Source organism: Siphateles boraxobius, unplaced genomic scaffold, assembly GCF_051911475.1.
Source record: "Siphateles boraxobius isolate OS27281-9 unplaced genomic scaffold, OSU_SipBor_1 204, whole genome shotgun sequence".
NCBI classification, from domain to species: domain Eukaryota; kingdom Metazoa; phylum Chordata; class Actinopteri; order Cypriniformes; family Leuciscidae; genus Siphateles; species Siphateles boraxobius.
Genome location: NW_027508816.1, coordinates 1,365,072 through 1,427,500, shown reverse-complemented (window position 1 = coordinate 1,427,500; position 62,429 = coordinate 1,365,072). Strand labels below are relative to the sequence as shown.

Here is a 62,429-nt window from a genome sequence, read left to right as displayed (position 1 = left end):
AACAAACACTAAACAGACAGGGTATTTATACACAGAACAAGACAATCATGATGGGGAACAGCTGAGTGCAATGAACAGTGATGAGCGCAGACAAGGACTGTGGGGAATGCAGTTCCAAAAGTGAATGATACCGTGGGGAAAGAGGACCTCTAGTGTACACCAGGGAACATAAACCAGACACTGTGACATGACCCCCCCTCTACGGAACGGCTACCAGACGCTCCAAGACAACTAACACACAACACAAGAGTTTCAGGAGGGAGGTGGAAAGGTGGAGGACCAGGGGGAGGGATGGGGGGCCAGCTCCGTGAAGGTGAACAAGAACGGAAGGTGATGACTTAGCCGGCGGCCCGGGCGAAGCAGAAAGTCCATCGGACGGCCAGGGCGAAGCAGACAGTACATCGGACGGCCAGGGCGAAGCAGACAGTACATCGGGCGGCCAGGGTGAAGCAGACAGTACATCGGGCAGCCAGGGCGAAGCAGACAGTACATCGGGCAGCCAGGGCGAAGCAGACAGTACATCGGGCGGCCAGGGTGGTGAAGACCCCTCGGAAGACCACGGCGGAGACGCCTCCTCGGGCGGCCACGGCACAGGAACAGACACCGGCTCAGGAACAGACACCGGCTCAGGAACAGACACCGGCTCAGGAACAGACACCGGGTCAGGAACAGACACAAGGACAGAAACAAACATTGGTTCAGGAACAGACACCGGCTCTGGCTCAGGAACAGTAGACACTGGCTCCGGCTCAGGAACAGCAGACACTGGCTCTGGCTCAGTGAATGTCACCGTGGGGAAAGAGGACCTCTAGTGGACACCAGGGAACATAAACCAGACACTGTGACAGATGTAACACCCACCAGGGCGTGTAAAGCCAAATTGGCCGCCACGTAGACCTTTAAGGTAGATGGGCATAAACCTGATGCAAAGCGATTAGTACTGTACTAACTGAACAGATAACTGGATCCCACTGATAGTGGTGACACCAAGACATGAAAACCCTCCACTTTAGTGCGTATAATTTCCTCATAGCTGTAGCTCTGGAGCTAAGACAACTTCAGTTGAGAGACCTGAGTTGTCTCCAACTTATAGAGACCACTCTCTATAAGTTGGGCCCCCTCTAAGGCCAAACCCATAGCTTCCAAATCTCTTGTCGGGGGTGAAATATTGTGCCCCCTGCCTAAGACAGAAGGTCTCTCCCATGATCGGGATCTCCAAGGGAGGGCCGTCGAGGAGATGAATCAGGTCCGCAAACCAAATTCGACTCGGCCAGCGTGGTGCTACTAGCAGTAGACTTATTCCGTCCTGGCGGACTCTCTCCAGAACTCCTGGAAGCAGAGCATCAGGGGGAAAAGCGTACAGATGTAGCCTCGGCCACGTCTGCACCATAGCGTCCAGCCCCAGGGGGGTGTACTAAATCTGAACAAATCCACTTCTGCTTGGCTGTAGAATTCACATATCTGCTTCACCGCCTCGGGGTGGAGTCTCCATTCCCCTGGCCTGCCCCTCCCTCGACAGGGTGTCTGCACAAATGTACTGCCACCCTGGGATATACACTGCCCTCAGAGAGAGTATCTTCCCTAGGGACCACAGGAGGATTTGGTGCGCCAGTTTGCAGAGCGGACGCGAACGCAGACCCCCCTGACGATTTATGTAAGAGACCACCGATGTGTTGTCTGTACGGACAAGCACATGATGGCCCCTCAGGTCTGGGAGGATATATCTCAACGCATTGAAGACTGCCATCGTCTCCTGGCAGTTTATGTGCCAAGAAAGACGATGACTCCTCCACAGACCCTGGGCTGAGCGGCCTTCCATAACCACCCCCCAGCCGGTGAAAGAAGCATCTGTCGAGATAGCAACTCAATGGCAAAGAGCTCCCAACCCCGGACCCTGGGATAGGAACCAGTGTTTCCAACATATAACCAAGGAAAACCTCAGGAACTTCCTGTGTTGAGGGAGGATGGAGACATGGAAGTAAGCATTTTTTAAATATATCGTGATAAACCAGTCATCGGATCTGATTTGGGTCGTGATATGTTAGAGTGTATGCATCTTGAACTTGAGTTTCATGACTGCATGATTCAACAGACGAATATATAAAATGGGACGCAACCCTCCATCCTTTTTTGGAACAATAAATTAGCGCCTGTAAAACTCTAATTCTCTGTCGGGCTAATACACCTGCTCTATAGATCCCTTCGCTAATAGAGACTCTTCTTCTTGCTCCATTACCAGTGTTACTGCTTGCTCTATTACTGTACTAATGTGAGTAACACCCCATTGTAACAAGGTGGAGGAGAACCAAACTGGATTCTGTAACCTTTCATTATTATCGGCAGGACCCATGGAGATATATTCTGCAGATTTCTCCACTCTGTCAGTAGATACTAAGGGTACCAGTCTCTTGAGACTGGCCTCTGGTGTTATTGTGACAGTCACTTTGGTGACCTGAAGCATCCTGGCAGGAAACAACCGAATTCACTGTTTTTAACCCCCCTCAGAGGGTGCGAGTCTGACGCAACATCAAGTTGATGCTGAGCCAATAGCTCGCTGGGGACCGCTGCGCCCCGAAGCCCCAAGGGTGGTGGGGTTGGCAGAACGGTCCCCTGAGGACCCGAAGTGGAACGGGCACCTTATACAGAGGTGAACACCACTCCACCCCGGCTGGGGCTGTCCTCAATGGTGGAAGCCATAAGAACGGTCCTCAGATCTGGCTTTGACTTAGAAGGCTTGGGCTGAGAGTGTCGGCTCGGCTCCCATGATTTATTAGCAGGAGCACAAGACGCGACACTCTCTTTCTGTTGTGCACGATTTGAGGAGCTTGGCTGAGGATGCTTACACCCAGCATCCCCAGGGGGCTGGTCTCGCCGAGGGAGACATTTTTTAAAAGCCTCTGACTGTTTCTTTCCTTCTTGAAACCGTTCAACGAGTGTGTTCACTGAGTCGCCAAAAAGACCATAGGGAGAAAAAGGGGCATCTATAAGAAATGCGCAATCTTTTTCTTTTATTTCTGCTAGGCATAGGTGTCTCTCAGTATCTACGAGGGCTGCCATAGACCACCCAATGGCACGAGTGGTCTCCTTCGTAGCCCTGAGAGAAAGATCTGTGGCCTGACGAAGTTCTCGAATTTCGTCAGGGCTGACTCCCTCACTCTTATCCAGATCCGCCAACAGGTCTGCCTGATAGGCTTGAAGCACTGCCATAGTGTGAAGACAGGGTCCAGCTTGACCTGCTGCTGAATAGGCTTTGCCCACTAAAATATAAGTATTTTTCATCGGTTTAGTGGGGAGCGCTGGAGCCTTCAGTGACGATGCAGAACCGGGGGACAGATAACTCGCGAGCATCTGTTCCACCCGGGGCATCTACCCATAACCATATTCCTTCAGTCCCCTTATATCTGAATATGTGTGCACTTGTTGACCGAAGAGACGTGAAGAATATGGTTTCTTCCACGATCGGGAAAGAATGGACGGGCCCATGATGGAGATGATAAATTAGATGTTAGAAAATGCCTTAAGGACGAGCACCTTTTCTCTCTGCTGGCCAAACAATATGTAATTTATCAACAGCACGAGTTATCACCTCCACAAGCTCCTCATATGCAGGGGAAAGAGATGGCAAATCCTCTTCCCTATTAGTGATTGTGTCACATTCACCAACGCTCAGTACATCTAACTCCTCGGAGCTAGAGCACTGAAGCATTGGCCTCTCTACCCGCAGGGCGGCCTTCTGACACCGGCAAGAGAGCACTGGGTCCCTCGGGTAAGGGAGGAGATAAGGCAGATCTCCAACCCCGCTGAGAGATCCATTTGTGAACCCCAGGAATGCATTCTCTGCGCTGCCTCGGCTCCTGCACCCTGAGGTTCGCGAGCCTGGCCACTTTGATCAAACATGGACAGGCAGGAGCGGAGCATGCGGAGCGGGAGACGCTCACAATGCAGGCAGTCAGCCCCCTCGAAGGCTGACATAGCATGCTCCACTCCCAAACAAACTACACAAAGTTGTCGACGCAGCGCGAGTTCCCTAAAAAGGGAACAGCTTTTATTAAAAGCAAGCTCAGAAAACAACTGGTTTTGAAAGCCTGCCTCCGCAGAAGATCAATGCCCACTTCTACATCGTCATCACTGTAGCCCCGCCCACTGAATCATGCGGTACGAGTAGTAAATAACAGTAAATAAAAAGTAAGTAAATAACATACGTGACGAACACTGGATCAAGCCATAAACATGCCTTTAAAGAGTGCAAAATGTTGAGCAGTGCCTGGTTGTTGTGGCACTTTTTAATATTTTAGTATAATGTTTTGGTAGTATATGTTTTTCGAATACCATAAAACATACTTATTCAGTCTTAATCCAATTACCTTCCTTATTGTACGATGTGATATATAGGTTACAATTGCAAAATAAATAAACATGGTTGATCAATTAGTAATAATGAAGTACAAGATAAAGCAAGAAAGTACATGTGTACTTTAACACACCTAAAAAAGGGGGGGGATGTATCACTTATAAATGTGCTGGAATCATATAGAGTCTCTGTACTTTTACTAAAGTGCCGGATTTGTTTACTTTGTCCAGCACTGCTTAAAGAAACAGAATGAAACATCATGAACCGCTATTGTGACGAGAACAAATGTGGGCGGGGCCAGTGGTGTAGTCTACATGATACGCAGGAATATGCCGTATACCCACTAGGAAAGGTCAAGGATTTCCGTATACCCACTTATAAAAGCTTAAGGATTCGTAACAACATCGTTTTGTGACAGAACTTTCAAACTTTCATTCATAAATTCACCCCGTCTGTGTTTGCGGATCGAATCGCGGAATCCAGTCACAAATGTACCTTAGCCACTGTACAGCGGAACGTCACGGAAGTGGCCGTTTTTTTTATGAATAAATCAAAAATAAGGATGTACAATGAATCAAATCTTGTTATGTACTCATATTAAAGTCACCTCACAAGAATTTTACCATTTCATTTGATAAAACTATCATTCATTCTTATCATATACACTCACAAACTTTAAAGTCTTCGTTACAACCTGTCAAAATAAAAGTTATGTATAACTTGAAAAATAACAGAAATATATTACTATTGTACAGTAGAGTATACTTCAAGTAGGCCTAATAATAATAATAATAGTTTATTAAAACACACAGAAACTCAAATGTCTTTATTACAACCCACCAAAATAAAAGTTTGTAGAGAGAAAGAAAGTAACTCTAAGAAATTATATATCACAGTATGCTACAAAAAACTAGACTACACCACTGGGCGGGGTTTGATTGTGTCTGTGGGGAATTGATTGGATGGTTGTGGTTTGCTATTGGTGGATCTCATGTGTGTGCCAGGTTGCCCCGCCCACATCATCAGAGAGGAGAAGAGATGCTGCAAGAGGAAGTTATTCTGATTCTAGATTATAAAAAAAAAAGATGTACACAGATCAATCATTTATAGTGAACACTGCAATATTCCATAAAAAAACAAGAACGGTCCGTTTTGATGTCATGGTCCCTTTAAATATCCACTCGAGGCTTCTTCTTCCTCCGAGTGGGCGGCAGTGCTGCTCTGTAATCTCCGAAGAAGAGAAGAGAAGAAGAAGAAGAAGAAGAAGAGAAGAAGAAGAAGAAGAAGAAGCACAAGCAGTGACGCCATTGGTTGCTATGGTCGCAGATTATGTTGCACATCACATCCGGGTCGCTCGCGTTAGAGTCTAACACGTCTTTAACACACGCCTGACAGGAGCGCAGTGGTGTTTGTGTGTGTGTGGTGAGTGTGTGGGGATGTGAGCGCGATGGCCGAGGACAGTGAGTGGGTGCCGGAGAGCGTCGCGGGGTTCCTGGGCAGCCCAGACTGGCTCATCCCGCTAGCGGACTTCATGGAGAACCACTGCTCAGGTGTGTGTGTGTGTGTGTGTGTGTGTGTTCATGGAGAACCACTGCTCAGGTGTGTGTGTGTGTGTGTGTGTTCATGGAGAACCACTGCTCAGGTGTGTTTGTGTGTGTGTGTCTGTGTGTGTGTTCATGGAGAACCACTGCTCAGGTGTGTGTGTGTGTGTGTGTGTGTGTGTTCATGGAGAACCACTGCTCAGGTGTGTGTGTGTGTGTGTGTGTGTGTGTGTGTGTGTGTGTTCATGGAGAACCACTGCTCTGGTGTGTGTGTGTGTGTGTGTGTGTGTGTGTGTGTGTTCATGGAGAACCACTGCTCAGGTGTGTTTGTGTGTGTGTGTCTGTGTGTGTGTTCATGGAGAACCACTGCTCAGGTGTGTGTGTGTGTGTGTGTGTGTGTGTGTTCATGGAGAACCACTGCTCAGGTGTGTGTGTGTGTGTGTGTGTGTGTGTGTTCGTTCACGGAGAACCACTGCTCAGGTGTGTGTGTGTGTGTGTGTGTGTGTGTGTGTGTTCATGGAGAACCACTGCTCAGGTGAGTGTGTGTGTGTGTGTGTGTGTGTGTGTGTGTGTGTGTGTGTGTGTGTGTGTGTGTGTGTTCATGGAGAACCACTGCTCAGGTGTGTGTGTGTGTGTGTGTGTGTTCATGGAGAACCACTGCTCAGGTGTGTGTGTGTGTGTCTGTGTGTGTGTGTGTTCATGGAGAAACACTGCTCAGGTGTGTGTGTGTGTGTGTGTGTGTGTGTGTGTGTGTGTGTGTGTGTGTGTGTGTGTGTGTGTGTGTGTGTGTGTGTTATGGAGAACCACTGCTCAGGTGTGTGTGTGTGTGTTCATGGAGAACCACTGCTCAGGTGTGTGTGTGTGTGTGTGTTCATGGAGAACCACTGCTCAGGTGTGTGTCTGTGTGTGTGTGTGTTCATGGAGAAACACTGCTCAGGTGTGTGTGTGTGTGTGTGTGTGTGTGTGTGTTTATGGAGAACCACTGCTCAGGTGTGTGTGTGTGTGTTCATGGAGAACCACTGCTCAGGTGTGTGTGTGTGTGTGTGTGTGTGTGTTCATGGAGAACCACTGCTCTGGTGTGTGTGTGTGTGTCTGTGTGTGTGTTCATGGAGAACCACTGCTCAGGTGTGTGTGTGTGTGTGTGCGCATGTTTGTGTTCATGGAGAACCACTGCTCAGGTGTGTTTGTGTGTGTGTGTCTGTGTGTGTGTTCATGGAGAACCACTGCTCAGGTGTGTGTGTGTGTGTGTGCGCATGTTTGTGTTCATGGAGAACCACTGCTCAGGTGTTTGTGTGTGTGTGTGCGCATGTTTGTGTTCATGGAGAACCACTGCTCAGGTGTGTGTGTGTGTGTGTGTTCATGGAGAACCACGAACCACTGCTCAGGTGTGTGTGTGTGTGTTCATGGAGAACCACTGCTCAGGTGAGTGTGTGTGTGTGTGTGTGTGTGTGTGTGTGTTCATGGAGAACCACTGCTCAGGTGTGTGTGTGTGTGTGTGTGTTCGTTCACGGAGAACCACTGCTCAGGTGTGTGTGTGTGTGTGTGTGTGTGTGTGTGTGTGTGTTCATGGAGAACCACGAACCACTGCTCAGGTGTGTGTGTGTGTTCATGGAGAACCACTGCTCAGGTGAGTGTGTGTGTGTGTGTGTGTGTGTGTGTGTGTGTGTGTGTGTTCATGGAGAACCACTGCTCAGGTGTGTGTGTGTGTGTGTGTGTTCATGGATAACCACTGCTCTGGTGTGTGTGTGTGTGTGTGTTCATGGAGAACCACTGCTCAGGTGTGTTTGTGTGTCTGTGTGTCTGTGTGTGTGTGTGTTCATGGAGAAACACTGCTCAGGTGTGTGTGTGTGTGTGTGTGTGTGTGTGTGTGTGTGTGTGTGTGTGTGTGTGTGTGGAGAACCACTGCTCAGGTGTGTGTGTGTGTTCATGGAGAACCACTGCTCAGGTGTGTGTGTGTGTGTGTGTCTGTGTGTGTGTTCATGGAGAACCACTGCTCAGGTGTGTGTGTGTGTGTGTGTGTGGAGAACCACTGCTCAGGTGTGTGTGTGTGTTCATGGAGAACCACTGCTCTGGTGTGTTTGTGTGTGTGTGTCTGTGTGTGTGTTCATGGAGAACCACTGCTCAGGTGTGTGTGTGTGTGTGTGCGCGCATGTTTGTGTTCATGGAGAACCACTGCTCAGGTGTGTGTATGTGTGTTCATGGTAAACAACAGCTGGGGTATGAGGACATGTGTCTTAACAACTGTTAAGGTAAGAGCACACTGTCACTGCTTCTCCTCTATAACACAGGTGTGTGTGTGTGTGTGTGTGTGTGTGTGTGTGTGTGTGTGTGTGTGTGTGTGTGTGTGTGTGTGTGTGTTTCAGTGTTCGACGACGAGGATGAGAATAAGCTGAGCTACACAGAGGTCCATCAGCAGTACAAGCATCTGGTGAGCGCGAGCATCACGAACATCATACGCTCATCAGACGCTCTGAGTGATTGACAGCTGCTGCTGTGATTGACAGGTGGAGCGGCTGCTGGAGAACTACATGCAGGAGGTGGGCATTAGTGAGCAGCAGTTCCTGTGCGCCTGCTCGTCCTTCACCGGCTCGAAAGATCTACAGGTGAGAGACGACACGAGTCGTGACGACATCGTGACGACATCATCATCATCATCATCATCATCATCATCATCATCATCACATCATCATTATTATCATCATCACATCATCATCATCATCACATCACATCACATCATCATTATTATTATCATCACATCTCATCACGTCATCATCATCATCATCATCACATCATCATCATCATCATCACATCATCATTATTATCATCATCACATCATCATCATCACATCATCACATCACATCATCATCATCACATCATCACATCACATCATCATTATTATTATCATCACATCTCATCACGTCATCATCATCATCATCACATCATCATCACATCATCATTATTATCATCATCACATCATCATCACATCATCATCATCATCATCACATCACATCATCATCACATCACATCATCATCACATCACATCATCATTATTATTATCATCACATCACATCATATCACATCATCATCATCACATCATCATCACATCATCATTATTATCATCATCACATCATCATCACATCATCATCATCATCATCACATCACATCATCATCACATCACATCATCATCACATCACATCATCATTATTATTATCATCACATCACATCATATCACATCATCATCATCACATCACATCACATCACATCACATCATCATCACATCATCATTATTATCATCATCATCACATCATCATCACATCATCATCACATCATCATTATTATCATCACAGCATCATTATTGTCATCATCATCATCATCATCATCATCATCATCACATCATCATCATCCTCACATCATCCTCACATCATCATCATATCATCACATCACATCATCATAACATCATCATCATCATCATCATCACATCACATCATCATCATCATCATCATCACATCATCATATCATAACATTATTCATCATCACATCTCATCACATCATCATCATCACATCATCATCATCACATCATCATCATCACATCATCATCACATCATCATCACATCTCATCACATCACCACATCATCTCATCTCATCATCACATCATCATCACCTCATCTCATCATCACATCATCATCACATCATCATCATCATTACATCATCATCATTATTATCATCACATCATCATCACATCATCACATCACATCATCATCATCATCACATCATCATCATCATCACATCATCATATCTCATCACATCACATCACATCATCACATCACATCATCATCACATAATATCATCATCACATCATCATCATCACATCACATCACATCATCTCATCACATCACATCATCATCACATAATATCATCATCACATCATCATCATCTCATCACATCACATCACATAATATCATCATCATCTCATCACATCATCATCGTCTCATCATCATCACATCATCATCACCTCATCTCATCATCACATCATCATCACATCATCATCATCATTACATCATCATCATTATTATCATCACATCATCATCACATCACATCATCACATCTCATCACATCATCATCATCACATCATCATCATCATCACATCATCATCACATCATCATCATCATCATCACATCACATCATCATCACATCATCTCATCACATCATCATCATCACATCTCATCACATCATCATCATCACATCATCATCATCATCACATCATCATCATCATCACATCATCATATCTCATCACCTCATCACATCATCATCATCACATCATCATCATCATCATCACATCATCATCACATCATCATCATCATCATCATCACATCACATCACATCATCATCACATCATCACATCATCATCATCATCATCACATCTCATCACATCATCATCATCACATCATTATCACATCACATCATCATCACATCTCATCACATCATCATCATCACATCATTATCACATCACATCATCATCATCATCACATCATCATCATCATCACATCATCATATCTCATCACATCACATCACATCATCACATCTCATCATCATCACATAATATCATCATCACATCATCATCATCACATCACATCACATCATCTCATCACATCACCACATCATCATCATCTCATCATCATCTCATCTCATCATCACATCATCATCACCTCATCTCATCATCACATCATCATCACATCATCATCATCATTACATCATCATCATTATTATCATCACATCATCATCACATCATCACATCACATCATCATCATCATCACATCATCATCATCATCACATCATCATATCTCATCACATCACATCACATCATCACATCACATCATCATCACATAATATCATCATCACATCATCATCATCACATCACATCACATCATCTCATCACATCACATCATCATCACATAATATCATCATCACATCATCATCATCTCATCACATCACATCACATAATATCATCATCATCTCATCACATCATCATCGTCTCATCATCATCACATCTCATCACATCATCTCATCACGTCATCATCATCACATCACATCACATCATCATCACATCATCACATCATCATCACATAATATCATCATCACATCACATCACATCACATCATATCATCATCATCTCATCTCATCACATCATCTCATCACATCATCATCACATCATCATCACATCATCATCATCATCATCATCATCACATCATCATCACATCATCACCATCACATCACCATCACATCACCATCACATCTCATCATCATCACATCATCATCACATCATCACCATCACATCACCATCACATCACCATCACATCACCATCACATCACCATCACATCTCATCATCATCATCATCATCACATATCATCATCATCATCATCACATCATAACATCATCATAACATCATCATAACATCATCACCATCACATCACCATCACATCATAACATCATCATAACATCATCATAACATCATCACCATCACATCACCATCACATCACCATCACATCACCATCACATCACCATCACATCACCATCATCACATCACCATCATCACATCACCATCATCACATCACCATCATCACATCACCTGATCATCACATCATCATCACACCATCACATCACCATCACCATCACATCACCATCACATCACCATCACATCACCATCACATCACCATCACAATCACATATCATCATCATCATCACATGATCATCACATCATCACCATCACATCATCATCATCACATCATCACCATCACATCATCACCATCACATCATCACCATCACATCATCACCATCACATCATCATCATCACATCATCATCACATCATCATCACATCATCATCACATCACCATCACATCACCATCACATCACCATCACATCATCATCACAATCACTTCACCATCACATCACCATCACATCACCATCACAATCACATATCATCATCACCATCACATCATCATCACATCATCATCACATCATCATCACATCATCATCACATCACCATCACATCACCATCACATCATCATCACAATCACTTCACCATCACATCACCATCACATCATCATCATCACATCATCATCACATCATCATCACATCATCATCACATCATCATCACATCATCATCACATCACCATCACATCACCATCACATCACCATCACATCACCATCACATCATCATCACAATCACTTCACCATCACATCATCATCATCAAATCATCATCATCACATCATCATCATCTCATCACATCTCATCGTGGCATAGACTGCGTGGGCGCGGTCTATGCTAATACAGCAGAGTCCGTCAGCAGGCGTGGGCGGGGTCTATGCTAATACTGCAGAGTCCGTTAGCAGGCGTGGGCGCGGTCTATGCTAATGCAGCAGAGTCCGTCAGCAGGCGTGGGCTCGGTCTATGCTAATGCAGCAGAGTCCGTCAGCAGGCGTGGGTGCGGTCTATGCTAATGCAGCAGAGTCCGTCAGCAGGCGTGGGCGCGGTCTGTGCTAATACAGCAGAGTCCGTCAGCAGGCGTGGGCGGGGTCTATGCTAATACAGCAGAGTCCGTCAGCAGGCGTTGGCGGTGTCTATGCTAATACAGCAGAGTCCGTCCGCAGGCGTGGGCGGGGTCTATGCTAATACAGCAGAGTCCGTCAGCAGGCGTGGGCGCGGTCTATGCTAATACAGCAGAGTCCGTCAGCAGGCGTGGGCGCGGTCTATGCTAATACAGCAGAGTCCGTCAGCAGGTGTGAGCGGGGTCTATGCAATGTGATGTCACACCGCTAGATTCTGCAAACAATAATAATAATAATAAATTTTATTTGTAGTGCACTTTACATTTTAGCAATCTCAAAGTGCTACAGAGCATATAATAATATCATTTAAAAAAATAACCTATAAAATACATTTAGTTGAAAGCTTTTTTTAAAAGATATGTTTTTAGTTTTTTAAAAAAAACATCTGTAGTCTGTGGGGCCCTCAGATGATCAGGGTGGGCATTCCACAGCCTCGGAGCAGCCGATGAAAAGGCCCTACCACCCATGCTGCAGAGGTTGGTCCTGGGGACATAAAGGGTGTTTGTGTTTGCAGACCGGAGAGTGCGTGAGGACCGGGGAGTGCGTGAGGTGCTCTGGTGGGGAATGAGTTCCTGTAGGTAAAGGGGGGCATGTCCATGAATGCACTGGTGGGTGAGGAGGGAGACCTTATATTCAATTCTGAGTGGGACAGGGAGCCAGTGAAGAGATTTTAGGATGGGCGTGATGTGACCATGCTTGTGCACCCTCATCAGGATCCTGGCAGCACTGTTCTGGATGTATTGTAGTCTCTGGATGCTTTTGCCAGAGATCCCGATGAGGAGTGCATTACAATAGTCCAGCCTAGAGGACACAAAGGCATGAACGAGCTTCTCTGCATCTGCCATGTTGAGTGTTGGACGGAGTTTGGCCATGTTCTTGAGGTGATAAAATGATGTCTTACAGAGGTGTTTGATGTGGGGTCAAAGGTGAGTTGAGAGTCCATTTTAACACCCAAATTGGTGACAGATGTGGAAAGGGCGATGTTTTGGCCCGAGAAAGTGATACTGCTGATGGTGGAAAAGCGGAGCTGATGTGGTGTGCCAATTAAGATAGCTTCCGTTTTGGAACTATTTAGCTGAAGGAAATTGAGCTTCATCCACGCCTCTATCTCCTCCAGGCAGGTGTTTATTGTGGATGCTGGCAAGGGAGCAGAAGAAGTGGGGGTTGTCCTGAGATACAGCTGTGTGTCATCAGCATAACAATGTAATGATATACTATGTCTGCTGATGACTTTGCCAAGAGGCAGAATGTAAATGGAGAACAGTGTGGGGCCCAGCACAGAGCCCTGAGGGACACCGCAGGTGACATTATGAGTGTGTGATTTGGCTTTGCCCAGGGCGACGTGCTCAGTTCTGCCGTTCAGTTATGAGGTAAACCAGTTGTGAACATTTTCTGAGAGTCCAATGGTGTATTGCAGGCGGTGAAGGAGGGTGCTGTGGTCTACTGTATCAAAAGCAGCTGTTAGGTCTAGTAGGACGAGTAGAGATGGAGAACCAGTATCAGCTGCCATCAGGGGGTCATTGGTAATCCTGACCAAGGCTGTTTCTGTGCTATGGCCAGGGCGGAAGCCCGACTGAAACTTTTCAAACAAGTTATTTTTTTTAAGATGAACATGGAGTTGAGCTGCAACTGTTTTTTCCAGAACCTTTGATAGGAATGAAAGATTGGAAATAGGCCTGTAGTTGGAGAGAACTTCTGGATCCAGAGTGGGTTTTTTCAGTTGAGGTCTGATGACAGGAGTTTTTAATGTTGATGGGATATGACCAACCAGGAGGGAGTGGTTTATGATCTTTGTGATGAATGGAGTAATGGCAGAGATGTTGGCCTTCAGCAGGGCTGAAGGGAAAGGGTCCAGGGCACAGGTGGAAGGCTTAATTTTTTAAATGACGTCCTCCACTTCTTCCTGTGTGGCATCAGAGAAAGAACAGAGGGGCTGGACAATCTCAAACGGTGGGTCGGCCGTTGGGAGGGGCAGGACAGCAGTGGTGGAGAGAACAGTTTGTGAACAGTCAGTCCAGAGGCCTTTAGCCGCCGCTCAAGGACACGCCCAGCCGCCTTCATCTTTCGCAGCTCAGAGGTGTACCAGGGTGCAGAGCGCGTGAATGAGACTGACCTGGATATTAAGGGGGCGTGAAGGTCCAGAAGACTGCTCAGGGACTGGTTGTAGAAATCCACGGAGTCAGCTACAGAAAGGAAATCAGTGAATCCGGAGGAGAGATGTTGAAGGTCCTGGGTCAGGGCATCTGTATTGATGTTTTTCAGCTTTCTGTAGTAGATCTGCCGCCTTGGTTTGATGTGGGGTGAAGGAAAGGGTAACTCCATTGACACAACCTTGTGATCTGAAACACAGAGATCATAAACATGTAGGTTGCTAATGAGGGCGGAGTTAGAGATGACCAAATCGAGTGTGTGTCCCCTGGAATGTGTGGGGACATCAACATGTTGTTGTAAGTCGAGGGAGTCTAGTAGCTGAAGGAAATCAGCAGCAGGATAACATGAGGGGGTGTCAACATGAATATTTATATCTCCCAGGATTATTGTATTTGCATAGGTCGTACATAGTGTTGTGAGTAGATCAGACATTTCCGGGATGAAAGTAGAGTTGAGTTTAGGGGGCCGGTAGATAAGGAGAATAGTCATTGAAAAGGGGGGCTTACATGTAAATGCAAGACACTCGCAGGAAGATGTTGCAGGCAGTACGATGGGGGACAGCTCTAGGTCCTGCCGGGAAATGACAGCTAGGCCACCACCACGGCCAGTGCTGCGAGCTGACTCCAAGTAACTGTAGCCGGGGGGACAGGCTTCATTTAGGGCAGAGTAAACCTCTGGCTGATGCCAGGTTTCCGTCAGACACATGAAGTCAAGTCCTTTCTCCCTGATGTGTTCTTCAATCAATGTTGATTTATTATTGATGGATTGAGTGTTGAAAAGTTAAATTTTGACCAATGACTGATGGGGGAATCTCTGTATGGGTCGCAAAACATTAAAATCTACTCCACGCAGACTGGAATCCACTCCACGAAATGTATCCAGCCGAAAGTGCGAGGATCCCATACTGGAGTGCAGAGGTCTCGCGATATTTCCAGTATTGATGGTAGCTGTAGGGACGGTACTCTGATGACGCGTCATACATGTGATGGATGACCAGAGAGATGGGATGTTTGTAGCAGAGCAGCTTGCCTGTTTATGAAAGACGAATTTTCGACCGGAGCCTCTATGAATGTAGCCTGGTAATACCAGACTCTGCTACTTCACTTTGCTTCGTACACAGAGTCTGGGATAGCATAATAGAGAAGTGTTTTCTCTCTCGCTAGGGGGCGCGTACTGAAGTTTAAAATCATTGGTTACCCGTAAGCCAATCAGATAAGTTTGTTTATGACGTATGTTATGCGCCGACACAGCCGCATCGAACCACAGACATCATGCATCGAACTCAAATCTATGATCGAACTTCCACTGTAAACACTTGATGATGCGAGCGAAATACCCGAGTGAACATGGCTGTAAACGACTTTTTTGATCTGTGAGTGATGTAATAGAATGACTGCTGCGCTTGACAGGGCACAAACGAGCAGAGAGAGAGAGAGAGAGAGAGAGAGAGAGAGAGAGCCCCGGTCGCGCGCGCGCACTCCCACGTCTACAAACAACACGAGCGCTGTCTTGCTCTCTCTCCCTCGCGCATATTCATAAAAATCAATCGACAAGATAGTAAGAGGTCGGAAGACCGCGGTTTCACGTGGAGCATTTGGAGATTTTTAGAGATTATAGACTCTAGGAACAACATCTCAATGAACAACATCTCAACTATAAAGGCCTGTCTCATATAAGTTAGACGCCTATCTCAAGTACAAGCCGGTGCAGTTCGACGATTTGGGCAAATAAAAGCCCGGGCTATTATTTGAAGTTTTACGGTATTTAAGACCTGGAAAAGAAAAGAGACACTGACCTGTCAAAAGGCTCCCCAGTTTCTCGCTGACGATCGGTAATAGTTGATAAATTAAACTTTTCCCAAAGGGAGTAGGGCCACAACATCACCTCCATTCAAAATGTTTAATACACACTCTTCGTGTTCGGGCTTCAGTTTGCTAATGCCGGGAATATTCTCCACAACAGAGCGAATTGCATCCGCGTCTCCACATCAGCGGTCGTTTTCGATTTCCCTGACCTAATCTTAAACACGGCGCTTACCGACTACGTTACGGCTTTCAGCCCGCCCTCTGTTCGTTGATTGGCCAGGCTGTTTTCAGGCCGGTGGAAAACAGAAAGATAGGCTGCTATCTCAGACTGACTACAGGAGCGAAATGAAATTAGCGGAAGTAGGAAGTCTGACGTAGTCAGGCTACTATGAATGTAACGAGGACGGCGAATAAGTCCATGTTCTTTAATGATGGGGATGTTAAATCCAGGTGTGGTTGCGAAATTAAGTCGTCGGAGTTGCGAGCTAGAATATCTGAACGCCATAGTGAGCTGGAAGTCGTCTGTGGCAGGTAGGTGCCTAGCTACCTAGTTTCCCCACTGGTATAAAAAGTGCGCACCTTTAAAAAAAAAAAAACAAGTGCACAAAGCTCATAAAAATAGCACAAGCACAAAATATATGTAGTATGTGTAAGCGCAATTAAAGATCGCGGGCGGAAAAGCGGGCGAACAGACAACGCCAGCGTCCTCTCCTCGTCCTTGTAAGACCTTCGTATAAAAGTATTGACAAACGGCTTGTTCTGAGACACTGCTTATGATTTATGGGGATTTAAAAAAGGAGTGGTGGATTTTTATTATTATAGTGTGCTTGTGTTCATACACTGCCAACACACATTTATGCTCAAACACCATGTAATAGTGAAATTTGCACAATAGGTCCATTTTAATGATTAACAGTTAATGATTTATATCTGTTTTTGGAAGTAAAAAGAACAATCCATCTAATGATTTACAGTGAAAAGCTGTGAGCTGAGAATCTTCTGTATATTAGTATTGATCTCATCTTGTGGAGAAGTTTGGTTCGTCATGTGGTTTTTCTCTTTTCCATCAGTGTTATATGGATGTCAGTAAATATTAAACGATCAGAAAAGGGCTGATTGATTTAATGGTTTAAAATGTAGTGCTGCAGATTTGACATCTTTCTCTCTTCTGAACACCATAATCAATTACTCAATATTTGTTTTCCTCTTTTGTAAAGTCATAAAATCTGATGTGGATTTTTTTGTTTATTATTGGAGCAAATGGAGAAGCAAAAACCACTATAAAAGTTTACAGGACTATGGCGATTTCTGCTTCTGTTGCTCTTGTTTCGTTCCCGAGGCCTGTAATCGCTGAGACTGATGATGGATGCGTTCAGATTCATAACGTTTTATTTGTGTTGTGTAGCATGAAAACATCCCGTGTGGAGACTGGGACACATGCAGGAGATTAGTTAACTGGGTTAGTGAGACTGACCTGAACTAGATCACAGACCTGGAAACTGCTGATCGGCTGAAGGCAATCCTGCGGCAGCATTAATGCAAATATACACCGTAAGAATATCTGGAATAGGTTCGCAGCGGAGGGGATCGTGCACCCACAGACCCAATCAGATTTGAGCTTGGTGGATCACATGTCCAGAGAGTATTATTCAGCAAACATCCACAGTTGTTCTCTGAGAGACAGTCGGTCCCCTTCTATAGTTCTTTCTGTTCTGCTCATATTAATATTCAGTAATATTGTTGATCTGACACTATCAGATGAGAGATGAATTGATCTGAAAATGACTATTGTTTTTAGAGCTAAAAAAGTGCAATTGGTGCCACTATAATATCAGTGTATGATGGCTGACTGCGTTCTCTTCTTTGACAGGCTGTGTTCCAGCCAGTTCTTGCTTCAGATGATTTTCAGATGTTTCGCTCTCTGATGGTCCAGAAGAACATGGAGCTTCAGCTGCAGGCTCTGCATGTCATCAAAGAGAGAAACGGTATTTATATAAACGCTGTTTATAATGTATGGTCACATGAGTGTGTTTGTCTTTAGGGCTGGCAAAGCATTAACACGTGTGACATTTATTACATTTTACATGCTGACTGATTTATTCACGGCTGCTTTTCTGTCTCCCATATGGAAGCTTGTTTCCACCATGAAAAAAAATAAATAATAATTGCAGCTTATCTCGCAAATCTGACTTTAATTCTCACAATTCTCAATTTATATATAAACTCAGAATTGCAAGATTTGTGAGAAACGTAATTGCGAGAAAAAAGTCAGAATTCTGACTAAAAATTGAGACAAACTCATAATTGCAAGAAAAAAGTCAGAATTGTGAAATATAAACTCGTACTTGCGAGAAAAAAGTCAGAATTGCGAGATATAAGCTCATAATTGAGAAAAAAGTCAGAATTGCGAGATATAAACTCATAATTGAGAAAAAAGTCAGAATTGCGAGATATAAATTCATAATTGAGAAAAAAGTCAGAATTGCGAGATATAAGCTCATAATTGAGGAAAAAGTCAGAATTGCAAGATATAAATTCATAATTGAGAAAAAAGTCAGAATTGCGAGATATAAGCTCATAATTGAGAAAAAAGTCAGAATTGCGAGATATAAACTCATAATTGAGAAAAAAGTCAGAATTGCGAGATATAAGCTCATGATTGAGAAAAAAGTCAGAATTGCGAGATATAAACTCATAATTGAGAAAAAAGTCAGAATTGCGAGATATAAGCTCATGATTGAGAAAAATGTCAGAATTGCGAGATATAAGCTCATAATTGAGAAAAAAGTCAGAATTGCGAGATATAAACTCATAATTGAGAAAAAAGTCAGAATTGCGAGATATAAACTCATAATTGAGAAAAAAGTCAGAATTGCGAGATATAAACTCATAATTGAGAAAAATGTCAGAATTGCGAGATATAAGCTCATAATTGAGAAAAAAGTCAGAATTGCGAGATATAAACTCATAATTGAGAAAAAAGTCAGAATTGCGAGATATAAGCTCATGATTGAGAAAAAAGTCAGAATTGCGAGATATAAACTCATAATTGAGAAAAAAGTCAGAATTGCGAGATATAAACTCATAATTGAGAAAAAAGTCAGAATTGCGAGGTATAAGCTCATAATTGAGAAAAAAGTCAGAATTGCGAGATATAAACTCATAATTGAGAAAAAAGTCAGAATTGCGAGATATAAATTCATAATTGAGAAAAAAGTCAGAATTGCGAGATATAAATTCATAATTAAGAAAAAAGTAAGAATTGCGAGATATAAACTCATAATTGAGAAAAATAGTCAAAATTGAGAGATATAAACTCGTAATTGAGAAAAATGTCAGAATTGTGAGATATAAGCTCGTAATTGCAAGGAAAAAATTCAGAATTGTGAGATAAAATCTCGTAATTGAGAAAAGTCAAAATTGCGATTAATAAACTTCTTAATTGTTTTTTTTCGTGGTGTAACAAGCTTCCATACTCGGATAACAGCAGCGCCGTGCTTCAGTTGCTGATGGAGAAAGAGCCTCTCAATGGCTGACTTGTTTTTAAACCCAGACAGGATGTTTAACAAAAGTCATTTGCTTCGTTTTCATGGTGAAATGAATTATCATTAAATCAAGTGAAGCAATAATGTATAAACCAGCATTAATAATAACTTGCTACTTATTATTATTATTATTATTATTATTATTATCGAAATGATTGAAAGTTGCTTTATTAATTTTGACTTGCATTGTCTAGTGTCTCCACATTCGATTCATTCGAGGAAGGCAGAATGTTTCTTCTAAACTCACATCAGTTAGTTTCCTTTAACTGAATGTTATCGGCAGAAGGCCTGTCACAAATTACAAATAATCACGATCAATCATCATATTATAGTGATTTCTGAAGGATCATGTGACACTGAAGACTGGAGTAATGATGCTGAAAATTCAGCTTTGATCACAGGAATATATTACACTTTACTATATATTCACATAGAAAACAGCTGATTTACATTGAAATAATATTTCACGTTTTTACTGTATTTTTGATCAAATATTTGCTATGGAAGCTTGTTTCCGCCACAGAATGAAAAATAAAAAAGATAATTGCGATTTTTTTTTTTTTACCTCACAATTCTGAAATTTTTTTCTCACAATTGTGAGTTTACATTTACATCATGCATGATATAAAGTAGCAATTGTGTGTTATAAAGTCAGAATTGCATGATATAAATTCGGAATTGCGTGTTATAAAGTCAGAATTATGAGATATAAAGTCGCAATTGCGAGAAATAAACTTGAAATTCTGACTTTTTTCTCAGAATTGCATGTTTATATCTTGCAATTCTGACTTTATAACACGCAATTGTGAGATGAACAGTTGCAATTATCTTTTAAAATGTTTTATTCTGTGGCGGAAAAAAGTTTCCATAAATTGCAGCCTTGGTGATCAGAAGAGAAACATTAATAAATCTATTGCAGCCGTTTGAGCGTGTGTGTGTGTGTTTGTGTGTTTGTTTCAGGCGGGCTGCCCGAGTGTCTGACCGATGGCGTGGACGTCATGAGTGAACTAGAGCAGCAGGAGATGAAGATTCTTCAGGAGGTTCTCCAGTAAGTTCACCTCATTACCTGCATCACACCAGCTGCTTATATAATGAGCCGTGTGTCTCTGACACGCATGAAGGAGAGCCGATATTACATGCATTCGCTCATTAACTTTGATCAAACACTGTCCAGGACTGCAGTGTTGAGAATCTCTACAATGGCCCGTTTTAGAAGCCATTTATCACAGTAAAGAGTTGAGGCATGATTTACAGCACACATGTCCCAGATACTGACCTCACTGCGAGGTTGTACTTCACCCTGTAAAGGGATTGATAGTGTTGTCAGTAAGCCAAGTATATAAAGCCACTGAGAGACCACTAACCTAAACCGGCTTAGCGTTTCACTAATAGAGTCCCACTGAAAAAGAAGGGCTGGATATTCTTATCCTGCAGCGTTTCTGTCTCACAGATTCTGCTGATAATAATTAAGATGCTGACCTTAATGAATGTCATTAAGAGATCAGGGTTAGCTCACAGATCACAGAAACCTGGATCTGGAATCTCACTTCTGCAACTGAGACTGAAATGGATTTGCAAGATCTTAGAGATTATAAAAGTAAAGTGAAATAATTAGTGTTAATAAAAATCAAAAGAGACTTTAAAATTAACATTCAGACATTTGACTGTTCTGGTCGAACAGGACATAAAATGACCAGAAATGTGCTGAAGTTAGAGTAAAACTGAATAAAAATAAATACTATTAAATGCATTAAGGAAATTAGATTAAAATACATAAATGACAAAAATGTTACTGAAATAAAGCATGATTTGTTATTTTTGGAGCTTAACAGCTTCAATCACTTTTGTTTTAAGGTTTCTTTTTTGGTTTGGCATTTTTTCCTTTTCTTTAGATTTGACTGTATTTATGTTGGACAGGAAGTGAAGTGAGAGAGAGGGAAGGACCTGGATAATAACCATTCGCTTTATTATATGAAAAAGAGCATCTGGGATGATCATGTTTTGTTTTGTACAGAAGAAAGTCATACAGTGAAATTCTTCCCTTTTGTGAGCTTTCCTACCAGTGCAAACATGGAGGCGCAACAGAGCGATTATTGACTCATCTAGTCCTGATCACACACGTGTTCCTGGACTTTTGTTCCCGCAGGAGGTCGAGGGAGGAGTATAATCTGGAGATGATGGTTTCGGTCTCAGTGTTGAGTGTTCTTGCTCCCTCAGGAGGTCGAAGCAGGAGTATGATCTGGAGATGATGCTCTCGGTCTCAGTGTTGAGTGTTCTTGTTCCCTCAGGAGGTCGAAGCAGGAGTATGATCTGGAGATGATGGCCTTGGTCTCAGTTTTGATTGTTCTTGCTCCCGCAGGAGGTCGAAGCAGGAGTATGATCTGGAGATGATGGTCTCGGTCTCAGTGTTGAGTGTTCTTGTTCCCGCAGGAGGTCGAAGCAGGAGTATGATCTGGAGATGATGGTCTCGGTCTCAGTGTTGAGTGTTCTTGTTCCCTCAGGAGGTCAAAGCAGGAGTATGATTTGGAGATGATGGTTTCGGTCTCAGTGTTGAGTGTTCTTGTTCCCGCAGGAGGTCGAAGCAGGAGTATGATCAGGACATGATTGCCTCAGTCTCAGTGTTGAGTGTTCTTGCTCCCGCAGGAGGTCGAAGCAGGAGTATGATCTGGAGATGATGGTCTCGGTCTCAGTGTTGAGTGTTCTTGTTCCCGCAGGAGGTCGAAGCAGGAGTATGATCAAGACATGATGGCCTCAGTCTCAGTGTTGAGTGTTCTTGCTCCCGCAGGAGGTCGAAGCAGGAGTATGATCTGGAGATGATGGTTTCCGTCTCAGTGTTGAGTGTTCTTGTTCCCGCAGGAGGTCGAGGGAGGAGTATGATCTGGAGATGATGGTCTCGGTCTCAGTGTTGAGTGTTCTTGTTCCCGCAGGAGGTCGAAGCAGGAGTATGATCTGGAGATGATGGTCTCGGTCTCAGTGTTGAGTGTTCTTGTTCCCGCAGGAGGTCGAAGCAGGAGTATGATCAGGAGATGATGGTCTCGGTCTCAGTGTTGAGTGTTCTTGTTCCCTCAGGAGGTCGAAGCAGGAGTATGATCTGGAGATGATGCTCTCGGTCTCAGTGTTGAGTGCTCTTGTTCCCTCAGGAGGTCGAAGCAGGAGTATGATCTGGAGATGATGCTCTCGGTCTCAGTGTTGAGTGTTCTTGTTCCCTCAGGAGGTCGAAGCAGGAGTAAGATCTGGAGATGATGGTTTCGGTCTCAGTGTTGAGTGTTCTTGTTCCCTCAGGAGGTCGAAGCAGGAGTATGATCTGGAGATGATGGTCTCAGTCTCAGTGTTGAGTGTTCTTGTTCCCGCAGGAGGTCGAAGCAGGAGTATGATCAGGAGATGATGGTCTCGGTCTCAGTGTTGAGTGTTCTTGTTCCCTCAGGAGGTCGAAGCAGGAGTATGATCAGGAGATGATGCTCTCGGTCTCAGTGTTGAGTGTTCTTGTTCCCTCAGGAGGTCGAAGCAGGAGTATGATCTGGAGATGATGCTCTCGGTCTCAGTGTTGAGTGTTCTTGTTCCCTCAGGAGGTCGAAGCAGGAGTATGATCAGGAGATGATGGTCTCGGTCTCAGTGTTGAGTGTTCTTGTTCCCTCAGGAGGTCGAAGCAGGAGTATGATCAGGAGATGATGGTCTCGGTCTCAGTGTTGAGTGCTCTTGCTCCCTCAGGAGGTCGAAGCAGGAGTATGATCTGGAGATGATGGTTTCGGTCTCAGTGTTGAGTGTTCTTGTTCCCTCAGGAGGTCGAAGCAGGAGTATGATCTGGAGATGATGGTTTCCGTCTCAGTGTTGAGTGTTCTTGTTCCCTCAGGAGGTCGAAGCAGGAGTATGATCAGGAGATGATGGTTTCGGTCTCAGTGTTGAGTGTTCTTGTTCCCTCAGGAGGTCGAAGCAGGAGTATGATCTGGAGATGATGGTCTCAGTCTCAGTGTTGAGTGTTCTTGTTCCCTCAGGAGGTCGAAGCAGGAGTATGATCAGGAGATGATGGTCTCGGTCTCAGTGTTGAGTGTTCTTGTTCCCGCAGGAGGTCGAAGCAGGAGTATGATCAGGAGATGATGGTCTCGGTCTCAGTGTTGAGTGTTCTTGTTCCCGCAGGAGGTCGAAGCAGGAGTATGATCTGTAGATGATGGTCTCGGTCTCAGTGTTGAGTGTTCTTGTTCCCGCAGGAGGTCGAAGCAGGAGTTTGATCTGTAGATGATGGTCTCGGTCTCAGTGTTGAGTGTTCTTGTTCCCGCAGGAGGTCGAAGCAGGAGTATGATCAGGAGATGATGGTCTCGGTCTCAGTGTTGAGTGTTCTTGTTCCCGCAGGAGGTCGAAGCAGGAGTATGATCTGTAGATGATGGTCTCGGTCTCAGTGTTGAGTGTTCTTGTTCCCGCAGGAGGTCGAAGCAGGAGTATGATCTGGAGATGATGGCTCTCGGGAGGCAGGAGCGAGAGGATCAGGCCTCCACATCCAGCAGTCTATCAGATGCTCCTCTGGGAAACTCCTGTGAGACTCACACCGTCGGGGATTCTGGGACACAGCACACCAACACAGTACGTGCTGATCACTGTCACTCTGACATCATTCATGTCATGCATTTCACCAGAACCGTATGTGTTACCATATAGATATTCTTGCTTGAAAAATGTAGTAAGTAAACTGATGGATTATGACAGAATGTATGATCTGGATAAATGCATCATGTTGCAGGGTTTATGAGTAAACGGAGTGAGTGCAGTTTTGATGATCATGCGTGTGTTTTGGACGTTTGAATGTCTTGTTGTAGTGCACTTCAGGTCACACAAACATGTGTCGTTGACCTCCACTGTGTGTGGTTTTACACTAGAGGACCATCACAAACACTTTAGACCCTGTTAATGGCAGTGTAGGGATTTATGGTCTTAAATATTAATATTAATATTAGGGCTGGGCAACGATTAATCGCATATGTGTTTACATAATATATGTGTGTGTACTGTGTATAATTATTTTGTTTATATAAATACACACACATGCATGTATATATTTGAGAAATATTTGCATGTATATACTGTATATATATTTATATATACATATTTTTTGTATAAATAACAAATTTGCATGTGTGTGTATTTATATATACAAAATAATTATACACAGTACACACACACTGGCGGCCTTACCTATGTTTCACCCGTTTCAATTGAAACCGGCCCCGCCCTTCAAGGGGGGCCCCAACAGACCAGCAAAATCCCATTCATTTTCTCAGTTTTCAGCCATAATGTCTAAACTAAACCATCCAAGGTCGATTCACCACGAGCGAAGTTGTGTAACGAATGTTTCTGGGCCGGGTTTCCCGATAACGATGTATCTTAGCACTTAAGAGCACTCTCTACTAGGTTACGAACGCTCGCCGGAATTCCACAAGCGTTTCACAAAAATGCACGTAACATGAACGCGCGAGAAAGCGTCCTAAGTGCTACTTAAGAGTCGCTGTCTATTTGCGAAGTGCTGAAATATAACCTTATATGGAATCGTATTCTGAACGTTTAACCTAATCGTCATATGTTGTGGATTAGCAATCAAGAAAAGCGCCACAAGGGGGCCCAGGGGGCATGGCCCGGCCACCTAGGTCACTGTGCCGCCTCACCTCTGGTCAGCACACCACCCTTCCTCAGAACGCGATTTCAGCCGCTGAGACTCGGCAACAGGCATCCTACCAATGTGCCCTCTTATTACTGACGAATTATATATACATATTGTATAACTATTTTGTAAATTAATATAGTTTTACCATGATTAAATCAGCTTTGCAACTTTGCATTTGCACTCCCGACAGGTGATTTACTAAATACCGTCACTAGCAGCTTGTAATTTATTGCAAAAAATCCCCATGTTTTCGGTGCTAATGTTGTGGTGACGCGTTCATGTAACATGTAAGGGTGGCGCTGCCAATAAAGCCAATATTATCTGTCTGCAGTCCCGGAGGCTGCATTTTCAGGACCCCACTTCTAGGACCGCATTTCTAAGACCCTAGTTTTTTGTGACAGCGCCACCTACCGAGTCGGAGAACCGCAGTCCCAGGAACGCATTTCCAGGACCCTAGTTTTGGAGGACCGAAAAAAGTGCCACCAATGCAATATTTCCACCCAGTTTTAACTACATTAGAGTGTTTTTTTTTTTCTTTCAAGTTTTATTACACCCAAATACTACTTTCTTTATTGCAATTAAACCAGGTTCCTAGGAATGTTGAGAAATTATTGGGTCTAAGTAGCATATAATAACTCAAGTAAAATAAACAAGGAATCATTTTATAGTCTTTTCAGTCACTATGGACCACATTTTCAAGTACAGGGGGAAGACAAGGATGACTCTGGGGGTAGATTTAAGATTTTGTATTTTACAAAATAATATAAAACACCTGAACTTGAACACACAAAATATTTTACAAAATAATATATAACTGAAATTGAACACACAAAATATTTTACAAAATAATATATAAAAACTGAAATTGAACACACAAAATATTTTACAAAATAATATATAACCACTGAACTTGAACACACAAAAAAACAAATTTGATCATGACCTGAACCACATAGACAGAACTTCAATGGATGGACAAACACATGGACAACATCATCACTGACTCCTAAGAGAGAGAAAGAGAAGTGATTTAAATAAGGAACATTTAGTTGACCATGTTCTACTCTCTAATTTTAAATTTCATATTTAAAAGATCTTAGTTACCACAGAGTAACGATAATGATAAAAATAATGATATCAATCTCCATACCAATTAATTTTCATAATACAATTATTGCATACTGTTCAAAGATTTGAAAAAAAAAATGATTTTGATGTTCTCGGAACAAAGGTTCTAGAAACACTCATGTCGTTTCTTGAAAAACATTTTTAAGTAAAATTCATATAAATAAATAGACATAAATTTGGCCTAAGCCTAGTGCTTAACCAATTTATTTATTTATCTTTTGTCATACTATTGCCTACCCTGAGCTGTGTCCTTGATAGCACTTCATATAGAGTACAGTATACAGTAAATGACACAATCTAACACGTGGGATTTCAATTATTATAATGGCCTCTCGGATATGTCTGACTATTAAAATGTCATATGTCTCAACCAACTTTATAAAACCATGTCAAAATGAAGAGACGTACACATAACATGTATTGTGGGTAACGTTAAACAGGCTGACTGTGAGCACGTGACAGTGAAAACATTAAGATTATTTTAACTGAATTAAAATGGAAAAACAATGAGTAATAAACAAGCTTTCAGAACAAACATGCTACAGTTTATTGTGCTGTAAATAAGTCAACACAGGCTTATCATGCAACAGTTCCGTTAAATGAACGTGCTAACAATTCATTTTCCAGCATTAGAGGCTAATATATGATGGCTATGCATTCAAGACTGTTTAGCAAATCACCAGCACGTTGGCAACGTTAACTTTCCAATGAAATGCATCAAAATTGTTTTTAAAGTTAAACAAATAAAAATTGATTCGCATTTGATACTCACACTCTGAATGTCATTCATCTTCGCTGGTCCTCTAATTCGATAGGTGGCACTGTCACTAAAAACCTAGGGTCCTAGAAATGCGGTCCTAGAAGTGGGGTCCTGAAAATGCAGCCTCCGTGTCTGCAGGCAGATGCTACTCATTAAAGCACCTAAAAGTTGTCACAAAGAACCGGCAAAAGTAATGATTATGAATGTCGAATATAGCAAGGAGACATTTTAATTGTTTATAAACAAGTGTTTTCTGTGTCACTGTCGCCTGCAAAGATGAAGTTGACTATGCTGATCGTGATCGTCGCAGTAGTGAACGCGCCAGAGAGAAATGCACATTTTATACGGATTACATACACAGAGAGCAGTCTGTTTTCTTTCGTTTTGAAATGTTCTTTTCAGAAGTACACATTTTATATATATTTCTCAGGTCTGTGAGGCAAGTAGGTTACCTTATATGCTGAGGTTTGGTTAATCTATGAGACAAGCTCCTGTTCACGCGCCGGCGCCTCCGTGTCGTGATTATATATCTGCTATATTTACTTCTTATTTATTAAATCCAGGCAGTTGGTTGATGAAACATTGATTAAAATTAGATAGAATTAATACAAAACGAAATTCTCTTTAAAGAAAGGCTTTGTGCTTTCTGTTTGAGGTCTCTGTGAAAGTTTTAAAGCAGTCTTTTAGTGCCGCTTTCAGAGCGCTCACGTCCGTAACGGATTCCCCAATTTTAAAGAATTTATCATCATCTAGTTTTGTGGTGTAGGTCTACGTATTGTATAATGTTAACTTCAAATAATAGTAATTTTAGGGCGAGGCTTATTCCGACGTAAAACGCTGTATAATTGTATATATTTTTAATCAAATAAGGTTGGATTATTTATATGTTGAGCTGCCTGTTCATGAAGCTGAAAGTGCTCGTAATAAAATAATATACAATTGTTGCAAACCAACAGGAATTCTTGCCTTTTCTGCTCTGTTTGTTTTATGTGGGTATGGCCCCATATTAGTTATTGAAACGAGCCCCCAGATGCTTAAGGCCGCCACTGCACACACATATATTATGTAAACAAAAACTTTTATTTTGGATGCGATTTATTTGTTGCCCAGCACTATATTGGGTTTTTGGTCACACGTCAGTGAAGGCGAGTGTGAGAGTGTCATGATTACGGCACCAGCCAAGAACAATCATGGGAGATTGTTGATTGAATTATAATTATGTACATTGGAGGAAGTTCGTCATCCGACCAATCTGAAGGATCTGTGAGATATTGTAGCACCTCTTACTGTATTATCAACACAAGGAAGAGACAAGTGTAATAAAAGGATTTTATTAACAAAAGGCTAGACAAGAGTAACTAACAACTACTGACTGGATAAAGGACAAAAGATTGATAAATGCAAGTGACTGAGTTGGATGTTACTATGTAACTTTATTAAATTATGGAAAGATGAACAGTAGTTCCACTGTAGTTATAAGGTTAACCTTATTCTGAACTCAACAAATCGAGAGATTATTTGTTATTAACTGATATCAGCTATGCAGAATCCAATGGAAATGAGATAATTCTACACTAACAATATACACTAATGCAAAGGTCTCTAAAGCGGCACGTCTTCCTCTTGCTGAGCTGTGACGTGTGGCAGTGGAAGAAAGAGTTCGAATCTTGAGGAACTTTCTCTGAAAAGATGAAATTATGACAAAGTTGAAAATGACATACTATCATAATTATGAGATGAAAAGTTGACGTTGACATACAAAATCATAATTTCAAAATTTTATCTCATAATTTAGACTTTTTAATCTCTTTATTGTGATTTAGTATCTCATAATTATGACTTTTTGTATGTCACAATTAAGATTTACCAAAGTATATTTTTTTCATGCTGTATTTCCCCGTGAACAGCAGGAGAATCAGACCTCAGACAGAGACACTCGTTCTCCTCTTCCTCAGACCAACGGCAGCGAGACTGAAGCTCCACAGCTGAAGATAAAGCAGTCTGACTCTGCAGCCGTCAGGGGTTCAGCGTCACGTGAGTGTGTGTTCCCTAATACACTCGCTCTCACAGCAGCCGATCACGTGTGTGTGTGTATGTGAGGATCAGTGCTGTTTGTGTGTGTGTGTGTGTGTGAGGATCAGTGCTGTGTGTGTCTGCACAGGTAAAGGTGAAGCTCTTCCCGCTGTGAGGACACCAGTCAAGGGTCCAGTATCTGCCAAACACACGAGTCCAGAGAGCCTGAGAGACGACGACACACAGAGAGACTGCAGACCGCTTGCGGTGAGACACACACACTTCACCGGCTCATTCACACCGCGTCCGACTCATAACCAGACGTGTGTGAATAAAGACATCTTTTCCATGTTAATCAGTTTATTTGCCCAAACCAGCCGTGACGCCGATACGTGACGATTCTGTTTGGCTGGAACAACAACACACAGTATGACAATGACATATTAAATCATATTTATGAAAGGAAAGATGAAATTATGACAGTTTAAATTGACAGACTGTCATAATTATGAGATAATCTCAGGTACTGTTTATGTGCTTTCTTTAATGTTAAAATCAGCTAATGTGAGTTTGAATATAACCTCAGATCTTGAAAATAAAATAAACAAGAACATTTAAAATGTACAATGACACACACACACACACACACACAAACACAAACACACACAGACTTCTGATTGGCACTGATTTTTGCTTGATTTTGCCACGTCTCGAAGTCGTGTCGCGTCTGGTGTGTCTGAAACACTGCATGTTGCTGGAATCTTACGGCATCCCGTCTAGTGTTACTGTGTGTGTGTGTGTGTAGGATGAGGAGGCGTTACAGCAGCATTGATGTGTGTGTGTGTGTGTGTGTAGGATGAGGAGGCATTACAGCAGCATTGGTGTGTGTGTGTGTGTGTGTGTGTGTGTAGGATGAGGAGGCATTACAGCAGCATTGGTGTGTGTGTGTGTGTAGGATGAGGAGGCGTTACAGCAGCATTGATGTGTGTGTGTGTGTGTGTGTGTGTAGGATGAGGAGGCATTACAGCAGCATTGGTGTGTGTGTGTGTGTAGGATGAGGAGGCATTACAACAGCATTGATGTGTGTGTGTGTGTGTGTGTGTGTGTGTGTGTGTCTGTGTGTGTGTGTGTGTGTGTGTGTAGGATGAGGAGGCATTACAGCAGCATGTGTGTGTGTGTGTGTGTGTGTAGGATGAGGAGGCATTACAGCAGCATTGGTGTGTGTGTGTGTGTAGGATGAGGAGGCGTTACAGCAGCATTGATGTGTGTGTGTGTGTGTGTGTGTGTGTGTGTAGGATTGAGGCGTTACAGCAGCATTGATGTGTGTGTGTGTGTGTGTGTGTGTGTGGGATGAGGCGTTACAGCAGCATTGGTGTGTGTGTGTGTGTGTGTATGTGTATGTGTGTGTGTGTGTGTGTGTGTGTGTGTGTGTGTGTGTGTGTGTGTGTGTGTGTGTGTGTGTGTGTGTGCAGGATGAGGAGGCGTTAGAGCAGCATTGATGTGTGTGTGTGTGTGTGTGTGTGTGTGTGTGTGCAGGATGAGGAGGCGTTACAGCAGCGCTCGGAGTATCTGAAGCAGCAGAGAGACAAACTCCAGGCCCGGAAGAAAGATCAGACGCTGAAGAGCCCCGCTGACACTCCTCCTGTGGCCCCGGAGCCCAAAGCCTCCGCACAGGTGCTCACACACACACATACACACACACACACACACACACACACACACACACACACACTCGATAAACACACACCAGCAGAGTCAGACTTACCTTGAAGAGAAACTCCCCTACGCACGTGACTTCAGTTAGCCCGCGTGTCCCAGACACACACTCTGTGTCTAGCTCTGAGCCGGATGACATCGGGTTCGTTTTTGAACACTATCACTTTAGATTAAAATCTCTGTGTTCCACTAAACTGCTGCGCAGCAATAATTATACAGACTCCAGACAATGCCTCTGATTATGTTTTAATCACGCCGGAGGATCTCAGACCAGTTTCAGAGAGAATCCCACCAGCAAAAAGAATACAACTGTTTTTATAGAATAGGAGCATGGCAAATGTGACATGACACATCACATAATTTTTCTACAATATGATGTTCTTCATATGTATAATCCAGCAAACCCTTCTGTTACTATGTAGAAGCAAACTCTGATTTCCCCTTTTGTTATATTTGGAAATAACTTAGACACACTGACTTTGGCCAAAGTGTTTAGGGACATTTTAGGTTTCAAAAGCAAATAGTTGTTAATCCTGCAAGAAAAGAATTTATAAAAAATCCTTCACAGCACCTATTCTGCTTCTTATTTTTATTATTTTATTATTATTATTATAAATCATATGCAGAATAAAGGGGCGGGGCCTGGTTGAGTTAGTTAGTAGTGTGTTAAATGGTAAGGTTATGGTAAGGGGCGGGGCATTTCCCAAACCCTTTTCTCTGAGAACAGAACAAGGTATCTCACTATGGGAAACTTCTCAGGCATGATAGACTATGGAAGCACCAATCACACCACATCTCTCCGAAGGACGGACCAATCACAGCCCATGATTGGGAGCCCACCCCCCTCCCTACAGCTGTGATCCCTGGAATGGCATTCTAAGCACGCTCTTCCCGTGTTATTCGAGTAGGTGAGCTTGGTGAGATACCAGAGGAACAGACCCAGGAAGAAAGAAAGATGACCTTTCAATTCTCCAAAGAGCCAACTTTAAGAGCTACATGAGCCATGTAAGGCGCAGTGACATCCAGACGGTATAATTTGGCAAATGTATGAGGTCTGTTCCTCTGGAAGCTCAGCTCACCCATCGCTGGAAGTCTCATTTTTAGCATCATGCTCATAAGGCGGCGACATGTCCTGGACGATACCAAGTTTCCCTTGCAGAAGTAGGCTAGGCACTGATAAATGCCATTATCCTCGTCTCCGAGAGCAAAGCGTGGTATGACACAGAGTCTATTCGTAAACCCAGATAGAGATGGAATCAGCTGGCTTCTGGCATTGTTGATTCTGAATCCCAGATAAGTGAGATGAGACGTGAGCATCTCTGTGTCCCATTTCACTCGTTCCAGCAAATGAGCCCATATCAGATAATCGTCCAGATAAGCAGATATTCTGAGCCCCTTGTGTCTCAGCAGTGATAACGCTGTGCACTTCATACACTTCATTCTGAAAGGAAAACCAGATATTTCCTGTGTGCAGGATAGATGCTTATATGACAGTATGCTTGAGATTGACCGCAGTGAAGCAATCGCCCCGGCGGATTGAACAAGGAAAGCCCCGACAGTGAGCATCATGAATTTGTACTTAAGTGCTTCTTTAGAGCATGTAGGTCCATTACCTGGCGCAAACACCCATCTTTCTTTGGAATTAGAAAATAATGGGAGTAATAGCCTTTCTGAGTTTCCCCCACTGGCTCTGTCTTATAGGCCTTTTCTATAAGAGGGAGGATATTTTTGCCTCCAACACCCGAGCCGAATCCCCATTTGCTACAGATGCGATAACCCTGTTGAATGGAGGGGGTTTTATAGCGAACTGAAGCATTACAGTTGCGAGGACCCAAGGGTGTGCAGAAAACTCTCCACGCCTCCTGATAAAGAGCCAGAGGTTCTGTTGAACCGTAGATGGAGTACTGTGCCATCTAGTGGACAGAGAGAAAAACGGCCAGGATCTGTGTGACTTAGAGACAAAGTTATCTCTTAGTTCATTGTTATTATATTGTTTTTGTCACCCTGCACCGTCGGCTTTGAGCCTGGATGCGACAGAGAATTTTTTTATTTGTTTTGAACCCAGGGGCTGAAGTGCTTTGTGACTATACACTTGAGAACTTGTGCTTGTACCCATCAGACCACATTCTTTTGCTGGGTTTCTGCACTCAAACTTGTGATATTGCTGTCAGCAATCCACGGAACATTCTGTGTCGAAGGGGAGCTAAACTGGCCTGAACACAATTTTAAAAGATACTGAATGAAACTCCATATCTTCCACTTTTTTTGTGGGTGGGGGAACAGACATGGTGGACTCGGCAGAGACATCACAGAAAACCCTAAAGCGACCCCTCGTCCGCAACGGCGAGAGCCATAGTACGGCCGCAGCTTTGCACCTCACCACATGATTGAGATCCGTTATGTTGCAGATCTCCTCCCAGAGCCCGGGATTGGATTGCCGGCGTCCAGCTGAGTGCCCAGCTCCTCCAACAGCACAGCTTGATAGGCCATCAACAGTGAAGTGACGTTAAGAGCCCGCACAGCCAATGCTGATGATTTATATATTTTCTGGTACATGGAAGCAGTGAAGCGTTTCATTTTCCCGGGGAGATTGAGACAGTGGTCCGCCTGTTAGGATGCAGGTGTTGAGCCACTGACTGCTCCACCGTGGAAGGGTTAGAGAGCCCAAGCCCCTCCATCTCACTCACTTTGAGTAGCCCTTGACGCACACGCGATGGGTGAAGAGTTTATCCCCACAATCTCGTTATCTCTGCTACACGCAGGAAAAGCGGGAAGCAGTTGTTTCGCCTTGGGAAGGCGAGAAGTGAGTCTTTTCTCGTCATTTATATATCCAGTTTAACTCCCGGATCCCCAGGAGTTACAGGCCAAGCGATGCCAACCTTAGTTGCTGCATGCTTACAAACCTCCACTAGGTCACAATCCACCACCATCGACGCTAAATCCCCATTTTGCGCAAGAACCTTCTGGTCGAAAATCAGCGTAAACTCAGGAGACTGAGTTCCATATCCTCCAGGAAGAAAGATCCCGCGGGGGAAAGGGTTGGGCTGTCTTAGCCGAAGGAGGGACAGTAGAGAGACACGGATCAGTCTTTAGAAGATGCAGCCACCCGAAGCCTTCTTTCCCAAATCCTGGCTGGCATTACATGACTGTGCGCTCAACTTTCTGCATCCACCAGAGCGGCCTGAGCATGCTTGACGCCCATGAATGCAATACACATCGGATGTGGATCCCTGCCCGAGATCAAGAGTCCACATGCTGCCGGACACAAGCGTGAAGGGGCATCTTTCCCTTTCTCCGCTGCGGCCTTGGACACCGACATGGTGAGTCAGACTATCCAGTAAACTTAGCTTGCCTTAACGTGTTAGCTAAGATAGGAGACACTGCTAATGAAAGCGAAGTAGAGAAGCTCAGTAACGAGCAGAGAATCCACAACAGATTTTAACTGCACTGCGTTCGGCAAAGTCAACCTTGACAGTACGTTTGTGAACTGAAGCAGCACAGCTTAAGTGTTGAAGGAAAGTCTTCACAGGGAAGAGAACAAGACTGCCGCTTCGGAGATCACAGCTGTATATCTAGGGAGGGGGTGGGCTTCTTGTCTTGAGCATTATATGTCGATTACCTCTCTCTTCCATCTAAAGTCTCCAAATGGTCCAAAACGCGTCTGCTCACTGGCAGCCGCAAACGAGATCACATCACCCCAATCATACGTTCTCCGCATTGGTTACCAGTCCAATACAGAATTGATTTAAAAATCTTATTATTCATTTATAAATCTCTCAGCAACCAAGCCCCCAAACACCTTTCTGACTTAATTGTCACTCATACTCATAAGATCAACAACTCTTATCTGTGCCACGATCTCGCTTACAACGCAGAGGTGATCGAGCTTTCTCAGCTGTGCAACAACTACCACTACATGTCAGAACAGCTTCCACATTAGCTGAATTTAAATCTTTTCTATTGAGCTTTTAATCTACCATAACTTTTATGTTTCTTGCTTTGTTTTTGTCTTCTCTTACTTTCCTGTACAGCACTTTGGCCAACCAAGGTTGATTTTAAATGATAAATAAAGTTTGATTTGACGAGCTGTGATAGGTCCATCCTTCGGACAGACGTGGTGTGATTGGTTCTTCTATTACGCCTGAGGTGTTTTCACAGTGAGATGGCGAGCGTTTGTTTGAAAGAGAATGCTTCGTCTCAGGAGTGTCAAGAACAGCTCACAGTTCATGCATTTCTATGCACTGAAACATCTGACAGAAGGAAATTTATCTGAATCCATTCAATAATCCTTATTATAAAGAGTAGACGAGATGTAAATAAGAGAGTGTGTGTGCGGTGTGGTCGGTGTCAGAACTCGCGCTGAACTGAAGTGATTGACAGCTCCAGTGATAACAAAGGCAGCGCTCTTTGATCACTTTCTGTATATAAACCATTGACAATATGAATATGTTTTGTTAATGCTGCTAAGATGACCGACCGCCACATCCATATCTAGTTGTTCCGTACACACTGTGTAGAGTTTTTGAAATGTGTTTGTTACTGCCTGAATTGTTCAGGGGTTGATTCAGTCGTAGAAAGCGTCTGGTTAATAACTGAAGCATGTGTGAACAGAACAGGACTAAGAAGTGAACGGTAAACTGTGCACGTGAACTCCGTTACAGACCTGCCAACTTGTAGGCATTCTGACCTCAAAGTACATTACCTGTACAATCTGTCACTCTTAATTCAATTGTGCATGTGCAAATTTAGCCTTTTTTAAATTCAAAATATGTAATTTACTTGATTCGTGTAGTATAATTATTAACTGTCAATGTGACAAGACAAGAAACCTTAACAGAGCACTTTTCAGCATGTTAGGCAATAGATTAATAATACATTTTTGCATATTGTGAATGCAGTTCATGAACCTGTTTCTCAGAAAATGCCTGATGAAAGTTAAAGTGAGAATGTTTCCATCCTCAGACCTGCTCTAGAAGATGGCCAAACCTGTACTTTCTGACTCAAATGTGTTTTGAGTCAAATGAGTGAAATGGAGTGATTCAAAGCCCACAATATTTATATTTTTGATACTAACATTGCAAAGTAGTGGTGTGTGACATGTACTAACTCTAGTAATTTCGTAACTGCCGTGTCACACACCACTACTTTGTAATATTTGTATCAAAAATATAAATATTGTGGCCTCTGATTCATTCCCATTCACTTCTTTCCCAGGAAATTCTCCCTGAAGCATTTCCTCATGAATTTACATAGAAAAACTGCTGTTGTTTAACTTTTAATTTTTTTCAGAATGAATGAAAGTTTAAAAATGTCCGGGCCTGGAAATGAGGTTTTAAAGTCATGAAGATTCATTGTATCCTGGAAAGAGAAGTCCTGCCATGTAGACCAGCTGAAGCATCTTCATAAAGACGCATGAATAATCATGAGACGCGGATGTCATCCATGTATTATAGTGCTTCAAAACTTCACATTCTGTGATGTGGACATCATGACAAAGTTCCTTAATAATTTCAGATTTCTTTAATTATTTATGATTTACATTTCAGTTTTAAGACTTTAAAATGAATGACAGATGTCTAGATGTAAGTTCACTGCTGGTTTTAGATTATCTGCCCTCAAATTATCATTTTTTCCCCTCTTTTTTTCCATGTTCCAGGAAATCTCTGTTGAGGAGAAGAAGAGATTGCAGAAGCGAAAACACTTGGCAGAGAAACTCAAAGAGGAAGTCATCAAGAAATGAAGCTCTCAGCGCCTGAACGACTGTAAAGCAAAGACGCGGATCACTTTTGTATATGGTTTCATTTATATTTTTTTATGTACCTGTATGACGTTAGATGTGATCTCACATTACTTCATATGAAGCTGTTGACGTCACTCGCTGTTTGCTTGAATCTCCTTGCATGATCAGTTTAGTAATGTCTGTTTCTGCAACATGATGTTTAAATCTTTATTTACTGAAACATTGTTATGCATTATGGGAACACTCACTTTTACGCATATGCTCATATTTCACTGTTATTTCACAATATGTGGACAGATGTTTTATGAAATGACCTAATAAAGTATCATTTTTAGAGAGAAACAGGTTCTTTTTATTCCTTTATTTTTCCCAATGAAGTACATATTCTTCTAGTGGAGTTTGTTTCTCTGGTTTTGCACAAAACCGACAAGCATTATAAAGCAATCTAGATGCTGAAACATGTTTAAATCAGGCCAAATTATATTATATATTCTTTTTTTTTCTTTTTTTCCACTTACAAATTTCAATACCGAAGTTACCACTCTCAGGCCGTCACTCACTAATGACTCATGTTCAGAGCTGTCAGGTTTAGTTTAATTCAGTGGAGATTTTCAGGCTTCTGTCATTTATTTGTGTGTGTTTCGCAGAAAGGCTCTGGATACTAAAACATCAGATTTGCTCAGACAACTTCTCTTGCAGGACCTCTGTCAGTGTGAATATCATCAGATCTGTCAGGTTTAGGGATAACAGGCCACCAACCAGAAGAGCAGTGCTTAAATCACTGACGTAAAGATGTTCCTTTACAAGGTATTTTCCTGTGTGTTTAACCACTGACGGCGATAGAGAACCCAGCATGCCCTTCGTTTACATCCAACTGAGCTTTCTTTATCTGAGCTCTCTCTAGTGCATGAATCACAGTTTTATCTGTAACCATGTTTACTTTCCAATCGTTTGATTTCTTCAGTATGTGCAGCTCGAATGTTCTGTTCTTGCACACATCTGATCTGGGGTCAGATCCTCTGCAGGTTTGCCCTTTTATATTTCTAATTTAAACTGCATTTTATTGTAAACCAATTAATTCACTTCATATCCATCATTGAGTAAGGACCTACTTCTTCAACTCTGAAAAGCTGTTTTTATATATTAGTTTAGCTAAAACTATAAAAATTGTCTCATTGTGTTTTAGTAAATGTGAGTACGATGGTTATTATTGTACAGTGTAATATTTATAATTATATATAATAATTTTATTTAAAATATATTATATTTTAATATTTAACCGTTTGAATTGTGAAAAGGTCATCATCAATCATTTTGGCACTATGTACCCCTTATCACTACTATTGTGGTCTATGCCTGAAGTTTATATGAGTAGTTAAACTGAGGGGTCGAGGGTCTAGAGTCGAGGTGGTGAGAGGGAAGTGTGACTGCGTCTGAACCGCACACTCCTCTACTATAGAGTAGGGATAACGCAGTAGGTGAGCGAATAATGTCCGAATCCTTAATATTCATAAAAGAGTAGGCGAGCATTACCTGACGTACTAATTCTCACGAGATTCAGACGTGCGTATACTAATAGTGCGTTCGAATTTGCCTACTATAAAGTAAGAGAAAACAGAACGTGAAGAGAGTAGTACGTTCAAAACCTCAGTATTCATAGAAGAGTAGGAGAGAAGTTCCCGGATGATCTCGAGTGCTCATCCGATGGATAGTCTTCTATCCCAGGAGGCCACGGGAGAGGATACGTCATGATGAAGAAGAAGAAGAGGATACGTCATAATCGAACACCACAGAGATCAGTGTTTTCACATGTGAGATAATACGGTTGGTTGTGTGTCACATGTGTTGAACTACTGTAGTATAATATACTGACAGTATATTATAGTTGTGATTTTGCTGTAAAAACAGTTTTTTGTCCATTAATTAATTAATTGATTAATTGCATTAATTGTTCCTAAATTGAGGAACATTTGTGTTACAAAAGTGAGTTAACACATCAGAAACAACCTCGACATGTACATGTAGTGTTGAGCTCATGATCATACAGGTGACGTGAATCTATCAGGCTGTGAGTGAGTATACTACAGAAAAACTACATTTTGTTTGCTTTACTAAAACATAATTTTCAGGTAATATATAAGTATTGGTCAGCATTTATCATTATTATTGTGTAAGTTTTGGGGTGAACTAGCAATGCAATTAATTCTGGAGTGATTCCTGTTTCTTAATTTTTATGGAGAGATACATTTTTGGAGTATAAATCAACAGTGTTCTCCAGAGGCCAGATCTGGAGCAGCGGCCTCGTTACACGCACTGAGGAACCGTTCTAGAGGCCAAATCTGGAGCAGGGGCCTCGTTACACACACTGAGGAACCGTTCTAGAGGCCAGATCTGGAGCAGCGGCCTCGTTACACACACTGAAGAACCGTACTAGAGGCCAGATCTCGAGCAGCGGCCTCGTTACACACACTGAGGAACCGTACTAGAGGCCAGATCTCGAGCAGCGGCCTCGTTACACATACTGAGGAACTGTTCTAGAGGCCAGATCTCGAGCAGCGGCCTCGTTACACACACTGAGGAACCGTTCTAGAGGCCAGATCTCGAGCAGCGGCCTCGTTACACACACTAAGGAACCGTACTAGAGGCCAGATCTGGAGCAGCGGCCTCGTTACACACACTGAGGAACCGTTCTAGAGGCCAGATCTGGAGCAGCAGCCTCGTTACACACACTGAGGAACCGTACTAGAGGCCAGACCTCGAGCAGCGGCCTCGTTACACACACTGAGGAACCGTACTAGAGGCCAGATCTCGAGCAGCGGCCTCGTTACACACACTGAGGAACCATTCTAGAGGCCAGATCTGGAGCAGCTGCCTCGTTACACACACTAAGGAACCGTTCTAGAGGCCAGATCTGGAGCAGTGGCCTCGTTACGCACACTGAGGAACCGTTCTAGAGGCCAGATCTCGAGCAGCGGCCTCGTTAGACACACTGAGGAACCGTTCTAGAGGCCAGATCTCGAGCAGCGGCCTCGTTACACACACTGAGGAACCGTACTAGAGGCTAGATCTCGAGCAGCGGCCTCGTTACACACACTGAGGAACCGTACTAGAGGCCAGATCTCGAGCAGCGGCCTCGTTACACGCACTGAGGAACCGTTCTAGAGGCCAGATCTGGAGCAGCGGCCTCGTTACACACACTGAGGAACCGTTCAACAGGCCAGATCTGGAGCAGCTGCCTCGTTACACACACTGAGGAACCGTTCAACAGGCCAGATCTGGAGCAGCGGCCTCGTTACACACACTGAGGAACCGTACTAGAGGCCAGATCTCGAGCAGCGGCCTCGTAACACACACTGAGGAACCATTCTAGAGGCCAGATCTGGAGCAGCGGCCTCGTTACACACACTGAGGAACCGTACTAGAGGCCAGATCTCGAGCAGCGGCCTCGTTACACACACTGAGGAACCATTCTAGAGGCCAGATCTGGAGCAGCGGCCTCGTTACACACACTGAGGAACCGTTAAATATTCTTAGAGGAACCGTTAAATATTCTCGTTACACACACTGAGGAACCGTTTTAGAGGCCAGATTTGAGCAGCGGCCTCGTTACACACACTGAGGAACCGTACTAGAGGCCAGATCTCGAGCAGCGGCCTCGTTACACACACTGAGGAACCGTACTAGAGGCCAGATCTGGAGCAGCGGCCTCGTTACACACACTGAGGAACCGTTCTAGAGGCCAGATCTGGAGCAGCGGCCTCGTTACACACACTGAGGAACCGTTCAAGAGGCCAGATCTGGAGCAGCTGCCTCGTTACACAAACTGAGGAACCGTTCAAGAGGCCAGATCTGGAGCAGCGGCCTCGTTACACACACTGAGGAACCGTACTAGAGGCCAGATCTCGAGCAGCGGCCTCGTTACACATACTGAGGAACCATTCTAGAGGCCAGATCTGGAGCAGCATCTCGTTAAACACACTGAGGAACCGTTAAAGAGGCCAGATCTGGAGCAGCGGCCTCGTTACACACACTGAGGAACCATACTAGAGGCCAGATCTCGAGCAGCGGACTCGTTACACACACTGAGGAACCGTTCAAGAGGCCAGATCTGGAGCAGGGGCCTCGTTACACACACGGAGGAACCGTTCTAGAGGCCAGATCTGGAGCAGCAGCCTCGTTACACACACTGAGGATCCGTTCTAGAGGCCAGATCTCGAGCAACGGCCTCGTTACACACACTGAGGAACCGTTCTAGAGGCCAGATCTCGAGCAGCGGCCTCGTTACACACACTGAGGAACCATTCTAGAGGCCAGATCTCGTGCAGCGGCCTCGTTACACACACTGAGGAACCGTTCTAGAGGCCAGATCTCAAGCAGCGGCCTCGTTACACACACTGAGGAACCGTTCTAGAGGCCAGATCTCAAGCAGTGGCCTCGTTACACACACTGAGGAACCGTTCTAGAGGCCAGATCTCGAGCAGCGGCCTCGTTACACACACTGAGGAACCATTCTAGAGGCCAGATCTCGTGCAGCGGCCTCGTTACACACACTTAGGAACCGTACTAGAGGCCAGATCTGGAGCAGTGGCCTCGTTACACACACGGAGGAACCGTTCTAGAGGCCCGATCTCGAGCAGGGGCCTCGTTACACAGACTGAGGAACCATTCTAGAGGCCAGATCTCAAGCAGCGGCCTCATTACACACACTGAGGAACCGTTCTAGAGGCCAGATCTGGAGCAGCGGCCTCGTTACACACACTGAGGAACCGTTAAAGAGGCCAGATCTGGAGCAGCGGCCTCGTTACACACACTGAGGAACCACACTAGAGGCCAGATCTCGAGCAGCGGACTCGTTACACACACTGAGGAACTGTTCAAGAGGTCAGATATGGAGCAGCCCCCTCGTTAGACACACTGAGGAACTGTACTAGAGGCCAGATCTCGAGCAGCGGCCTCATTACACACACTGAGGAACCCATTCTAGAGGCCAGATCTCGAGCAGCAGCCTCATTACACACACTGAGGAACCCGTTCTAGAGGCCAGATCTCGAGCAGCGGCCTCATTACACACACTGAGGAACCCGTTCTAGAGGCCAGATCTCGAGCAGCGGCCTCATTACACACATTGAGGAACCATTCTAGCAGCCAGATCTCGAGCAGTGGCTTCGTTACACACACTGAGGAACCGTTCTAGAGCTACTGATGCTGTGAGCTGTTAGTGCTCCTGTCACTCATAGCAGTTTATTATTGCAGACATTATAATTACATACAGGATTAGGGAAAAACTCCATGGTTGTATCTTTAACAATGAACAATCATAATGACAAAAACAGAAAACAGAAATATCAGGGTTTGCATACATCATAATATGAGATTAAATACACAGATAAAAAAGCACAATGGCAAGGTTAAATATCTTTGAATAATTAATCATAATACATAAAAAAAATATTTTGCCACTTTTGCTTGTGGTTGAAAATGTTTGCATATAAAATAAAGAAATTAACAATATTCAAGAGAAGAGGGTTAAAAATATTGAACTTCAATCAACCCTAAATATATTGGTTATATTAAATCACAAAATAAATGGTATTTTTCTTCAACAAGACCACAAAATTTCATCAATATCAAGATATTTACAGATAGATGAATTAAACCTGTCGCTCGTATCTTTTAAGTTGTTGCGGTTGTGATAACGCCATAGGTCACATGATAACGTCACCATGACAGATGTCCGGATCACATTTATATCGCGATCAGGCAATAAAGTACCTACTCTTTTAGCGCACGCTAAGTAAGTACTTATTGAAATGACACGTGATCGACACATGTGATCTAAACACGTGATCTACACACGTGATCTACACACATAATCTACACACGTGCCTTACACACATGATCTACTGTCACGGCTGTATACTTTGTATTGTGGTTTTGCCGTGTCTGGGTGTGTTTTGCTCCTCCTACAGGTGCGTTGCGGAGCTGAGGGGTAATCAGGTGGATTGGGTGCACCGGTGCACAGGTGTGCCTGTCAATAAAAGCTTCCTGTTTGGCGTCCTCATGGAGCGTTCCATTCTGTCACATCGATCCCTGGCCAGGACAGAGATGTTGATCGGCGTTGCGGCGTATTGCGAAAGCTTGAGAGAACTTGAGAGACAGTTTTTGTCACGAAGAATGTGTAAATAAAGAGAGTATTGTAACCGCCGTAAACGTTTCTTCCTCCTTCATTGTTGCTCCCTAGTAAGAGCGTAACAATTGGGGGCCCGTCGAACTAAATTTGTGTTTGGATTCGTGCGAATCATTTAAAAAAAAAAAAATGTCTTTGAATGAGGGTAAAAGGTAGGCAAATTTTGAATGGATGTTTGAATATTTGTATATTATCCGACTATTTGTGAATTGAAAAATTGGAACGCTCCATTAATTAGTTAGGATCTAGAACATAATTTGTTGGGGGTATTTGAAGAACAAACCTTCCGGGTAGGTTTAGTGCGTGTCTTTGGGCACGTAGTTTTTTATTTATTTTAGTTTGTTATTTTTGATTGGCTCGGGGCTTAGAGCAGTTGTCTCGGGAGCACATCCGAGGTTTGGGGGGCGACTCGGCAATTGGTCGTCTTCCCAAACTTTCGGGATTTAGTGTGTAAATCCCCGGTCTTGGGCCAACTGAAGACTCGGGTTGATTTAGTTTAATGGGATGGTTTAGTTTCTTTAAATAAACCCTGATTTGTCACATAAAAAAAAAAAGCGTTTGTTTTGTAAGCGTGATTATTGGTAATTATGGCTACTGATGTGATTGAAACATTTTCTCAGACTCCGTCTGAGGAATTGTTAGAGGAAATGACCAAAGAGCAATTGATAGAGCTAGCTGCGCATTCTAAAATCAAGCTAACGTATAATCAAAAAAGGTCAAAAGACGGAATTAACAGGGCTCTAAAGTGCGACCATTTTGCTCGCATATGCCCCTAAAAAACGATCCGTGCGAACCGGAAAAATGATTTACGAGCACAATGTGCGAGTAACTACCATAATCGAAAACGAGACGATAACTAAATAAAAACTAGTTTTGAATGACAAAAACTATGACGAAAATCTATTGACATTTTCGGCAACGAATAAAAACTAGACAAAAATGTTAGATGGTGACGATTTGTGAAGCGATCCAGTCAGAACTGATGTCCTGCGTCTGTAGATGCGCATATTTGTCCTGTAGTATTAGGGACGTGCTGATCTACCAGCGGCACACGGGTTCACATGCGCTGCATGTCTCATAAAATATTAAAAAATGTAAACGTCTGGGAGAATGAGTAGAGCAGCCATATTATGGTTTTCTGTGCGCACACACCCGACTCCAAGCGTGCGGCCACACACACACACACACACACACACAGACAGCGCGCGAGGACTGAATTTAGCTTTCTTTCGTGTCTGAATGGACAAATACACAACATTATGTCGAAATGTCCGTTTTGGAGAGTATTCACGTAAACTGTGTCGGTTAAGTCTTAAACAGTTTTGAGTGTATCGGATGTGCATCAGTGCAATTGGATCCGCATGTCATTGGACATGATCCGATGTCTTAAAGTGACAGTGAGTAATAAACCTAATGCAGTCTGTGTCCTTAATATTGATCAAGCAACAAAAGAAAAAGAGAAAAGCATTCACTGCTCGTTAATAGCTTTAATAAGGATTCATTATATTTAATTCATACAAATAAATATGTCTGCTGCTTGAAATAATAAAGAATGATGTATGCAAGTAGTTATAAAGAAAGCATAAATCATTCATTGAAAGAAGACTATTCTACTTTAGGAAAAGTGTTTTTATTTAATTTTAAGATATTTTTTAAGTCACAGTAGTTAAATCTGTATATGTTCAAACTTTAAATCGTTCATATTAACAGGTTAATAGATGTTTTCTCCGAGAGTATATGGATTTGGACATTTTAGAGAAATTCTAAATGAATGCATTACAATTGAACTAAACCCATTATATTTTAGTCATCTGAACTGTTTTATTTTTAGTCTAGTTTTAGTTGACTAATACTAGTAAATACTAATACTCTCAGTTTCTCCTCCATGTTGTGGAAAAAGCCTCTGCAGTGAAAGATGCAGATTCACAGGTGTGCCGATGTGCTCCTCCTCCTGAGAGCAACACGTTCCCCTTGTTGTGTTTTACTAAAGTGATTGTAAAGTGTGATTTATACTTCTGCATCAAAACGACGGTTTCACACCATAGTTGAACAGAAAGAGAAGGAGCACACACGTTTTGTTTTTATATATATATATATATATATATATATATATATATATATATATATATATATATATATATATATATATATATATATATAATAAACAGTTTGTTAAACTCTGTTACTTGAACATTTTTCACTGCGCTCCAAAATGTCTTTGTGTGCTCCTAGATTTTTTCATTTAGGAGCACATGTGCTCCTCGGGAAAAACTTTAGCGTAGAACCCTGATTAAGTTAATCGTTGAGACTGCGCTGTGTGACCTTGGAATCTTGAGGAAAAGATCGAAATGGCCTGATTCAGCTGCGTTGCCTGCCGTAGGAACACCTCTTCCAACTACTCTTCCGTTGCCTGCTTTAAGCACAATTTCATTTGAGCAACAGAAAGAGTTGTTGATGATACGATCGTGGTAAGTGATACATGGTCAGAACATCTTAAACGGTTACGGTTACTTTTAGTCTGTCTTTCTCAAGCAAATCTTACACTGAATCTTGCTGAGTGCGAATTTGCAGGAGCGACCGTTAGTTATCTCGGTAAGGTAGTGGGGCAAGGACAGGTGCGTCCAGTGAGGGAGAAGGTGAGAGCAATAGGGGTGGGGTGCCTGGTGGGATTCTACCGCTGTTTTTGTAGGAATTTTTCTACGGTTGTTGCTCCTTTAACGAACCTATTGAAAGACAAAGCTTTGATTGTTTGGTATGAGTCTTGTCAGAATGCTTTTGAGGCAGTAAAATCGTTGTTAACTACGACACCTGTCCTAATGGTACCTCAGCTGGAGAAAACGTTTAAAATTAAGGTCGATGCCAGTAAAGAGGGAGCAGGGGCGGTGTTGATTCAAGAGGATGATGCGGGTATTGAGCGGCCAGGTTTGTTTTTTCTCGCGGAAGTTCAATAGTCATCAAAGGAACTACTCCACAATTGAAAAGAAGTCCCTTGCGTTAATTTTAACACTCCAACATTTCGAAGTGTATGTAGGTGGGAACAGTGCAGCGGTAATAGTTTATAGTGATCATAATCCGCTTACATTTTTACATTCTCTTAAAAATCCAAATCAACAGTTGATGCGTTGGTGCCTTTTCCTTCAGCCCTTTCATTTAGATGTTAGACATTTGAAGGGCTCAGAAAATATAGTGGCCGTTGCACTGTCTAGGGCACCCTTGTAGAACATTTCTTAGGTTGTGCCTTGGATGAAGAGTTAACAGGTTTGTTTTTCTATTTATTACTTTATTCACGGGGGTGGGGGGCTGGGGGGAGGAATGTTGTTGTTATTGGGTATGTATAGGCCTATACTTAAATTATATTTGTTAGTGCGGTTATGAATGATTATTGTTGGCGGAAACTTATTAGTTTCCTTTTTTTTGAGGGGGGGAATTGTCACGGCTGTATACTTTGTATTGTGGTTTTGCCGTGTCTGGGTGTGTTTTGCTCCTCCTACAGGTGCGTTGCGGAGCTGAGGGGTAATCAGGTGGATTGGGTGCACCGGTGCACAGGTGTGCCTGTCAATAAAAGCTTCCTGTTTGGCGTCCTCATGGAGCGTTCCATTCTGTCACATCGATCCCTGGCCAGGACAGAGATGTTGATCGGCGTTGCGGCGTATTGCGAAAGCTTGAGAGAACTTGAGAGACAGTTTTTGTCACGAAGAATGTGTAAATAAAGAGAGTATTGTAACCGCCGTAAACGTTTCTTCCTCCTTCATTGTTGCTCCCTAGTAAGGGCGTAACATCTACACACATGATCTACACACATAATCTACACACATGATCAACACACGTGATCTATACACGTGATCTACACACATAATCTACACACATAATCTACACACGATCTACACACATAATCTACACACAGGATCTACACACATGATCTAAACACGATCTACACACATAATCTACACACATAATCTACACACGATCTACACACATAATCAACACACGTGATCTACACACATAATCTACACACATGATCTACACACATGATCTACACGCATAATCTACACACGTGATCTATACACGTGATCTACACACATAATCAACACACGTGATCTACACACATAATCTACACGCATAATCTACACACGTGATCTACACACATAATCTACACACATAATCTACACACGTGATCTACACATAATCTACACACGTGATCTACACACATAATCTACACACATGATCTACACACATAATCTACACACATGAACTACACACGTGATCTACACACATAATCTACACACATGAACTACACACGTGATCTACACATAATCTACACACATAATCTACACACGTGATCTACACGCATAATCTACACACGTGATCTACACACATAATCTACACACATAATCTACACACGTGATCTACACATAATCTACACACGTGATCTACACACATGATCTACACACGTGATCTACACACATAATCTACACACATGAACTACACACGTGATCTACACATAATCTACACACATAATCTACACACGTGATCTACACGCATAATCTACACACATAATCTACACACGTGATCTACACACATAATCTACACACGTGATCTACTGATAATCTACACACGTGATCTACACACATAATCTACACACATAATCTACACACATAATTTACACGCATAATCTACACACATAATCTACACACATAATCTACACACATAATCTACACACATGATCTACACACATAATTTACACGCATAATCTGCACGCATAATCTACACACATAATCTACACACATGATCTACACACATAATCTACACACATGATCTACACACATTATCCACACACATGATCTACACACATAATCTACACACCTGATCTACACACATAATTTACACGCATAATCTACACGCATAATCTACACACATAATCTACACACGTGGTCTACACGCATAATCTACACACATGATCTACACACGTGATCTACACACAATCTACACACATGATCTACACACATAATCTACAAACATAATCTACACACGTGATCTACACGCATAATCTACACACATGATCTACACACATAATCTACACACGTGATCTACACACATAATCTACACACGTGATCTACACACATGACCCAACACCTGTGAAAAGACAGACCTAAGACCTGTGAAGAGACAGACCCAACACCTGTGAAAAGATGACCCAACACCTGTGAAGAGATGACCCAACACCTGTGAAAAGATGACCCAACACCTGTGAAGAGATGACCCAACACCTGTGAAAAGACAGACTTAACACCTGTGAAGAGACAGACCTAACACCTGTGAAGAGATGACCCAACACCTGTGAAGAGATGACCCAACACCTGTGTAAAGACAGACCTAACACCTGTGAAGAGACAGACCCAACTCCTGTGAAGAGATGACCCAACACCAGTGAAAAGACAGACCTAACACCTGTGAAGAGACAGACCCAACACCTGTGAAAAGATGACCCAACATCTGTGAAGAGATGACCCTACACCTGTGAAGAGATGACCCAACACCTGTAAAGAGATGACCCAACACCTGTGAAGAGATGAAGAGACGACCCAACACCTGTGAAGAGACAGACCCAACTCCTGTGAAAAGACGACCCAAAACCTGTGAAGAGACGACCTAACACCTGTGAAGAGATGAAGAGACGACCCAACACCTGTGAAGAGATGACCCAACACCTGTGAAGAGATGAAGAGACGACCCAACACCTGTGAAGAGATGACCCAACACCTGTGAAGGGACTGAATCTACATGCACCAATGCTACATTTCTATATATCCTAATCATTTAACAAACATGTATTCATCACTTCAGTGAACTCATTGTTTCTGCCCTAAATTACTACATTGTTTAAATGAAACGTTAGCTAACTGTGATTTGCATATGTATATTTCTGAAATGCATAACTTATACAGTTACCTCTGATAACAGATCACTCTAAATTGTAATGTGGACTCTTGCATTTTCTGTAAAGCTGCTTTGAAATGATATGTATTGTAAAATGCGCTTTGAACTGAATGTGAATTGAACTGAATTGTGTTCATGCTTACAATTACAATGCCTGAGGCAAAACTATCATAATAGTGCTTCATGCAACTGTTATATTGCAGGTCTTCTAAAGGCAGAACCTTGATTTGATCGAGTTCATCACAGAACCCGTTCCCTCGGCCGACACACCGCAGGAGTGACGGCCCTGTATCGGCCCAGATCCGGCCTGAAGACATGGACCACACATGGGCCAACATTAGCCCAATGTTAAGCCATTTCATAACCCATAACTTGCCCTGCACTGGGACAGAACTGGTTTTATTCTTGGCACCGATTCTCAGCCGCAAGTAAACCAAAAAAGAGCCACACCTGAGCCTTAATCAGCCCAGTCCCTAAGCGTAATTGTTATCTTTTATACATTGAATACTTCTTTATATTTTTTATGTAAACACCATCATTTTAATAAACTACATTAAATTGAATCAAAAATCTCACACACACACAGACACACACACACACACACACACACACACACACACACACACACACACACACACACACACACACACACTCTATAAGAGAAGTGTACCAGACAGAGTGTAATCACATCATTTTTTAATTGCAGTGATGTCAGAAGCAGGAGCACAGTAGTCCTGATGATGACGTGAGAATCCTCTGCTGGTTTACAGTCGTTCTGTGAGATCCATTCTTTAAAGGCATTTCTCACTCAAACGCACCTGTCCTGAAACACAGCATCAGTGATATAAAAGATCTATCGTTTGAGTTCAGCAGCAAGCAGTGCCCCAGCATCCACCAAGGGTGTAATCCATCAGCCGGAAACTGAAGCCTCGCGGGTTTTTAAAAGATCCGAGTCAGTAAAATGATCCGAACTTCCCACTACTAGCACAAACAACGGTTCTTCTTTGCTGCTTTTTAAGCTAAGTTGAACTGCATTAGACTGCCCCCTACAGGCCTTTAATATTCATATTCAGCAGTTCACTTTTAAATCCCACAGAGCATTTTTTTCTGACCCAGTTCTGGTCCACACAACACCACATTTCCCTCGCCCCACATACCACAAATAATGGCCCAGATCTGGATTTAAGACTAGGACCACAAATGGGCCATAACTAGTCTCAATCCCAGCCAATTTATGACCCGTAACTGGCCCTGAACTGGGCCTTAAAAGGTTTTAGTATTGGTGTAAAATGATGAAAATGATGTACTTCATGGTGAACAAAATAAATAAAATGCATCACGAAAATGGCGAAATTATCACAGAGATTAAAATAAGTTAAAAACATTTAAAGCTGCAGTCAGATTTAGGAGTTAGGTGGCAGACTGAGTGGACTTTTGAATTTTGAATGTTTACAACTCTCATGCCCCTCCCCCACTATCAACGAATATCCTCCCACCGAGTTCGTGTTCGTCAGTGCGTGTGTAACAGAGTTTCTGTGAACGTGCCCGTCTCATCAGCATCCATCATAAGTCAGTAAGCATGCGAACTGACATGATTTTAGTATGATCTAGCTGCTTCAGATGGTAGATTGTTATGAAATGGATTACCCACCAATTAAACGTAAATAAACTCCATCGTCTGTCTGAAACGCTATTATTGTTGTATGATATATGTGGCAGACATGGTCATTGTACATTGTTCTATTGCTTATATTACAGAGCTAACGTTAGTCAGATAGCACATACAATAACAGTAGCTTTACTACTGTTCTTACTCTCGTAAGAAAGATAGAGTAGCATTGATTCTTCCTAAAAGCCGAACTTTATCCCTTCATCTGGACATTTTTATCCACCTAATGTTACGTTCACACGGATTTCAGTGCAAACAAAGCTAACGAACCTGCCCAACAAGTGCTAACGTTAGCTATCCATACCTACACATTTGAGCAAACATACTTAGATTACTAACATAACACTAAGAAATAAAGTAACTGGTTGATAAAGCACAATTACCTGTGGAGAAGAAATGTTGCAAGCTCTGCATCCAGCTTGAACCCAATTAAATCATGTAAATCTCTCCACCTTTCAAATGCCGATCCGATGTTGATCCTGGTTTATTTACGGGCACGGTCGCTTTCTTTCTTTACTTCTTTCTTTTCAGCAGGTGTTCTCTTTTCCTGTGTTGTTTTTGACCTCCTAGCTCTTGAGGTTAACCAAGGAATTGGAATCTTTTCCGCCATCACTCTTCATTACTGCGCGAACTTCAGGCGTGTGCATGTGATTGTAACGTGCGCGAGGGGGGCGTGTGCACGACCTGTGATTGACAGTCAGATCTCACACCCCCCTGCGCTGATTGGACCCGATGATCCGGGACGGGTGGATTTTTCCAAAACAAATAACACGCTCCAGGTGGAGTTAGAAGCTCGGTCTTTTTTCTAAAACCACTTTATTTATGTTGTTCTGTCGGATTATAGTGTCAATTTCACTGAATATGGTCAAAAAAATGTTGCCGACGGGAGCTTTAAGTGTAGTATTGTTTAAAATGAATCTTGGAATTGACACGTTTTAACAGAATAAAAAGAACTGACATTTCTGTGATAATTTTACCATTATCATGTGGTGTAAAATACACCTCAAACCAGGCCCGGTTCTACGGGGGTGCTTGAGGGTGCTAAGCACCCTCAAACAAAAGTGAAAGCACCCTCAGATGAAATTTTTAATAGCCCACATGTAAACGAGATTTTACCGACAATAGAAACACAGACGGATTTCACACTCATACATATACACAAAATAAATCCATTAACACGATTTTTCAAATCAGAAATTATTTCATAATGCTTTATGCATTATGTTTAATGCATTTGATTGGTTGTGTGTCCTTTCGCGATCGTGATTCACATAGGTGAAGCTGTCTCTTTAATTGCCCACTTTGCTTGCGTGTGTGCGTCCCGCTCAGGAAATTCGTTAGCTGACTTTCTGAGACGGGGCTTTAGGTAGCCTAAAAATATCAATAGTCCATTGTTAATCATGGACATACGAAATTGGCTCAAGCAAGATATAAATGTAAAGGACTAAAACTCGTACAGGGCATTTCCCCCCATATTTTGAATTTTGGCCATTCTAGCTGCATTTAAACCGTGCAGTAAATCACTAAATGCACGTGCCATGGTCTGAACTATATGATAACATCACAGTATAGGCTATGCGTGGCATGTTTTTGTTTGTTTTCTGCAAAGTGAGGGACATAGGCTACTCGATCATGCCAGATTGTATATCGTTTAACATAAAAGCAATTACAATATTGTCGTAGACAATAGGTGTCGCTCAGCCCTATTTTGAGGTACTATTTTCAGACTGATAACAACTTTGGGAGCCATTTCCTATGTTTATGTAAGCACCCTCACTATTTTCAGAAAAACCCTCAGTGATTTGGTTCTAGAACCGGGCCTGCCTCAAACACAATAAAATTATCATAAAAGTATTTAATTATTGTGCTGTAATCTAAATCTTCAGGATTATTTGTACCAATACTAAAAAAAATACTCATTAATCGGCTGAGACTCGGGCCAGTTATGGCCCATGTGTGGTCCTACTTTTAAAGGGGAACTATGCAGTTTTTTTTAGCTTAACTGAACAGCTTCGGAGTTATTGGAATGGTTATATGACTTTTTTCAGGTTGAATGGTGGCCGTCTTTTTATGGCCCATGGTCACACGCCTGATTTGGGCCAGATAATCAATGGACGGATCTGGGCCACACGCCTCCCACCAATATTCGGGCCTCGTGTGTTTTGCCGTGATCGTGCTGTGCCATCATTGCCACACATGGCCCAGCTCTGGCTGACAGGAGCCCAGCCTGAGGACACATTCGGGCCAAGACTGCTTGCTATGTGGGATGTGGAGCGTTCTCACCAACGCCTCTGATCATCAAACAACTGAATCTTCTTTATGGGATTTTGTGTTTTTTCCAGGCATCTTTGCAGTTGTAGACTAGATATACAGTATAAGTGCAGCTTCTCTGTTGTGTTTAAAATGTGATTTGAGATGTAGACTACAACTACTTCTGCTTAGTTATTATAAGATTATTTATAAGAAGATTATGTTGTTCTAATGTCCAGTTTAAAACATTTTTTTTTAAATCTTGGTGTTGTGAACTTTAGGGGAAAATTCCATTGTATCATTCTTCAAGTATGGGAATGTTACTTTTGAATGTTCTCTGAACATTCCGAAACAAGTTGCAACATTTAAACTGTTAGACAAACATCCAGATAAAACATTACAGTTTAAAATGCTCCATGAACAATATATAAATAATGTTTTTGTGCTAATGTTTTGAGAACAATGTTAAAGACCAGATAACATTGAACAAACGTTTTATGAACGTTACTGGAAGAAGGTTTGTTCATGACTTTGAGAGTTTGCCAGATCGTTCTCCTTCAGCTGATGTCTGCATGCGTATTCCTGCAGGAATTATTAATGCTAGTCGAGTGTTTCAGTGTTTCAGTGTTTTCTGCTGGCCGCAGTGATTCAGACCTTGGAGATCATATTCGGACGGATAAGCACAAGAGGCGGGAAGTAGCTTCAGTTCTGCTGTTCCAGCGAAAACAGCGTAAACAAATGTTGCTTGCTCGCGCACTGACAGTGTTCACCTGAGGGGTCCTAAAGAAATCAAGAAAACTGTGTTGTTGAAAAAACAATATATGGCCCCTCTTATGGTTCTACATAGCAACAACATTTGATCATTTGACAAAGCTGTACAGCACTCAGTGTTTCCCCTATGATAACAAGTCTGAACCACTTTTAGTGCTATATTAATTCAGGTATTAGTACATGATTATAAATGTACCCTTATTGTAACGTTTAACTGAAAATATATTGATGGGAACACATCTACTGTTGTTCTGTGAATTTTAATGTAATTCACTGAAATTTGGCCACACCTTTACTTATCTGTCAGTATTTTGCTTGTCATGTTGTGTTTTGGCCTCTAGAGGTCCTCATGGTGCCCTCATGCCCAGCTTACTCAGCTTGTAATTAAAGGATTAGTTCACCTCAAAATGAAAATTTCCTAATAATTTACTCACCCCAATGCCATCCAAGATATCCATGTATCCAGGATATCCAGGAAAACATTTCTGGAATAAAAAAAGAATGCATTAAAATGAGGAAAGCAATGACCAAGTGAACAAAGAGACATTATTAAGCACAACCTATTGGGGCTTTTGGGGGGAGAAATCTGTTGATTGTCGAGTGTTAAATAAACACAGAGATGGACAGGAAAAGTTTAAAGCCATCAGGTGCCCAATTTAGAAAGAAGAGGAGGAGAAACTAACAAAAGATAAAGGTATGCAACCATGTTCTCTCTGTATGATTACGGTATCCATGTTTTTTTCTTCAAATAATGGACTTCAATGGCAACCACGGTTTTGAAGTCCAAATCAATGCAGTTTCAAAGGTCTTTGAAGTGCTTCAACGGACTGTGCACGATCGCAGATGAGGAAGGTAGTCTTATCTAGTGAAACAATAGGTCGTTTAAAAAAAAAAATATATATATATATATATATACTTTTTAACTAAAATTGTTCGGGTTGAGCTGATCTGCAACGCGCCGGGAACTACGTCATCAAGTTGAAAGTTCAGGCTCGATGTCGCGGGCGCCGGTGGAAGTACCGCCCCACTGTTTACAAAGCGACCAATATAATTTGAACTATTCTCCTTCGCTCGGTCGAGTGGGGCGGTATTTCCGCCGATGCCGGCGACATCGAGCCTGACCTTTCAACGTGATGACGTAGTTCCCGGCGCGTTGCAGATCAGCTCAATCCGAACAATTGTAGTAAAAAAGTATAATATCTATTTTTTTTTTGTGAAAATGACCCATCGTTTCGCTAGATAAGACCCTCCTCCTCAGCCGATCGTGCACAGACTGTTGAAGCACTTCAAATACCTTTGAAACTGCATTGATTTGGACTTCAAAACAGTGGTTGCCATTGAAGTCCATTATTCGAAGAAAAATCCAGAAATGTTTTCCTCAAAAAACTTAATTTCTCTTCCACTGAGGAAAGAAAGACATGGATATCTTGGATGGCATTGGGGTGAGTAAATTATTAGGAAATTTTCATTTTGAGGTGAACTAATCCTTTAATGTTATTAGGTTCACATGTGTCTCGTTCTGCCGTGTGTATTTAAGTGTCTCATAGCTTCATTGCTTGGTGTTTAGTTGTACTGAAGCCAGTTGCCTGAGTAAGTGCTCTCTAACTCTGAGACATTGTATTTTCCTTTGCCTGTGGATTATTCCCTTCTCAGTTTATTTATGTGGTCTTTCTCCTCTGGAGTTTTTTGCTATAAGAATTTTTTGTATCTTTGGAATATCCTTTTGGAATGCCCTTTAGGACTGGTTTTGTTTTTTGAGTACTTTTTTTCTTCTTTTTTTTGCTCCAGCTGTGGACTATTGCTTGAACTTTTATTAAAATACTTTCTGCATCTCAAGTTCTCCTAAGTGTGTCTTACTGTTGGGTTCATCATCCTCCTGTGGCACAAACATTGAGAGTCTGACTCTCACACCGGAGACCCGAGTTCAAGTCATGGTTCTGACACTGATCAATATAAATAAAATATTCAACAAGGGACATTTGAAGTTCTTAAGTCAGAAAAGTGAAAAAGTGTCATTATTGTCACCTAAGTGAAGTTGTACAACACGCTAAATGACAATAAATAAATTAAATGCGAAAAAAGTCAATAAATGAAGTTCCTAAACGTAAGTTAGGGAGAAGCGAGCCAATCTAATCTTTCAATCAACAGCCAGAGTATATAAGCAGCCGCTTACCTCTCCCTAGTATCAGCTGTTCCAGTACGCATTACCGCCGCACGGAATAATGTCCGACATTCCGGAAATCCAGCTCTTCACGTAAGACGACGAACTGACAAGCCTTCCCGAGACACCGACAGCCTCACCCCACGTAAGATCGGATCTTATGGATCCAGATACGGATCATCTTCATGAGTGTTCTGGCCAAGAAATCCATCGCTCATATAAACCACGTTCCAAAAGGCAACGCTCTCCTCCACCTTCAAGACTGCCAGTTTTAACCGCGCCTCGTCCGTCTTCTCAGATTTCATCTCTCCATGCTACAGCCGCTAATATACCGATTCCACCCATTTCAAAATGTTCAGTCAACAGCCTACGTAAAGTCCTCTTCAGTTCCGGAATCCATTTCTCTCGCAGATCTTCAAAAGCGCAACTCTATGATCTTTTCATCAGTTCTTTCAGTTCCAGTACCCAGCGTCCTGAACCCACACAATCTCAACGCGCTGATCCAAACGCTACCGGCGCCGCCGCGGATCGCACTTCCTTGTCCGCCGGTAATTCCACCCGGCCAACAACAGCGGCCGCAAAAAACAGTTCCGCTTCTTCTCCAGCTCCAACAAACTTCATGCAGTCAGCCCCACTCCCCAGGCAAGAACCAAACTCACAAACACTTTTCTCAGCACTTCCCTCTGCTTCTCCATTTTTCTCTAATCTTCTTTATAATAACCCTTGTGCCAGGTCACCCTCGCACACTGTTACATTTCTCTCATCCACAAACCAACCTACCCAAAGAACGGATCCTAGCGCGAGGTGCCTTCGCTAGCCATCCCCCCTCCACACCCTCCTCTTTCCTTCCATTCCAATTCACCTCATTCCTTTCCTCCACCCTCTATCTTCCAATCGTATCCTAATATTCTTGCCAGTTCACGTCCGAGCGTGACGTTGCCTCCGCAAAGGATTTTTACACCTTTCTTTCCCACAAACCCTCCCCTTCCACTAACTTCAGCCCATGCCAGCCATCACGGACACCAGCCAGTAATGGGACCCTCCGATCAAGATTTATCTACTTTTCTCAACACTAACTCTCCAAGTACAATCCGCTTGCCAGCCCATTTATTCTCCACAGCAGTCCATCTTCCTGCTCCTCCCAACGCAGTCGCCATGGAACCACCTCCAGTCTCAGCCCATCTCCGGTCCCTAATTCTATCAGGTGCAGATATTGTCTTCCTTCTCTACTGACTTCCGTCCCCCTCAATGAATCCCACCGCTCGTTTGACTGCGGCCCATTAACCATCAATCTTAAAAATTCCATACAACATTCAAAACGAGTTCTCACACTCGCAGAATTCTGCATCGCTTTTGCCAGATACACTGAAGTAATTTGCACTTCATTTCCAGCCAGACGCGAGGAATTAAATGACTACTTCTCTATCATAGCAGAGCTCTTTCGGAGGTGGTTATTTTTTTACATATCATAAGCTTTTTTCAGCTAAATGCGCCGCCCACATCACCCACTGGAACCAGTGTCCTTATTGGGGAGCTTTGGACCTCGAACTATACAACAGAGTCTTCTTAGGCGTTCGAAGCCTGTCTTGCGCCATCTGCAGGTCCATCATTCATTCTACTTCAGAATGTCCCCAAACCAACCCAGATCTTCCAACGCATCCAGCTCCTTTCCAAGAAAAATCCACTGCGTACGTCCCTCAATCAAGGAACGACCGTAACCAGATATTTACCTCAGTTTCAGGCAGACCAGTGTGCAACAGCTTTAATTCTTCAGGTTGAAACAGACAACAATGTCGCTTCCTCCATGCGTGTAATTTCTGCGGCGGAGCTCACGCCCGTTCCATTTGCCCTGTGCGCCACTCCTCAGCTAATCTTAATAAAAAATTTCAAAAGTACCTCTCTAGTCCTATCATTATTTCCGCATTAGCTAGAGAACTAGACAACCATCCAGACAAAAACTTCACCCAGTTTCTTCTTTCAGGCCTGAAAGAAGGTTTTGACCCTGGCTTGGAAAGCATACCTGATTCCAGCCTGATTTGCAACAATCTGCAATCCTCGACAGCCGAACCCACTATAGTGGAAGCCCTCATCAAAAAAGAACTAGATTCTGGATTCATGATCGGCCCTTTTGATTTTCCACGTTTCAAATTGATCCATATAAGTCCTATCGGAGTAGCCACCAGAAAAATTTTCCGCCAAAAAACTAATCATCATCGATCTCTCGGCTCCCCATGGAAATTCCCAACCCAGTATCAACTGCCTAATTCCTCTAGATGAATTCTCACTGCATTACCACAACATAGACCAAGCAATCTCTCTCAAAAAAATGCCGGTTTCGGAGCCCGGCTACCAAAGGTTGACATTACATCAGCATTTAAAGTCATGCCAATTCATACAGATTTCTGGCACCTTTTCGGCATTCGTTGGCACGAAAAATAATACTTCGCAGTACGGCTAACTTTTGGCTGTAAAAGCAGTCCCAAAATTTTTGACATGCTTTCAGAAGCACTCTGCTGGATCCTACAAAACAACCACGCAATCCCATACCTCATCCATCTCCTCGACGACTTCCTCGTCATCTCACCAAGTAATTCCCCTCCAGCAAAACACCTAGCCGTCATCCAAACAGCGTTTTCCAAACTAGGAGTTCCCTTCTCTCGAAAAAACCAAAGGCCCTTCTACGTCATTGGAATTTCTTGGAATCCTCCTAGACTCTGTCAAATTCCAAGCTTCTCTCCCCAAAGAAAAATTGGATCGCATAATCACAATCGCATCAAATTTGCTGGAAGCTAACCATTGCAGCAAGGTTGATCTGCTTTCTCTCCTAGGCCACCTAAATTATGCAATGCGCATAATTCCCCAAGGCCGGCCTTTCATTTCCCATCTGCTAACTCTCGCTACCTCAGCATCTGGTTTAGAAAACATAATTGCACTAAGCCAACCATGTAGGCCAGACCTGAAATTATGTATCACGTTCCTCAAACAATGGAACGGGATTACCTTCTTCAACAACGACTTTTTGTCCCGACCTTGAGACATCACCCTGTTCACTGACGCTGCCCCCTCCTACAAAACAACCACGCAATCCCATACCTCATCCATCTCCTCGACGACTTCCTCGTCATCTCACCAAGTAATTCCCCTCCAGCAAAACACCTAGCCGTCATCCAAACAGCGTTTTCCAAACTAGGAGTTCCCTTCTCTCGAAAAAAAACCAAAGGCCCTTCTACGTCATTGGAATTTCTTGGAATCCTCCTAGACTCTGTCAAATTCCAAGCTTCTCTCCCCAAAGAAAAATTAGATCGCATAATCACAATCGCATCAAATTTGCTGGAAGCTAACCATTGCAGCAAGGTTGATCTGCTTTCTCTCCTAGGCCACCTAAATTATGCAATGCGCATAATTCCCCAAGGCCGGCCTTTCATTTCCCATCTGCTAACTCTCGCTACCTCAGCATCTGGTTTAGAAAACATAATTTCACTAAGCCAACCATGTAGGCCAGACCTGAAATTATGTATCACGTTCCTCAAACAATGGAACGGGATTACCTTCTTCAACAACGACTTTTTGTCCCGACCTTGAGACATCACCCTGTTCACTGACGCTGCCCCCTCCAAAGGTTTTGGAGGTTTCTACAGAGGACGTTGGTTTGCCTCGACCTGGCCTCCTGAGCTTACTAATACACCTCAAACCGCTGATTCGACCGCCCTGTTCGAGCTATCTCCCATAGTAGTAGCAGCCTATCTATGGGGATCCGAATGGTCAACAAAAAACATCCTGTTCCACTGTGATAATTCTGCCACCTTTCACTGTATCAACAAGAGTCGTTCTAATGCTCCAAAAATCATGCCCTTTCTAAGGCGCCTCATTTGGATCTCTGCCTGTCCTCAATTCGTCATCAAACCTGAACATATTCCAGGTCACATTTTTTGTGAGCATTTTGTAAAGACTCAGGGGCGGATCTAATCCGTGGGGGATTTGCATATCATAATTGATAATTGGTAATTAATAATTATTCATACATGTTTGGATTAGATCAGTCTTACATGTTAATAAATCTCCTGATAAGGGATGATATGTCATTTTACCTGCATGCATGCATGTGTATCCTTACAATTAACCACAAGTTGATTGTAATTACAATCAACTTGTGGTTAATTGCAAGGATACAGTCTCCCTGAGTCTTTACAGTTTGGTGGAGAAAATGCTTAGCACATTTTAAACTGACTGAGCGCTCCCTCCTCCTCTCCGAGCCACAAACCGCAGGCTTAGGCCTCCTCTTCCCCTGTAACACTTCCTGTGTACTATTAACGCCATTTCATTACCGACCTGTCCATCTTGGATGGTTGCATGTTACTTCAAACTTTGCTATCTTGCCATTGCTCTTTTCTGTTGTGCTCTGTTCTTTTCAGTTCACCTAGAGACAGAACCTATCTGAGACAACAAGGAACGCTGAATAATAGTTTGACAACCAAGCCGTTAGCATCAACAGGTGACCCCTAAGCTACCGCCCTGTTAAAATTTTTTATTCAGGCCCATGCTGACCTACCCAAATTGTCCCACTGAATGATTTAACTGTCTGCATCAGTTAACCAAAATTTTCATACACGGCATAGCCCGTATTATAGCTCGTTAAAAGTAGAACGAACTTGCATTGGTCTCTCTGCGTGTGTTGTGTTCCTCTCGCCCACAGTGAAGCCAGTATGTTCCGGTCCTACAGTCCCACAACCCGCTGGGATAATCTGGAGACATGGCTGAGATTCATGACACCTCCATTCCTGACCAAGGTCGTCAGTGACTCAGAGCCCCGAGCCAAGAGCATCGCAGACGTGGACAAGCTGATGGCGCACAAACCAAGCCAAAGCTCCCACGACAAAGACCGGTCAGACACGTCAAAACCTCGCTTGCCAGCTCATCGCACAAGCACGCCTTCACGAAAGGAGCCGCATCTCCCTGGAGCACGAAGTTGCAACGCTAAGGATGCAAGCCGAGGATGACAACGACCCCGAGCTACAGAAGGAAGTGGAAAGACTTCAAACTGCCCTGTCTGATCCTCAACTGCACATAGACCGAAGAGAGCAGTCAGAGAAAAGAACCAGAGAGGAACTCAACGAGAAACTCCGACAAAGTGAAGCCCCTTGCAAAGAGCAGAGACTGAACTTAAAGAGACTAAGCCACGGCCTGCGAAAGAAACTCGCAAGAGGCCCGTGCTACCATCCACAAGCTCGTTCAGCAGAGACAAGATCTCGAACACGAACTTGACAACGTTCACACAGAGTTGCAACACTCTTATAAACTGCAGCATGACCGGAAAAGGGGAAACACACACCACAAGTTTCCCCTGACCGGTCCGCACCTTTCAGCCATGAACCCAGAGCTGTACAGGGGGGTGAAAGCCCACTGTTCAAAACATCACCAGCCATCCCACATAGCATGACTACTCAACAGCTAAGAGAAGCTTACACCCAGCAAAAGACTGTGTCCGAAAAGACTTTGAAAAACCCCACAATCTACTCTGTCTCTGAACCCTACGCAGAGCTGCCACTAGAGGGTGCCCCACAACACCATAGCCCTGTTTACAGAGAGTCAAGACCGTTCCAGGCCAGCAGAGGACAGCACAACCGTGATGGTGCTCGTCCAAGGCACCAGAGTGAGCACTCTGAAAGATTCTAGGAAGCCAGCCGGCGACCCAGAAATAGCCAACCCCCATCACCAAGAGACTCAAGCCCAGACAGCCTGGAGCGGTACCCCTCTCAACATGCCACTGGTAAGCACAAGTCTGAGCACACATCAGACAAACACAGTGCCGCCACGTCTGAGACAGCCGAGACCCTGAAGTCGCTGAAAAGCTTCTTCACAAAAGACTTTCCAAAGAATACAAGAGGGACGAGCCTGACATCCTATGCCTGAGCGTAAGACCTACAACAGGCACACAGAACACTGCTCGTCAGCCACAGACCACAGAGCAAACTGTCACATCACAAAGTGACAGCAGCACACAGCCACCACAGCTGACAGCTGCACAGCCTGAGCGAGACAGCACAGTTTCCCACAGCTGGGTCCAAAAGCCCAAAAGACCTAGAAATGCTGCTTTGTCTGTCTGTCTCCGCAGAGAACTCACAAGACCGGCCCTAACCGCCCGTCGATCGCCACACCAGCCCCTACGCCAAGACTCCTGGGGAACCTGATCAAAAGGAGGTGGGCCCGGAAACTCTACCTACCCATCACTCTGGACAATGAGGTGAGCCTTGAAGCCCTGGTAGACACCGGCTCAGACCTCACTTTAATGTCAGCTCAACTCTTTGAAAGACTCAGTGCTAAAGCTAAGAGCAAAGATCGAACTCTTATACCCCAAATGTGTGAGTTGAACGCGCAGTCGTACAGCCAAAACGACATGCGGCTCGAACAGGTAGCTCCCATTCACCTGACAATTGGTCCTTTGAGTC

At 43.1% G+C, this 62,429-nt stretch overlaps 1 protein-coding gene across 4 annotated transcripts; it reads left to right on the top strand.

Moving 5' to 3' along the window:
• Nucleotides 1–5,563: 5,563 nt before the first annotated feature.
• On the top strand, nucleotides 5,564–37,350 carry cfap36 (cilia and flagella associated protein 36). 4 transcript variants are annotated; one of them, XM_077237571.1, is made up of 10 exons: nucleotides 5,564–5,901; nucleotides 8,256–8,320; nucleotides 8,397–8,495; nucleotides 18,327–18,441; nucleotides 20,962–21,049; nucleotides 24,420–24,576; nucleotides 29,447–29,573; nucleotides 29,701–29,819; nucleotides 31,089–31,226; nucleotides 36,925–37,350. In XM_077237571.1, exons 1-10 carry the CDS (start codon nucleotides 5,799–5,801, stop codon nucleotides 37,006–37,008), a joined length of 1,095 nt encoding a protein of 364 aa, XP_077093686.1. In that variant the 5' UTR covers nucleotides 5,564–5,798; the 3' UTR covers nucleotides 37,009–37,350. The 4 variants fall into 4 exon arrangements, with proteins under 4 accessions (XP_077093686.1, XP_077093685.1, XP_077093687.1 ...); XM_077237570.1 differs by having other exon boundaries at nucleotides 29,447–29,579; XM_077237572.1 differs by lacking the exons at nucleotides 31,089–31,226; nucleotides 36,925–37,350 and adding an exon at nucleotides 30,358–30,653 and having other exon boundaries at nucleotides 29,447–29,579.
• The last annotated feature ends 25,079 nt before the right edge of the window (nucleotides 37,351–62,429 follow it).

Excerpts from the sequence above, each read along its gene's own strand:
- cfap36 (XM_077237570.1), top strand. The coding sequence starts at position 5,799 with ATGGCCGAGGACAGTGAGTGGGTGCCGGAGAGCGTCGCGGGGTTCCTG. Across the intron at positions 8,321-8,396 it reads ATCAGCAGTACAAGCATCTG|GTGGAGCGGCTGCTGGAGAA; the intron begins GTGAGCGCGAGC and ends TGTGATTGACAG. Across the intron at positions 18,442-20,961 it reads TGTCATCAAAGAGAGAAACG|GCGGGCTGCCCGAGTGTCTG; the intron begins GTATTTATATAA and ends TGTTTGTTTCAG.